We start from the raw sequence: 71,927 nt of genomic DNA, 5'->3' as shown, positions 1-71,927 counted from the left end.
CCTTTACCTTGAGTGGGCGTAATGGTGGCTTTCTTTTATTTTCTTAGTAGGTTTCATTTTTGTAGGCTTTAAGTCTGTTGTTGTTATTGGGGGCTGCTCTAATTCTAGTTTCTAAGGAGGTTTTTGACTATATGATGTGAGAATCTCTAGTACTACACCATTTCGTTTGGTGGGCAACGTTTTGGTGGCTTGAGATTAACCGTGAGCTCTATCATATCTCTTCTCTGTGATGTTGTTTTATCGATTTGGAGCTATTTGCTTTGAGTCTATTCATCTTTTTTATGTGTTAGTTGTTGTTGCATGTATGTTTAACCTTCTATTTTGGATTGTATATTTTTTATTGTCTGCTTTTCTGATATATTTTGTGTGTTTCTTCTATTTTTGGTTGGGATGTTGTTTCGATACTATGGTTTGTATTCGGTGTGGTGCATCCATGATAAATTGACGACATGCAATTTTATTGTATGTTTTATTAGTTTGGATTTATTTGATTTTTTTAATTTGATTTGATTTTTTTAAATCGATATTTATGGTTTGTTGTTTTATTAGTTTGGATTTATTTGATTTTTTTAATTTGATTTGATTCTTTTAAATCGATATTTATGGTTTGAAACTCTATACAGTTTGGTTTCTTTTTTGGGTTTTAGACCCATTTCATATAGCACTTCTCTTCTAACTCACTCAGTATTGGAAACGCAATTAATATTGCATGGTTAAAAACTAGTAAAAATAATGAGAAATAAAAGTTAAATGCAAAATTAAATCTTCCAAATTTTTGTGAAATCGGAGAATTCTAAGACACACTAGCATATGAAAAGGCAAGCTGAATAATCTATGGATCACACAAGCACGTGCACTATGCAATCCAGCTAACGCCTGTCACAAGGCGCGCGTAGGTACATGGTTTCCTTCCTCACTTGTTTGGTAGCTTGCCTTGCGTAAAGTGAAAACTATTTATACCTAGATTTCACATTCTCCTTTTTTCTTTTTGGTAACATGTATAAAATTTATTTCTAAGATATTTATAAACAACATTTTTTATATATTTCATTATTTTTTGATACTGTTATACATTTTAAAATTCAAAATTTAAATTTCTCGCAATCTGCTGTCTGCTGGTGCAAGTGCTGTTTGCCCGGGTTGTTTGGGCAAACAGCTCGGACAAACAGTCTGTCTTCCCTTCTGTCTGTGCATTGCTTCTGTCTTGCTGGTCTGTTTGCCCAGTCTGTTTGGACAAACAGTCTGGTCAAACAACAGATTATTTTTCTCCCGTTTCAGCTATAACTTGGATTTGGGCAAACGGACTTGGGCAAATCAGCTTGTTCTCTTTTGCTCTCTTTTGAGCAGTTTTAAGGCCATTTTTATCAAATTGCCTTTTTACACCATTTTCTGCAAAATAAGATTAAAACCACAAAATTAGGTAGAAAATGTGTAAATTAACATAAATAACAATATAGAAAATAGGTCTAAATTTGACTCTATCAAATACCTCCACACCTAGCTCTTTGCTTGTCTTCAAGCAAATAAACTTAGTCAAACAAACTCTCTTTACTACTTGATCCTTTATTTCCACTTAACCTCTTACCCTAGACCCCTACTTTGAACCATTGCAGTGAAGAGTGTATACACCAAGGTTACTTTCCTCTTTTCCTTGTCTCCATTTACCTACCATGGTTAGTATTTATTTTCATCAAGAGAGAGATTATACATGCACATATTCTTGTTTAGTTTAGACTTTTTCTAGCTTTCGGAGTGACTTGCCCTTTACTTGAAGCACTTTACTTTTTATTCAGCTTTTTGCACTTTTATCCTTGCCTGAAAAAGTCATCAACCTTTTGACGTGAAGGTACATATTGGTGATACTCACCCCAGTTACTCAGTTGGTCACTTGTCCAAGTGGCTACTAGCTCTGTTCATAGTCTTTGACCATTGGAATAGTTTTTATTTTGTGCTTTTGAGGTCTTTGTCTTTGCTGAATTTTCTTTTTTTCTTTTTCTCAATGATTGGGCAAATCAACGCCAATTGCTAAAATAAATCATATTTCTTTATTCACACATTCTTTATTATTCTCTTTAATGAGTAATGTCATATATTTTTCACAATGGCAAACTCAAAGATTCAATTCAAAAGGAAATTTCAAAAAATGAATACAACTCACTGCAATTGATTCAATTTATGTTTAAAGGGTAATCACATCAATGGGGTCATAGACAGAACGCTTATTTAACATAGCCTAAGTGTTTAAGTAGAGCAAATCAAAATAGAAAAAGAAAAACTGTGGTTGAATGTATGTGAATTAAAAATAAAAAGTAGCAAAAATAAAAAAAATTCACCTAATGTGTGCTAATTAAAAATTAAAGCTTAAAAGAAATTAAAAGAAATTAAAAGAAATCCAAAAGTATACATGAAGCATCAAAATTCAAAGTTATGCACCCCCACACCTAAATCATGCATTGTCCTCAATGTACGGAAAAATTAAAGCTTAAGTGAAAAACGGATTACTCCCCTGGTGTGGTTGTTTGCCCTGGCTGTTTGGGCAAACAGTTGGCTTGGACTAGCTGTTTCTGCGTGCAGGTAGGAGGATGTGTTGCACCAGTAGTTCCAACATGCTTTCTATGTGTGTCAACCTAGCTTCAATTCTGTCCAAGCGATCTGCTTCTGCTTGCTGAGTTGCTGGAGGTTGTTGTGCTGGTGGTGGAGCCTGTTGTGGGTCTGCGTGTTGGTCAGCCTGCTGGGCTGGTGCTGCGTGCTGGGCTGTTTGCCGAAGGTTTTCCTGAGTTGTTTCCGCTGTTTGCCCAGTTTGTTTGGGCAAATAGTTTGGTCAAACAGCTTTCCACCTGCAAAAAAAAAAAAAAAAATTAAAACCTGGAAGTGGGTTATGATACTGGTTTCTGTACATCTGGTTTGCCCTACTCGTTTGGGCAAACAAACACATATCTCTGTTTTTTTTTTAAAGAACCTATCTCTCATGGAGGATGATTTAGTGGAACCGCCTTCGCTACTTCCATCATAGGCGGTTTTAGCCTCCTTTAGGCATGGAATGAATGTTCATGGAGGTGGCTTTCATTTTCTGCACATTCTAGAAGTTGCTGTATGGGGAGCTGCTGCTCGGGCAAACAAGTTTCTGCCTTTTTCTGTTGTTTGGGCAGACAGGATTCTGCCTATTTTGCTTCTGCTGTTTGCTTGGTCGAACAGCAGCTCACTTGTGCAAGCAATCTAGTCTTGCTGGATTCTGCCCTTTTTGGCTGTTTGGGTGAACAGCTGTAACGACCCGAAAACCGGACAGCTACCGGCGCTAGGATCCAGGTTGGCTTAAGGCCGCCGGGACCCGTAGCAAGCCTGCTATACTCTCTGTGTACCTGTAAAATCCCATACATGATCATACATTTTCTGTAAAACTGAAAACTCTGCTCTATACCAAGGCTCAACCTGTGCATGCACTAACTCTGAGCACAGACCCTTTACTAGAGCCCTCATCAAATGCCCTAGCTAGGTCCACACTATATATGTTAAGCCTAGTTTTTTTTTTTTTATACTCATCAGTAAAACAGTTATATAAACAGACCATGTATATAAAAAGGGATTCACATTACAACCATATGGGTCAAGCACAATACTATACAAAACTCTTACAAAACTAGTACATCTCTTACAATAGTACATGTCCACACTATACTATTACACATCTCTTTACTCTTTACCCTTCCTATACCCCTTCCTGTACCCTGCTGAACTCCCCCTGTACACTGAACCTGCAAGACTGGGGTTAAGGGAGTGGGGTGAGCTACTATAGCCCAGTGAGTAGAATAATAAAAAACATGTTAATAAAACATGCCTTCATGGAATGCATCACATCACAAGTAATCACATACCGAACGGACGGAAACAAAAATCCCTCAATCTGTGCCCGGCCCGCGAAGGAGCTCCTCAGGACTTTATTATGCAAACATTACTTACTCTGTGCCCGGCCCGTGGTGGGGCTCCTCAGGTCTTTATTATGCCCGGCGCTCTCAGGGCTCCTCAGGACTTTACTATGCCCGGCCTTCAAAGAGGCTCCTCAGGACTTTATTAGGAGGGCTAATGAATCCAAAACTATGTCCGTTCGCAAAGATACAGTCAATAATGCAATGCACATATTCGTGTACTCTAATGCAATCAACCTATTGCATAATCATGGTGCATGAAACATGCTAAAAACATTTGAATTCTCATATTAAAAGATTAAGTTTAGTTCCACTCACCTCTGGCTGACTCTGTATTGACTCTGAAGCAGCTAACACTGCAGATCTCCTCGGTTCCTCGGGTCCGAACCTACACAGGTGGACTCAAATGAGGGACCATACTAGCTCAAGAACATCTCTATAAAACTCTCCAAAATCCCTCTAATATATTCTAAAACAATTACATAAAGCATGCAAAGGAAGGCTGGACAGGGCACTTTCGGCGGCAGGTTCGGCGGCCGAAAGTCCTCTCCAGAGCAGAATCTCATACACTTTCGGAGGCTGAACTCTACTTTCGGCGGCTGAAAGTCCCTTCCTGATCCGAAAGTCCAACTTTTGGGGGCAAGGTTCGGGGGCTGAAGGACACTCCAGAGCTGAAAGTACACAACCTTCGGCGGCCGAAACTCCCTCCAAAGCCGAAAGTCCAAACTTTTGGGGGCGAGCTTAGGCAGCCGAAACCACCTCCTTAGCACGTTCGGCGGCCGAACTCCCTTTCGGTGGCCGAAACTGGATTCCCCAGTAAGGCAGAATCCTGCTCCTCTTCATGCACAACTCCCCCAAACTTCACTCAAACATGCAACCAACACTCCTCAACAAGCATATACTCAAGTACATGCACAAAGGGGTCCAAAACTAACTTAAAACCCCAAGCAACAACATCAACACAACACATAGGCATGCTTTTCACAAAACACACAAAAACCCTACTTAACCTAAACATGCATCTCTACCCATAAAACCTTCATAAAACATACCATAAGCTAAGGATCTACACTTACCTCTTGAAGATCTAGAGGATAGGCGATCCTAACGTGGAGATATGGAGAAATCCGCTCTCAATGTTTCCAAGCTTCAAAACTTTGATCTTTTGCTCAAAAGCTTCAAAACAACATAAAAACTTCTCAAAACGTTGAAAGATTTAAAGCAAACATGAAGATCACCCAAGGAAGATCATGGTCTCACCTCTGTGAGTGGGATTGGAAAGAAAATCTTATCCATTCACCGACCTTTGGCCTTTTATAGATGGCTGGCCAGATCACCTTCGGTGGCCAAACGTGAACCCGAAAGCCATGCATGTTCGGCGGCCGAATATCACCTTCGGCAGCCGAACCTGGCTTTTCTCCCTTGGTTCCTTTTCTTTCAAAACTCATTTTCTTTATACTTAAAACATTAAAACTTATAAAAAAAACCTTTAGAAAACATATCTATTACCCTTCTAGAGGGTTCCAACATTCGAGATTCCACCGGACTACAGAAATTCCGATGCCGGACTCTAGCCGGGTATTACAACAGCAGTTTGCTTGTTGCTTCTCTGCCGGCTGTTCAGGTGGACAGTATTCTGTTAGAGCTGTTTGCATAATTAGTCTGGGCAAACTGTGTTCTTCTTGCTGGAGTGGTATAGGCAGTCCGCGTTCTGTCTTAGTTGGCTGTTGGTCATGTTTGGGCAAACAGAGGTTTGTCTGTTCGGCCTTTGCTGGTTGTTTGGGCAGACAACAGTCCATTGCTGTCCGTTTCAACTCTCCTTGGCTGTTCTCCCTACAAAAATCATTGGTTAGTATATCATTTTGATTCATATCAAATATTTCTTGGCTCAAACAATTAATGATATCTAAACTATAGACAGGGGACATGTCATGGGAATATTTCATAGCATCATAAACATTGAATTTTATTACTTCCCCTTCAAATTTCATTGTCAATGTGCCATCATGCACATCAATCTTAGTTCTGGCCGTGCTCAAGAAGGGTCGTCCAAGCAATATGTCTGAGGTGGTGTTGCTATTGTCTTCCTCCATGTCAATCACATAGAAATCTGTTGGGAAGACAAGTTGATCTACTTGGACTAGAACATTTTCTAGAACGCCTTTGGGATATACCAGAGATCTGTCAGCCAATTGGATCACCACTCTAGTGTCCTTAAGTGCACCTACATTCAAAGAGTTATAAATAGAAAGAGGCATAACATTAATTGATGCACCTAAGTCACACATGGCCTTCTTTATGCCAACATTGCCAATTTTGCAAGAAACGGCCAACATCCCTCGATCTTTGCACTTGGCTGGTATTTTTCTCTTTATGACAGCAGTAACTACCTCTCCTACGCTCACTTTTTCTTTTTTAGCAAACTTCCTTCAGTTGGTGCACAACTCTTTAAAAAATTTTGCATACTTTGGTATTTGTTTAACCATATCAAGCAAGGGTATGTTAATTTCTACCTTCCTAAAGGTTTCAAGGATCTCTTTTTCTTCTCTTTCTTTTTGTGATTTTTCAAACCTTCTTGGAAAAGGAGGAGGAATCTTGAAGCTTGGCTGCTGGTTTGCACTCTGCTGCTGGTATGCTGGTGTTGTTTGCCCAGTCTGTTTGGGCAAACAATGCTCTGTCTGCTGGAGTAGACTGTCCCTTTCTGTATTCTATCTGCTTTTTTGCCCAATCTGTTTGGGCAAATAGCAGTTTGTCTCAGTTTTTGACAGATTTTCTTCAGCTAGATGTCTTTGCAATTCTGAACCTCTATCATCAGCCTTGACATCTTGAAGTTCTTTTTCACTTCTTAGCATTATGGCACTTATATTTTGCTTGGGATTTGCCTCGGTTTGGGATGGCAACTTTCCTTGAGATTCAAGTTTGCTCACGGATGTAGCTATTTGACCTATTTGTTGTTGGAGACTTTGCACAGTATTCGCCAATGACTTCATCATCTCCTCAAGGTGCGTGTTGGAGTTCTGAGGTGATGCTTGGGTTGGATTTCTTTAATAATTTTGATAGTTGTTAGCCCTAGCATAGTTGAAGTTTGGATGGTCCCTCCAACCTAGATTATAAGTGTTGGAGTATGGATTATGTCTTGGCTGCCCATTAAATCCTCCAATGGTATTTACTTGCTGGTCATCCTCTTGAAGAATGGGACATTTATCAGTTGGATATCCCACTTGTGCACATATTCCACATGGCCTGATTTGCTGAAGTTGTTGAGCTTGTTAGGATTGACCTATAACAAGACTTCTCACAGCGGAGGTTAGTTCAGAAATTTGAGAAGTGAGAGAAGATGTACTTACCTCATTGACTCTCCTTTCAGCCACTCATGGCTGAAACAAACATAAAAGAAAAGAAAGAAAGCAAAAAAAAGGTAGAAGAAGATTCGGCTCTGCGGTTGGAGGTGCACGAGGCTGCTGGCCATGATTCCCAAGATTGTAGATCCAAAGATGGAGATATCCTTGATTGCTGGTTTGCTGTCTATTTATAGATGAAGGGCTACCCTAGTTTCCTTGTTTGGATTGGATTCCTTTTCCCAATTGGAGTTGAATTCTTGGAAGGTAATTGTATCTTAATGAAATTTGGCTTCCTAAGTATGTGGGATTGAGCATTGAAGTGCCTTGAAGGGTTGCTGAGCTATCCTCACATGTGTGAAGAAGACTTCTTGAAGATTCAAAATTTGAATTTCCCGCAATCTGCTGTCTGCTGGTGCAAGTGCTGTTTGCCCGAGTTGTTTGGGCAAACAGCTCGGGCAAACAGTCTGTCTTCTCTTCTGTTTGTGCATTGTTTCTGTCTTGCCGGTCTATTTGCACAGTCTGTTTGGGCAAACAGTCTGGTCAAACAATAAATTATTCTTCTCCCGTTTCAGCTATAACTTGGATTTGGGCAAACGGACTTGGGCAAACCAACTTGTTCTCTTTTGCTCTCTTTTGGGCAGTTTTAAGGTCATTTTTACCAAATTGCCCTTTTTACACTATGTTTTGAAAAATAAGATTAAAATCACAAAATTAGGTAGAAAATGTGTAAATTAACATAAATAACAATATAGAAAATGGGTCTAAATTTGGCTCTATTACATAAGATGCTCAGGACTAGCACCCTGATTATAGCCTAATGGATTCCCATCTTATGGCCTAGCATAAGATGCTTATGACTAACACTTGGATTATGGTCTGGCAGAATCCACCTTGTGGCCAGCCATAAGATGCTCGGGACTAACACTCGAATTATGGCATGATGGATTCCCACCTTGTGGCTTGAAGTAAGATGCTCGGGACTAACACCCGGATTATGGCCTGATGGATTCCCACCTTGTGGCCTAGCATAAGATGCTTGGGACTAACACCCGAATTATGATATGATGGATTCTTACCTTGTGGCCTTTCATGAATGCTCTTTGATCTTTTTGAAGAAGGCAACCCCATTGTTATTTGTCACTGAATAACAAAACACGTAAAAAATACATTGTTAACTGTTATTGATAAAAGTTTCTTAGATTACAAATATTCTAGGAGTGGGGAATGACTTGACCATCTAATTTTGCCAGCTTATAAAACTCTAAGCAAATAACCTTCGAGACCCTAAATGGTCTCTTCTAGTTTTCGCCCAACTTACCAGGCCCGGCATTACCGCCTTTTATATATGTTCTTTTAAGGGCTAAGTCTCCTATATCAGAGACACATGATCTGACTCTTCTGTTGAACATTCGGAACACCTTCTGCGATTCATTTATTTTCCCTTACTATTGTTGGGTCCTTCTGCAATCACATGGATAACCCCTATAGGTTTGCAGTCAGGGGTAGTTTCAGGAGTTATTACCTCGGGTTCAAGTGTTCTCTCTTTCCTATTCTTTCTGGCAAACTTTTAAAGTGTATCGTCCCTTATTAACCTCTTGATCTCGTCTTTTAGCTGCTGGCATTTCTCTATTATATGTATGTGATCTTCGTGAAAACGACAGTAATTGGTCCTATCTCACCTTTCAACTCTCTCAGGGTTGAGCTTGGGAGGCCACCTAACCTCCTTGTTGTTTTTCCTGATCCATATTAGAATACGTGTTCGTAAGTCATTCAATGGAGTATAATTCTTATACTTACTTTGGTTATCACTTCCCCAGGAGATTGGGTAACTTCTGTGGCCTCCCTCACATCCTCACCTCTCCGGCTTTTGGTTTTGCTTTTGACTAGTCTTTTTTTCCTCTCTCAATGCTTGGACTTTGTCATCCAGCCTGATGTATTTCTGGACTTTGTCCATTAGCTGTTGCTACGTAGTGACTAGGTTCTTGATTAGGAAATATATGAACCTGACATTGCATGTTATTTTCTTCAATATTTCGCATGCTATCTCATGATTTAATACACCACCTGTATTGCTTCTGCATTAAACCGTGAGATAAAACTCCTTCAAAACTCGCCCTCTTCTTAGCAGATCTTTTGCAAGTTAGAGAAGAGATTTCTAGGAGGTATATAAGTAACAAACCTAGACTTAAATAATATAGCAAATTGTGTAATATTCTGAATTAAATCTGGACTCAAATGTTGGTATCATTTTTAAGACAAACCTGTGAGTATCGATGCAAACACTCAGTACAACACGAAGTTGTTGACATCCTGAAGTTACATGGTCATCCTAAAGATCGCCAGGTGACTTTTGAGATCTTCTGTTCTGTCATATTTGCCCAAGCTTGGCAGCTTGAACTTGGTTGGGAAAGTTTTTGCTATGATCTCTTCTCATAAGGGCGAGGCATCGTTCAGGCCATAGTCCTCTTTTGTTCCTTCCAATACCTTTGGATAACTTGTACCAGATTCCAGTCGATGTCTTTTGGAGCATCATCTGGTGATTCTTCTTCTTCAAACTTGGCATTTCCTTTGGACCGCGTTCGGACTGCCTCTGTCTGGATCCTTGGGGTATCTATGGAGGCTTCCTCCCTTCCTCTGGGAGCCGACTGCCTCTGTCTAGATCCTTGGGGTATCTACGGAGGCTTCCTCCCTTCCCCTGGGAGCCATGAATGATGCCTCCTTCCGAGCTTTATATTGCTCGAGAGTAACCTACAACCTTTTGATGTATTGGAGCATTTGCTCATTGTTTAGATTATTAAGATCTGCTTCGTTTACCATAAGAGGTGTGTTTTATCCACTGCCAAGAGTGGAAGAAATGATAGTGCCTTCATTGATAGCAATCTTAGTAGCAGTCTGTGAATTACCAGCCATTTCGAGAGAGAGAAAAGGTAGATTTCTTTTTAAGAGAATGGAGATAATCCAAATGAACAGAGAGAATTCAATGGATATTTTTGACAATGAAACTAATTGATGTGGCCAAAATAGAGCTGTGCTTTGATTGATTAATCCTGCAAGAAAGAAAATGTGAGATGGTTGGAGCCTATGGCAGTTACTCCGATGCTCAAGTCAATAAACTAAAGAATAGGGTGAATGTAATATAATACTTTGAACTCAAGAGTAGTTGTGTAAAAATTGTGTACCTTTATCTCTATGGTTATTAACTTTTGTACGGTAAGAGGATGAAGTTAATTATAGCATTTTTTGGAAAATTAGCTGGTGCTGACTAATTGATAAAAGATCCCATCGGCTGATTGATTGGTGATTTCTTGATTTGAGATGTAACGGGGATCTGTTGGGTCGTATCTTCCAACAACACCTTTATGTGAAAACTTGACCTCTTCGATAAATGGCAAATTTTGATGAAGAACCGGATATTACGATGTCTAGGTTTTCTTTTCTAAGGATGAGACCGCATATTTTCTTATCAGACGCTTCCTATGTGACTCTGTCTTATGGTGACAACTCTTATCTTATTTTGAACAATTATTTATTATATTAATAAGCATGTGTTTATGATAAAGATTAACCCTGGTCAATAATTAACTTACGTGAACAATTAAATTAAAATAATAAATAAATGAACTTGGCATATCAAGTGTACTTAAATTAAATTTGATTAAAATTAAAAATTAATTATAATTACAATAAATTTAAAATTTATTATATGGCTAAGTTTTAGCCATATTCCTTGTTAAATATAAATATTTTAGAATTTTTTAATAAATAAACCCAATAAGATTTTTTTATAATCAAAAAATATTTTTTTAATGTGTGGTATACTTTTAATACATTAAATATATTTTATAAATGAGAAATATTATCCGGAATGACTTTTTCACTTGATTATTTAATACTTTTAAATAAAAAAATATAATGATTAATTAAAAAAATAATTAATATTTTCAACAATATCTCTTCACCTCTGCAGCCAAAGTGGGAACAATATGTGATTCCTGATAAATCCGAATTTAAAGTGGCTTTTTAGAGCATTCATAAAAAAGGAAATTGCTTCCAATTTGATGAGATATGTAAGAATAATAATTTTTTTAGCTATATTATTTTGTATTTTTTTAAAATTTAAAAATTAACCGCTGACTATAAACAAAAAACAGAGTATGATTATAAGATATATTTTTAATAATATTTTATTAATATAATTAATATAAATATAATAAGAAAACAATGAAAAATAGTTAATTAATTATAATAAAAAATATTATAATAATTAAATATTATCAATATAAATATTAATAAATAAAATATTAATATTAATAAATAAAAATTAAATAAAAAAATAACATAAAATAACAAGTAATAAAATAGGATAAAGAATGCTAAATACTTGCTTAAAAAATGCGATTTTTGCTAGTATTTCCCTTATAATTTACTCAACACGTACGGTTATCACTGCCAACCAATTGTAATTAGCTTCCCATCATGCCTGTCTTGGCCAATTTTTTCATTAATTGTCGTTTTTATGTAGGTCTGTATTCATATAGAAAATTAAAAAAAATTATTACTTTCAAAAAAAAAAAAGATTTCGAGATCATTTTCTGAAACAGAAAGAATTCCACTTTTATTTTTCTTTTTAAAGAAGTTTAGTTAAATAAATTAACTAAATAAAAAAAAAAACACACACACATATATATATATGCATATGCATATTGTGTTGTTTTTAGAATATGCTGTTGATAAGCAAAATATATATCTGGCATTGGATGCTATTTTAAACTTCATCTCCTGTCCAATTTCTTTTCAGCTTTGGACCTGTGGGCCCTTCTTCCCCGAGAACTTCATTTGGTAGACTATTAATGAACTTTTCAAACGCAGATTTGAGTTTCCCAGGTAATATTTTCTCCACTTGCTTGATCTCCTCGGCTATGTCGTAAGTAGTTTTTGGACCCCATTTCCTCAAGTAATTAAGCCATGGTGGCTCGATAACCTTCGTGCCCAAATACTCAGCTGCAACCACCGAGAACCTTGCTCCAGTATCCAACACCATTTTACTTTTCGCAGTATCATTCCTTATTCCTATCCCACTGTTCCCTTGTAATACTAGACCTGGCTTGGAATACATGGCATGGCCATGCCACGATGCATACCCAACAGTTTTGTTTCCACTTTCAAACTGAAGCTCCGACGCATTGAGCCAAGAACCCCCACTATGTTGGGAGAAGTAAACACTCCACAACTCCCCATTAAAGTTACTGACTCTCAACGTCAAATGCTCCCAGTCACCAACGTGTTCTCCTATCCTTCCTAGTGGAATATTGATGAGCTCAACTTTAGCTTTGGCAGGACCATTGAAAGGACAAAACATCCACAAAACTATGTCCGTAAAGGTTGCTCCCAGCATTGGCTTGATGTGTAAATATACCTCAGTTTCTTGTAAGTCTCCTTTCTTGATTCTCTCTCTAGCATTTTCATCCAGGGGAAAGTCCAGCCAGTATGAATCATCATTTGAACCTCCTTGAGGAAGGTTCGAGCCTGTTGCTGTGATTGGGATAGGGTTGGATTCTTCTCCCTTCTTATATAAGAGTGCCCCATTGTTAAAATACCAACTTATCGAGGATGAGAAGAACTCTTCATCAGGATGGAAATATATCCGGGGAGAGTATGCCTGAAAAATTGCCTGAATTTGGTTTAGATTGGGCATGCAAGATAAATTGGAGTGCATATTCTTCAAGCAAGCTACAGAAATAGAGTTAGCGCTGCCGTTTTGGGCCACAAATGTGCCCACACAAACACCCATGGTCTGCATCCCCCTATTGCTGGGCCTCAAATTGAATACGTTGAATCCATTTGGATCGCTTTGCTTGCCAGGTCCCCAGACCCAAGTGTCGACCTCGCATTGGTCGGTGATGTCTGATCGAACGCAGCGGATTTTTTCGAGGGAAGGCTTTGCGGGGGAATTGGTGACGACAACGCCTACGGTTGTGTAACCATCAGGAGCAGTGGGTAACCAGATGTAGCCAATGCCGTCTTGCTTGATTTTGAGAGACTCGCTGCTCCAAACTAGCGTGTAATCGAGCGGTGTCTTTAAGGTTCCCCCTACCTCATCTTTCCCGGCAAGAACCCACCCGTAAAGCGACCTGTTGTTGGGTTGGCAATAGCTACCCAGCATAAAGAATCCTTGTGGTATTTGCCAGGGATCAAAGAAAGAAGCGCCAAGGTCATCTGGTCCCCCTTCATGGGTAGCCCAGACTTTGTTGAAAGACGAAATCTGACACACCCGTAATCCACCAAGATCAATGGTTCCATATCCAAACCCTTCACCTATTAGTATAGCATGCGTGAATCAATCATCATCAAGACTAAAAAATTAGAGATGAATTCATTAACAAGATTAGCATAAAAAAGCGAAGAAAGAGATTAAATGTTTGAAGGTACCTTGTGGCCAAGTTGGCAATGGAGAGGGAAGCTTGAAGGAGGTTTCAATGGGCAGAGGTTTGGATTTCTTCGAGACAACGTTGGAACCTGAAGATGGAGGGAAAGAAAGACAGTTCCCCATGGGTAGCTGGTAAGGTGTTGTAAGAAGGTTCAATGCAAAGAAGAATATATAGAAGCAGCACGCTATAGGAGAATATTCTGTTCATAGGTCATTCCTTCTTCTAAACAAAAATGTGAAAAGCAACACGAACAAAAGGACCAGCCAAGGGAAGTCGGGAATGGATATGACGTGCAAGCAAGACAACGTTTTGTTTTTTTTTTTTTTTTCTTCATTCTTTCATAAAATATTAAATAATATTATAGTTAACTTCTCTTTTACAACAAGCAGTTTTTGCTTTGCAGGTTACAAACAAATCATCAGTCATGTGCAAAATAGAAAATAAAGATATATATATGCGCTATTCTTAGAAATGGGTTTAGCAAAAAGTTTATTTTTTTTGTATATCTTATTATTTTTCTATAAAAATTAACTTTATTAAGTAATGATCGAAAGAAAACAAGATATGCAAAATGATTGGACAATTGTTGTCACTCTGTTTCGGTGAGCACTATGACATAACAAGAAAATATGTTGCGTGATGAATTGACAGGTTGGCGGTGTCCGAAAGCATCTCATTTATGTTAGTAGTATACGCACGGCTAATTTGTTAGTTATAATTAAATATTATTTTTTATATATTTTAAATATTTAAATATAATTTTATTAAACAGTTATTTATTTTTAATATTAATTTAATTAAATTTCAAATAAAAATAAAATTTATGAAATTATATTATTATAAAAAAAATTATAATATGGTTATAATCATGAGATTTCAATTGTATTTAAATAATAATTTTAAATATTTCTAGTCAATATTATTATTATTATTGAATAATGATTAAAACTATTAAAACTAGTATATATTATATTCTTTTCTTTTAGAGCAAATAGCTAATTTCATAGGTTATGATACGTGAGATATCTAAAATTAATATATAGGTACATATTTTATGAATAAGTGAACTAAACTGAACTGATTCGCTTGAAAAATTTATATGGAAAATAATTTGTATGGATTACTCAAGTTATAATTGTATAAGTGATTTTTTAACTTGAAATCAATAAATAATCTTATATAGGAACTTTTGAGTTTTGATTCATTTTACATATTGTTTGGTTCATGATTAACAAATGTGAATGAATTGGATATATTATGAATTATATAAAAGTATTTATGTAATTAAGATAAATTTATAATTTGAAAAAATTATGATTTTGATCTAATTAATTAAATAGAGACTTAATTTTAGGGGCATTTTCACTAAATTGTCTCTTTACACTATTTTCTGCAGAATAAGATTAAAATCACAAAATTAGGCAGAAATAATGTAAATTAACATCAATAATGTCATGATAAAGTGGTCTAAATTATGCTCTATTAAATACCCCCACACCTAGTTTTTTGCTTGTCCTCAAGCAAATAAACATAGTCAAACAAACTCTTTTTGCTACTTGATCCTTAGTTCCACTTAAGCTCTTACTCTAGATACCTATTTTGAATCACTGCAGTGAAGAATGTATGCATCAAGGTTACTCATCTTCTTTCCTTGCCTCCCTTTACCTATCATGGCTAATATTTATTTTCCTCAAGAGAGAGATTACACATGCACATATTGTTTGTTTAATTAAGACTTCTTCTAGCTTTCAGAGTGATTTGCCCTTACCTTGAAGCACTTTATTCAGCCTTTTGCACATTAATCTTGCTTGAAAAAGTCACCAACCTATTGATGTGAAGGTAGATATTTTCAGTTGGTCACCTGTCCAAGTGGCTACTAGCTCTGTTCATAGTCAATGACCATTGGAACAGTTTTCAATTTGTGCATTGAAGTTTAAGCCTTGGTCGAATCTCATTATCTCAAAGAATTGGGCAAATCAACACCAATTGCTAAAACAAGTCATGTCAAGTTCGTTCACACTTCTTTCAATTAATTCTCTCTAATGAGCAATATATACTTTTCACCATGGCAAGCTCAAAGATTCAATTCAAAAGGCAATTCCCAAACATGAATACAACTCACTGCAATTGATTCAACATAGGTTTAAAGAGTCATCACATCAATGGGGTCATGGAAAGAAAGCTCATCCAACATAGCTTATGAGTTTGAGTAAAGCAAATCAAAACACAAAAAAGAAGAAGACTGTGGTTGTGTGTGTTATTGAAAGCAAAAATGAAAAATTGAAAAAAAAAAATGACACTGAAAATGAAAACAAAAATTCAAACTGAAAATCAAAGCAAAAATAAACAAAAATAAAGATTCAAAAATATACACCCCACACCTAAATCATGTATTGTCCTCAATGTATTGGAAAAATTAAAATGCAAAAGAAAACTGAGTACTCCCCTGGGTGTGGTGTGCATGGACCAAACTTGTGCGGCAGCCTTTGGGAGGATTATAAAGGATTTAAGATGCTGCTCTAGGTCTTCTTACTTGCTGCCCAAGTGTCTTCAAGCTGCTGCCCATGTGCTGCCCAAGCCTTGCCGCCCAATGCACATCAAGGAGGTGGAGCCTCTCTTTTGAAATTTGAATTTTGAATGTGCAAGGCATGAGTGGCATGTGTGACTTCTTTGGCTTCCTTGGCAAGCTGAATTTTAAATTTCAAATCTGAATGTGCATCTTGTAAAGACTTGGATTCTTCAATAAGGAAAAGGATTCTTGAAGATTTTGAATTTCAAATTGCTATGTTGAGTGCACTTTCCTTATTTAGTACTTTCCTTAATGAGCTGAATCTTGATTTTAAATTTAGAATTCTCTTAAGGATTTGAAATTTGAATTTTAAATTGCTTTCCTTATTTGGCTCCTTTCAAGTTGTACTTGGCATGCTTGCTCTCCTTTGCTCCATTTAAGGCAGTTTTAGGGGCATTTTCACCAAATTGTCTTTTTACACTATTTTATATAGAATAAGATTAAAATCACAAAATTAGGCAGAAATAATATAAATTAACATCAATAATGTCATGATAAAGTGGTCTAAATTATGCTCTATAAACCCCTCCTAAGCAACCTATGAGCCTGCAAAGCAGATATCAAACCTCTAGGCATACTTATCTTGTCTCCTCAGAAGACTACCTCTGATCCATCTTGTTCTCTGAACCTGACTACCTTGTCTCTGCAGTCTAAGGTAGCACCATGAGTAGAGAGCCAATCCATCCCTAGAATGACATCAAAATCAGTCAAATCTAGAACCACAAGGTCAGCTGGAAGGCACTTATCCTCAATAAAGACTGGACTGAACCGGCAGACTGACTCTGCCACAGATGGATCACACTTGGGCCCACTGACCCAAATAGGACACTCTAGCCTGGAAGCTATCAAACCCAAACTTTCTACGGCTCTCGGAGAAACAAAAGAATGAGAGGCACCAGGATCCATAAGAGCATACACATCAGAACACCCAATAGTGAGTTTACCTGACACCACTGTGTTTGATGTGTTGGCCTCCTGGTGTGTCATGGTGAAGATCTGTGCTAGAGCTGAAGAACCTTCCCCTTAGGAACCTGCTGAAGAAGAGGCTGTCCCTCTCCCTCTACTTTGCTCTCTGCCTTGAGATGTGGCTAAAGCTGCCGGCTGAGCCACATTGCCAGAAACCGTCTGTTGGGACTGTGCCATCATAGCTGCATTGGGACACTCACGCGCCATGTGCCCCTCCTGTCCACATCTGTAACAAGCTGTATTCCCAAGCTGACAAAGCCCTTTGTGCGGCTTACCGCACCTCACACACCCAGAGCTATCTGAACCAGAGCTTGAACCACTATCCATTCCCAGACCAGACTTTAACCTGCTTCAGAACTTGTTTTTCTTTGTCTTCTTAGTGGATCTACTCCACTTTTTACTTCCTGTGGCTGCTGCATTTAGAGAGGAGAGATCAAATTTCCCTGTACTAGAGGTTTTGGAACCCGAGGACTATGCCACATGTTGTTTTACTGCCACCTGTTGTTTTACTGTTCCCTGAATGATAGCACTAGCCTTCATTTTCCTGGCTGCATCCACAATAGTGTGGAAGCTCTCTCTCTCTGCTGCTAAAATCAAGGAGGAGTACCTAGAGTGAAGTCTCATGGTATACCTCCTGGCCTTCTTTTGATTAGTGTCATAAGCCTGACCCACAAACTGAAGTAACTCCAAAAACTTGTCTGTATACTCATCCACACTCATTTCTTCCATCTGTCTCAACTGCTCAAATTCTATCACCTTCAACTCCCTCGAACTGTCTGGAAAAGCCCACCCTGCAAACTCATTTACAAACTATTCCCAAGATAGGCTATCCAGTTTCGGGTCCACATAGTTCTTGAACCATTCCTTTGCCTTCTTGCACTTTAGAGTGAACCCCGCCATCTGAATGGCTCTGCTGTCACTGGCTCCTAACTCATCGGCTATCATCTTCACTGCTTTGATGTATTCAAATGGGTCATCACCCTCTTTATACTTTGGAGCATCCAACTTCAGGTAATCTATCATTTTGACTTTGCTCCCTGCTGATGGGTTAGGTTTGGGTGGTTGAGCTTCAAGAACTTTTTGTTCTGCTGGGGGAAGAGGTGGTGCAGCACTCCCTGAATTAGGGTTTGCTGGATTCTGGTAATAAAAGGGTGGAGGTGAAAACATGGGGTAAGGTGGATATGGTAGGTAATAGGGAGGATAGGGCTTGTGTGAGGGGTACGGGTAATAGCTAGAGTAATCCAATGTGTCTCCCATCGGATACCCTGGTCCCTGTGGGTAGGGTTGGTACTGAGGTGGGTAAGAAAAACCCGAGGCTTGAGCGCCTCCTTCAGATTCTCCCATATCCTCTCCTGAAAAACTCACACCCAGACTTTCGTCTCTTCTTTGATCATCCTCCACTGTTTTCCTAATATCTGCAGATATCCTTCTCAGATCTGTTCTTCTTCTGTTTACATCAAAAGACCTTCTAGGGTCCCTTGACATTTCACCTCTATTAGTCCTACTCGACCGTGCTCTTAACGGAGCAGTTGGAGGAAGGGCATCCATACCCTTATTTTCAGGTGGAACTCCAGTCAATCGTGCAGATCGATGTGAGCCTCGCATCCTGTCTTCTGAAAAAAAAAACATATATCACATAAACATTAGCATCATATGGTTCATGTGGACACACATGAACCCACGTCATGTACATAACATATCATCAATGCACATGCATACAATCATGGCATTACACATCATCATACTTTTATCAAGACATGACTCTACATCCTATCCTAGTGGACATGATTTTTCCTAATGTGTTTTCCCTTCTACAACATCTATGAGCCCAACACTCTCTAAGTTCGACCATATGAACCTAGGGCTCTGATACCACTCTATAACGATCCGAAAACCAAACCGCTACTGGCGTTAGAGTTCAGATCAACTTAAGGTCGCCGGAACCCGTAGCAAGCCTACTGTACATCCTGTTACACTTGATACAATCCCATACATGATCACAAGATATAACAAAAAACATAAACATCTCATGAACTAAGGCTTGACCTGTGTATGCATCAAAACTGAAAACATAAACCCATACTAGAGCTCTCATCAAATGCTCCAGTATGGTGAACATCACATGCCTCAAGCTTAGTACAAACATAATTCATAATTAAAACTTTTATATAAGAATCATGTAAACAGGGATTACAAGGCCAATACTTGCAAAGCACAATTCTAAAACCATAAAATATTACATGTCCACATTTACACCATTACATTAGACTATACCAGCAACTATGCTGACTTTTCCGAGCTATCTTTGACCCTGCAAACCTGGGGTTAGGGGAAAGGGATAAGCTACAAGAGTCTAGTGAGCATAACATAAAAATAGTTTAATAAACATATGCTCATATGAAATGCGTCACAATATAAACAATTCATGACTGTGCGGTTGTCGAAGCCGGTCAAAAATAACCTTTCCAGTTATCAACAATCTTACAACTGTAGATAGTGGTGAAAGGATCGAATCCACAGGGAATTGATACTCACCTATCTTTCTTATCAAGACCAAGAGAACAAACTGAAAATAAAATAAAATAAACTGCAAGTAAAGTAAAAGGGGGGGTTTGAGATTGATTCAGTTAATCTAATGATGAAAATAATAAAATAAAGCGAATAATTAAAAGTAGAGTAAATCAAATATGAGAAAGGTCTAGTTGAAGAATTGGATCCACTTCAGTTGTTGGGATTGATCATTGATACTTAGGTTCCTTTGTTTGATTCAATAAATTAGTTATGGAGATGGAAGACGCTTCTCACCACCATGTCTCTCCTTAAGCATAAATTAATTAGGGAACGTCCTCTAACCAATCACTAATCAACAAGTTGCCAAGGAACGTCCTTGGACCTTAGGCATCAAAACAACTGTCAATCGCATTAAGAAATAGAGAGATCTAATTCTAGCTACCCAAACGCATGGAGATATCGCTAGATCATGCAATTTCCTTAGTTTTTACACCAAGTGTTCTTGTGTTTGAACAATCCAAGCAATTACGGACTTAAAACTATTCAAACTAACAATATATCACCTTGCAATCAAGAATCAATTGGCCACATTGATCAAAATAACAAAGCAATAATGGAATCAAGTATGAAATTGCATAAATATTGAATAAACAAAAGTTAAACAATGTATGTTCAGATCTCCCAATCCATAAAACAACTAAAGTTTCAACCAATCTTCAATTAGAATAAAAGGTTTCAGTCACTCATGGCTGAAACAAAACCAAAAATAAAGAAGAAAGGTAGAAGGAGAAGAGTGGCCGAAGCCCTTGGAGAAGATAGAGGTGTGGCTTATGCAATCCGAAGAGAAGGAGAGAAGAGGAGTATTCGGCGGCCTTGAAAGAGATGTTTAAATAGTGTTTAGGTGCTGCCCTAGGTGCTCCTTGCTGCCCTAACTCATCTTGCCGCCCAAGTGTCTTCAAGGGAGAGAGAGGCGCAGAATGGTCTTCAAGGAAGGGCGGGCGTGTTGCCCTACTTGCCTTATTAGGTGGAACCTTCCTTTGAATTTCAAATTTTGAATGTGCATCTTTTTGAGATTTGGCTTCCTTAATAAGGAAAGGGATTCTTGAAGATTTGAATTTCAAATTGCTCTGCACTTTCATTGTTTGCCACTTTCCTTATTTAGCACTTTCCTTAATAAGTTGAATCTTGAATTTTGAATGCTCTTAGAGATTTAAAATTTGAATTTTCAAATTACTTTCCTTATTTGTCTCCTCTTCAGTTGCAGCTTAGCATGCTTGCTCTCCTTTGTTCCATTTTAGGCAGTTTTAAGGGCATTTTCTCCAAATTACCTCTTTACACCATTTTCTGCAAAATAAGATCAAAATCACAAAATTAGGCAGAAAAAGTGTAAATTAACATTAATAACATCATGATAAAATGGTCTAAATTTGGACTGATCAAATACCCCACACCTAACCTTTTGCTTGTCCTTTAGCAAATAAACTTAGTCAAACAAGCTCTCTTTGCTACTTGATCCTTTATATCCACTTAAGCTCTTTCTCTAGATCCCTACTTTGAAGCATTGCAGTGAAGAATGTATGCACCAAGGTTACTCACCTTCTTTCCTTGTCTCCCTTTACCTACCATGGCTAGTATTTATTTTACTCAAGAGAGAGATTATACATGCACATGTTCTTGTTCAATTAAGACTTTTTCTAGCTTTCAAAGTGACTTGCCCTTACCTTAAAGCACTTTATTCAGCCTTTTGCATTTTAATCTTGCTTGAAAAAGTCACCAACCTTTTGACGTGAAAGTACATATTGGTGATACCCACCCTCAGTTACTCAGTTGGTCACCTGTTCAAGTGGCTACTAGCTCTATTCATAGTCTTTCAACCATTGGAACAGTTTTTCATTTGTGCTTTTGAAGTCCTTGCATTTGCTGAATTTCTTTTCTCAATGATTTGGGCAAATCAACACCAATTGCTAAAATAAGTCATGTTAAGTTCATTTACACATCTTTCAATTTATTCTCTCTAATGAGCAATATATATTTTTCACCATGGCAAGCTCAAAGATTCAATTCAAAAGGAAATTCTCAAACATGAATACAACTCATTGCAATTGATTTAATTTAAATTTAAAGAGTCATCACATCAATTGGGTTATGGAAAGAAAGCTCATCCAACATAGGCTATGTGTTTGAGTAAAGCAAACCAAAACAGAAAAAAGAAAAAAAAAACTGTGGCTACATGTGTGTGTATTGAAAGCAAAAGTAAAAAAATAAAAATTCAAACTGTGGCTATTCAAACTAAAAATTAAAGCAAAAATGGACTAAAAATAAAAGTTCAGAGATATGCACCCCTAATTCATGAATTGTCCTCAATGTAATGAAAAAATTAAAGTTCAAAGGAAACTGAGTACTCCCCTGGTGTGGTTGTGAGGTGCGATCCACTTAAGCAGATTGAGAGATAAACAGATGTTCGTCTGGGAAGTCTTCCTTGACTGGGCATGGTGTAGAACTAGAGGGAAGCCAGCTTAGGTGGTCAGCCACTAGATTCTCCTTCCCTTTCTTGTCTCGTATCTCCATATCGAACTCTTGTAAAATTAGAATCCATCGAATGAGCCTCGGTTTTGCCTCCTTTCTCTTGATCAGATATCGCAGGGCTGCATGGTCAGAATAGATGATGACTTTAGTCCCATGAGGTATGGTCTGAATTTCTCTAAGGCAAAAACAACAGCCAAGAGCTCCTTTTCTGTTGTTGAGTAGTTGCTTTGGGCAGCATCCAATGTGCGAGATGCATAGTGAATCACGTGAGGTGAGTTCCCTACACGTTGCCCCAAGACTGCCCCGACAACGTAGTTGCTTGCATCACACATGATTTCAAAGGGCAAGTTCCAGTCAAGTGCCTGAATGATTGGAGCAGTCACTAGTAATTCCTTTATCAGTTCAAATGTTGTCTTGCAATCTACATCAAAATCAAATGTTATATCTTGCTGGAGTAATTTGCATAATGGCTGTGTGATTTTGGAGAAATCTTTTATGAATCTTCTGTAGAATCATGCATGGCCAAGGAAAGAGCGGATCTCTCTAACATTTGTGGGATAAGGCATATTCTTGATGGTATCCACCTTGGCTTTGTCTACTTCAATTGCTTTAGTTGAAACAACATGTCCTAAGACCATAACTTGGTTAACCATGAAGTGGCATTTCTCATAATTGAGTACAAGATTTGATTCAAGACATCTCTGTAGGATCTTTTTCAGATTGGCAAGGCATTCTTCAAAAGAGTTACCGTACACTGTGAAGTCATCCATAAAGACTTCAATGATGTTCTCCACATAATCTGAAAATATGCTCATCATACAGCGTTGGAAAGTGGCAGGAGTATTGCATAGTCCAAATGGGATTCTTCTAAATGCAAAAGTGCCAAAAGGACAAGTGAATGTGGTCTTCTCTTGGTCTTCTGGAGCTATTGGAATTTGATAAAAACCTAAAAAACCATCAAGACAATAATAGTGGGACTTACCTGCAAACCTCTTTAGCATCTGATCAATGAACAGCAAGGGGAAGTGATCTTTCCTAGTTGCTGCATTTAGCTTCCTATAGTCCATGCATACTCTCCATCTATTCTGGACTCTAGTCGGAACAAGTTCTCCTTCAGTATTTGGTACAATAGTGATCCCAGTTTTCTTTGGAACTACATGCACAGGACTTACCCATTTGCTATCAGAGATTGGGTAAATGATTCCTACGTCCAGAAGCTTGACTATCTCTTTTTTCACTACTTCCATCATAGGTGGATTTAGTCTTCTTTGAGCATCACGGACTGGCTTGCATTCCTCTTCCATGTGTATTCTATGCATGCATGTGGTGGGGGAGATGCCTTTTATGTCATCTATGGTCCATCCTATGGCTCCCTTGTGTTTCCTCAGTACTTCCAGAAGGCTTTCTTCCTCTTGTTGGCTTAATTGATTTAACACTATCACTGGAAGTGTAATACCCGGCTAGATTCCGGCATCGAAATCCCTACCTTCTGGCGGAATCTCCGTTGGAATCTGGAATTTCTAAAGATGCCAGAGTCTTCTAAAGGGGTAAAATGTGTTTCTAAAATATTTTCACATGATTTTTATGGTTTCAAATGGAAAAGAATTGAGTTTTGAAAAGAAAAGACCAAGGAGGCATTTGCCAGGTTCGGCCGCCGAAAGTGAAGTTCGGCCGCCGAACATAGGAAGGTTTCGGGAGCGCTTTTGGCCTCCGAAAGCTTTGTTTGAACGAACCAAGGTTCGGCCGCCAAACCTCAAGTTCGGCCGCCGAACATGCATGAGTTTAGAGGGCACGTTAGGCTGCTAAAGGTTGTTGACCAGGCCACCTATAAAGAGCCTTCAGATCGAAAATGGGCGAGTTTTCTCCCCATTCTCGAGCTCAGGTGAGTTTATACTCTCCTTTGGTCGTTTTCATGCTTTCTCTACCCATCCCTCAAGTTTTCATGAGTTCTACCCTTGTTTTGAAGTTTTGAAGCTTAAATAGGAGTTTTGGGAGCTTGGAGGCCTTTGGAGCTTGGATCCTCCACACCTCCGAGTTAGGGATCGCACCACCCTTCGATCTTCAAGAGGTAAGTGTAGATCTTTGCTTCCTTTACGTTTTAATGAAGTTTTAAGTAAGTTTAAAGATGTTTTGATGGTTGAGTATGGGTAGATATGCATGTTTAGGTTTATGTGGGTTTTATGCCCAATGTATGTTTATGTGCTGATTGTTGGGGGTTTAGACTAGTGTTTATGCCCTATATGCATGTGGGAGAGTGTATGCATGTTTGGGAGAGAGAGATCAAGTGAAGTTTTGGGTTGTTTTGATGGTTTTGGCTTATGTGGGTCATAAGCTATTTATGTATGTTTTATGATGCTCTTTGTTGGAGTTTAAGCGAGTTTAAGCTCCTTTATGCATGATTAAGGGTTTATGCATGTTTTTAAGAGGTTGGATGCATGTTTTGGGTGTTTGGAAGGCTTGGGAAGCTTGTATGCATAAGAGGCTAAGTTCTGGATGAACTCAGGTTCGGCCGCCGAAGGTAGTTTCAGCCGCCGAACCTGCCTATGGATGCATGGATTGGCCGCCTAACCTTGCCCCCGAAAGTTGTGTTTTGGATCTGGAGCAGACTTTCGGCCGCCGAAGGTGATGTCCGGCTGCCGAAAGTGCCTGACTTTCAGATCTGGAGAGAGGGTTCGGCCGCCGAAAGTGCCCTGTCCAGCCCTTTCATGGTTGTCTTCTATGCATGTTTTGAGTTTGTTTTAGGGGGGGTTTTTGGAGAGTTGTCTATGGGTTGTTTAGAGTGTGTTTGGCACCTCATTTGAGTCTACCTGTGTAGGATTGGACCCGAGGGACCGAGGAGGCCAGTAGTGTTAGCTGCTGCAGAGTCAGTCCAGCATCTACCAGAGGTGAGTAGAACTAAACTAAATCTTTTATTTTACGAAATCAAATGCCTAAAGCATGTTCATGCATCATGTTTATATGTAATAGGTTGATTGCACTAGTTACATAAATATGGCGCATTGCATTATTTACTGTTGATGTGGATGGACCAAGGCGACCCCAATGGCCCACGATCTGTCATGATAAGAGAAGTCCTGTGGAGCTGCTTTGAGGGCCGGGCACCATGTAGAAAGTCCTGTGTGAGCTCCTTCGGGGGCCAGGCACCACGTTATGTAATGAAAGTCCTGTGTGAGCTCCTTTGGTGGCCGGGCACCGACAGAGGGAGCTTTGGAGGTCATGTCCAATCCGTGATGTGAATTGTTTGTGCTGTGACGCATTTCATAAAAGCATGTGATTAATGAACTGTTTTATTGTTTCTACTCACTGGGCTTTTTAGCTCACCCCTCTCCCCTAACCCCAGTGTTGCAGGTTTGAGGAGGATTGGAAAGTCTCAAGGGTTAAGGTTATGCTTATGTAATAGATCTCTGCCCCATGCGTAAAGGCCTCTGATTCTCTCTGTGCGCGTGTAGATGGGTCCACAAGGCAGATGGAGGAGTCTTCCTTCTGGTTCCGGGCTGGGCCGAAAGATAGGAATAAAACTGAGCCCACCTAAAATTTTAAATTTGACTTATTTGGTTCTCAAGTAAAAGTATAAAGACTTACTTGAACTCATATCCATTTTATATTTGCCCGTTAAATACTTTAAATACTTGAAATATAATTGTAATCTATTGAACCCTTAATCTTACAAAAACTGCAAAAATTAAATATAAATTAATCATATAATGGATTATTTATAAAAAGAGGTCAGAAATAGTTTCACTTATTGCTAACTTAATCATATAATGGATTATTTATAAAAAGAGGTCAGAAATAGTTTCACTTATTGTTAACTGTACTTGAAAATTAGCTAATTGGACTATAAATTTTGATTAAAATGATAACATTATATTCTTCTAACTTTATCAACTTATAAAAATTTATAACACTGTTAGCAAAAATTAGTGCACAACCAACAAAATGTATGATCAATTTTACTTTTTTTTTTAATAAATTATCAATAATATGACTAATTTGTATTTAATTATTATGATTTTTATAAGTTTAGGTGTTGAATAGATTGCAATTTTAGTGAAGGTATTCAATAAGTTAATCTCAATTAGTATAGAGATATAAGTGTATATTGAGATATAAAGAGACAATGTTTGTTCATATGTCTTTTATGATATATAGAAAAGAAATATTCTCTGTATTGAAGTGAAAAAATAGACTAAAAATATATATTTTCTCTACAAAATTAAATAATACTATATTAATGGGATTAATCGAGTTAAATTGTATTAAGAATAGAATTGAAGGAATAATACTATATGTAGCAGTTTTATAGGAGAATAAGGGTATATTTGATTTAATTGTTAAATATAACTTCTAGTTGTTTCCAACACGTTAATTCTCAATACAACATGCCAAATTATCAAATGTTTTGAAAATTTTATTATAATACAAATGATATTTTATAATTTCTTAAATCTCATTCAAAACTCTTATATCTCCTTTTATGTTGAAGCCTGAATTCCCTACGCCATAGTATACTCATCAAATAAGAAACAAAGTATGTAAGCTCACCTTCTGCCAAGAGGCAAGATTTTAATATTCTATAATCTCCGATAGAAAAATACTAATATATACTCTATTTTTATTTATTTTTTTCCTAGAATTTTTTTAAAAAAAAATGTATTAGAAAAGAAAATTTTGACATCCGAGATTTTTAATATGAAAAATTATAACAACATCCTTTGATTAAAAATTACTAAAACGATTGAAAATTTGGTCTGCCGTGCCACAAAATAAAATTTTAGATTAAATTATAGAATGGCGTAGAATGTTTGGATTGTCATATCAACAAGCCTATTTAGAGAAAAAATAGTTATTCTATATGGCATGTCAGACCACGAGAACATAATAAAGAATAACACGTGCTATATCATGCAAACATAAACACTTTCCCAACTTTAATTTTTAAATTTAGATAAAATCAATAAATAAGTGTTTAGTATTTAGCCTTTAGTTTTAAGAATTAAATATTTGGATAAAATCAGAAAGACTTGCGAAATTTGACTTCTTATACTAATTTTCCTATATAAAATAAATAATATGGGTATATATTAAGTTATTTTTTATTGAAATAGAAAAACTATTAATTAATTATACAACATATATAATAAATAAAATATAACTTATTCATGTAACAATTAATTTAAAATTAAAAAAGAACATAATAAATAATAAATTCTAAAAGATAAATTTCATTTAAATAGCACTACAAAAATTTATCGGAACAGTAACGGAAAATAGTAACGGAAAATATCTGTTACTGATTAGTAACGGATTAATAACGGATATCATGTAAAGAACAAAAATAGTAACGGATTAAATAATCCGTTATTAATCCGTTACTAAATTCTGTAACGGATTAATATCCGTTACAGAATTGGTTCAACGGGCACAAAATTAGTAACGGATTAACTAATCCGTTACTAAATTGTTTTCAATTCAGTTTATTTAGTAACGGATAAACTATCCGTTACAGAAGTTAAAATTAGTAACGGATGTTTCCGTTACTAAAATTAAAATCCCTAATATACGAAATAGGGTATTTTCCCTTTCTCAATCACACAGATTTACTTCTCCTTTCCCGGCATTTCAACAAAAACCTCTCTTCCCGCTGTCACCACCCACTGTCACCACCCGCTGTCACCATCCGCTGTCACCACCGTTGCTGCGTCCGCTGGTGGTGGCTACTTCTTCTATTTTCGCCATCGCTCCCTCTGATTGTCGTCGTTGCTTCCGTCAGTCTAGTCCGTCTCCCTCTCATCGGCGCATCCGCTGGTCCCGTTCTTCTACTGTCCGGTGCTGTTCCTCGTCGTCAAGCAAGCCTCTGCTGATTTTCGCGTCATCCGCTGGTCCAATCACTGCAGGTTTGAATTAATTTTGAAGACCCATAAACTTGATTATTTGTGGACACTGTTATTGCAAACTTGAAATTGTTCCTGTTTGCTGTTTGTGGCATTGCTCTGTTTATGCATTGTGTCGTATTGGAACGATTGTTTTATCATTCAGAGCCAAAAATGATCTTGTTTCTCTTTGGACTTTGATCCGTATGTCTGTTTGATTTTGGGTGAATTAATGCATTTCTAATGTTGTTAAATCATTGAGAACTGATTTATATGGGGATTAAGATGGAATATGATGCTGCAGTAGAATGCTCTAGTTTCTTAGTTGATATTTGCTGAATTTTTTTTTTTCCATTTGGAAGACTAATCCCTCAACACCCTTGAATTATTCGGAGGAGAACAATTCTAATAATATAATATCTTCTAGCTACAGTAAGAACGATTTAGAATAGTGTTACAGACTTTTCTATTTTTGGAGGGGAAGGGGTTACAAAGGAAGAGGTAGGGAGTAGAGGGAATCACGTGAAAGGACATAAAGCACATGAAGGAGGAGAAGAGCGTGGATTTTTGAGGATAGTCATTGAGCTACTAGGCGCTATGCTATTGCTTTCCTTGGCTGGTGGAGTTGAAGTAAATTGATAGATGGAAGGAACCTCAGTCATGTTGCATTAAGCTCACAACTTGTATCAACTCTGCTAATGTTAGTAAAAGTTTTACTGTCTGTGGTATTATTTATTTATTTATTTTTGTACATGTTGAAAAGCGGCTGCTTCTACTGTACCATGGGTGTTCTTTTTTCAGCTTATTTTCAGTTCATAATCAGCATTTATGACACTTATTCAGGTGAAATGCTGTGGGTTCTTTTTTTGTTTATTTTTGTGCCTGTGTTTGTGCGAAAATTAGTTTACAAGTCCTTTTGGAGAAATTATTTACAAGCTCATTTATTGATGTTTTTGAGCACTTGATAATGTTATGCCAAATCTTGTAAGTCCTGAGGTTTCGCTAATATCCTATACTGTTTCTTCCTATTTTAGATAGTTGTAGTGAGAGCTGAATTTTATGGTGAATTGGACAAGTGCCTTAATTTATAGGTTCTTGAAAAAGGGAGGACAGTTCTTTTAATTACACCCAGCAAATAATAGATTGGGAGGTTGGTGATGTACACCTAACTAGGGATCCTCTATTTGCCAAATTCCTAATATTGTGGACATAATATATATATCAATCATCTAAGACTTTTTCCCCTGCTTTTCTGCATTTTTTGTTAGGAAATGATTAAATGAACTATGCATGTGATGAGCTTTCTACTGCTCCTTATATCAGATACAGAGAAATTCTATACTGAAGTCCAGGAAAAAATACTTAAATTAATTTTAAAATTAAATTAAAATTAAATTAAATTAATTAATTTTAAAATTAAATGAAAATTAAATTAATTAATTTTAAAATTAAATTAAAATTAAATTAATTAATTTTAATACTTAAAATTAATTAAATTAAAATTAAATTAATACTTAAAATTTATACTTAAAATTAATTAAATTAATTAAATTAATACTTAAAATTAATACTTCAAATTTATACTTAAAATTAATACTTAAAATTAAATTAATACTTAAAATTAATACTTAAAATTAATACTTAAAATTAAATTAATACTTAAAATTAATATTTCAAATTAATACTTCAAATTAAATTAAAATTAATTAAATTAAAATTAAATTAATACTTAAAATTAATTAAATTAAATTAATACTACTTTTGGAGATTAGATTGGAGATTATTTTTAGTATCATTCATGGTAGTTTGTGGCTTATTTTGCTTTCTTTTCTCTCCTTATGATTCCTGTGGACTTTCCTTTGACTTGGGACTTAGTTGCTTTATTTACATAACCATTACTTTATTTATTAATATTTTTTTTAGATGAGGACATCCTTGTGACCAACTCTTCATTTATTGTTATACATTCTAGGTATAATAGGTACAATATGCATTCTGACAGAGGTTGGATGTATGCAAGACTAAAAGATGGTCTACTAAATCCTTTATTCCTTGAAGGATTAAATGAATTCATATCAGCTGCCAAACAGTTTCCAGACTGTTTGAATGGAGAACTTATTAGGTGTCCATGTAATCGATTTAAGTGCCAAAATCGCAGTTTTGAAGATGAGAGTACAGTTAGGTTTCATCTGATGAAATATGGGTTTGTTAGGGACTATTATGTATGGTATTTGCATGGAGAAATGCAAACCTACAATGAGGTCCACGGGAGAAGTAATGATTCGACTTACAACACTTGCAATGTGGAATATCAACATACTGAGTTCTCTAATGCTTATGAACAACTAGTTGTAGATGCAGCAGGACCGAGTTTCTCCCCATCAATTAGTAATGAGCCTCCAAATCAATCTACTCAGAGATTGTACGACATGTTGGCCGCTGTTAATCAGGAATTGTGGCCAGGTTGTGAAAATCATTCACAACTGTCAGCTGTGGCAAGGATATTGAATATCAAATCTGAACATCATTTGTCCGAACGTTGTTTTGACAATATTTGCCAATTCATCAAAGAGATTTTACCTACTGATAATTTGTTTACTGATAATTTCTACTCTACAAAGAAATTGCTTGAAGGCTTGGGATTACCAATTCAGAAGATTCATACTTGCTTAAATGGTTGTATGATTTATTGGGGTGAGGATAATGAATTGCTCAGGTGCAAGGTGTGTGATCATCCGAGGTACAAACGATTGCAAGTTAGCCAGAGCTCTAGTAAAACCCAAGTTGCTTATAGTAAAATGTATTACATGCCAATCACACCTAGACTACAAAGGTTGTACGCATCTAATGCTACAGCTAAGGATATGACTTGGCATGCAAATCATGGGACTAATGATGATTTAATGCATCATCCAGCTGATTCGCATGCATGGAAAGCTTTTGATAATAATTGGCCTCATTTCAGTGCTGAGAAACGTAATGTCCGTCTTGGACTGTGTACCGATGGTTTTCAACCCTTTGGACAATCTGGTCAGCAATATTCATCATGGCCTGTCATATTGACACCGTACAATTTACCCCCATGGTTATGCATGAAAGGTGAGTATATGTTTCTCACTATACTTGTCCCAGGGCCTAGAAATCCAAAAGATAAGTTGGATGTGTATTTGCAACCCCTAGTAACTGAGTTGAAAGATTTATGGGAGAATGGAGTTGAAACATATGATGCATTCAATAAAGAAAATTTCAACTTGCGAGCTGCTTTAATGTGGACTATAAGTGATTTTCCTGCTTATGCAATGTTATCTGGATGGAGCACTGCAGGACGAACTGCTTGTCCTTATTGCATGGAAGATAGTGATGCATTCACATTGACAAGAGGAGGTAAGCAATCATGGTTTGATAATCATCGCAAATTTTTACCTCCTAGCCATTCTTTTAGAAGAAACAAAACAGCTTTTAGGAAGAATGTATCTGTTACTAAGAAAGCTAAACCACCTATTTCCGGTGAAGAAATACTTAAACAGATTGATGAATTGGGGTTTAAGAGGGTTATAGATGAGGATGCATTTGAAATAAATTCCCGTCTATCAAAGCAATGCGGTTGGCGAAAAAGAAGCATCTTGTGGGATTTACCGTATTGGAAAACAAATTTGATTCGACACAATCTTGATGTAATGCACATTGAGAAAAATTTTTTTGAAAATATAATCAACACTGTAATGAGTGTTGAGGGAAAGACAAAGGATAATGCCAAGTCAAGGGCAGACCTAAATGTGATCTGTGATCGGCCAGAGTTGGAAATGGATCAAGTCACTAGGAGATATCCCAAAGCTTGTTATACTCTAGATAAGCAAAGTAAGCAAGTATTATGTGATTGGTTGAAAAATCTCAAGTTTCCCGATGGATATGTTTCCAATATGGGGCGATGTATTGATATGAAGAAGCTGAAGATGTTTGGTATGAAGAGTCATGATTGTCATGTCTTCATGCAGCGGATTATGCCAATTGCATTTCGTGAGTTGCTTCCATCAAATGTGTGGCAACCCTTAACAGAGTTGAGTAATTTTTTTAAGGAGTTAACATCTACCACTATAAGTGAGAGTGATATGTTGCGGTTGCATGGTGAAATTCCTTTAATCATATGCAAGCTTGAGCGTGTTTTCCCTCCAAGCTTCTTTGATTGTATGGAACACCTCCCTCTCCATCTAGCATATGAAGCATGGCTGGCAGGTCCAGTGCAATATCGATGGATGTATCCTTTTGAACGGTAAGTTCTTTTAACTTCACTTTAATTAAGTTATTTAATAATGTTTACTAATGTTGGTCATATATTTTATAGATATCTGCGACGGCTTAAGAATAATGTCAGAAATAAAGCTAGAGTCGAGGGATCAATATGTAATGCGTACCTAGTAGAAGAAGCAACTTCATTTTGTGCACATTACTTTGAATCGTATGTCCAAACTAGACATCGAAAAGTGCCAAGGAATGTTGATATTTCAGAAAGTACTGAAAATTATGAAGGCAATCTATCAATCTTCATGCAGTCCGGTCGACCAATAGGAAAAGGGACAACCAGATATCTTATGGAGGATGAGTATAAAGCAGCACAAGTGTACATATTATTAAATTGTCCAGAAGTGAAACCCTATATTGAGTAAGTTATCGTAAATAAGTAATTTATATATTATGTTCATAAATTACTTTTTCTAATGGAGTTGAGGTTTTTCCAGCATTTACATTGATCAATTGCGCTCAAATGATCCGTTGGTCAATGATTCTCAGATTGACATCAAATTGGAGAGTGAATTCTCTATATGGTTCAACAATTTTGCTCATGATTCGTGCAATAACATATCCAATAAGTTTATCATATCGCTTGCAATGGGTCCATTACGAAGTGTGACATCATACAATGGATATATGGTGAATGGATATAAGTTTCAATCGAAGTCATACTGTGCAAGTAGAGCAACAATGAACAGTGGGGTGTGTATTAAGGGGTCAAATTACAGCAGCGAAGAAAGCGATTACTATGGACAATTGCTTGAAGTTATACGTTTGGAGTATCCAGGTCTTCCAATCAAGCGAGTTGTACTTTTCAAATGCAATTGGTTTGACCCCACTCCAAATGTAGGCACAAAGATCCATAGTAAATATAAACTTGTCGATGTGAATCATAAACGATCTTTTAATAGATATGAGCCTTTTGTGCTGGGAGTACAAGCAATGCAAGTGATATATACTCCGTATCCTAGCCTAAAGCGAGATAAAATTGACTGGTGGGCTGCTATAAAAGTCAAAGCACGTTCTGTAATTCAACTTCCAACACAAGAAAATACACAACCTGCTGATGAACCATTTCAACAAGAGGAAATGGAACACACTGCCATAATTAGAGAAATTGATGATTCAACACAACAATTAAATGATCCAACTGGGGATGTTATTGAAATTGATGATGGTGAAGAAAATGATGAAGATGAAACTATAATAGCAACAGAAACAGATGATGATGATGATGATGACTTAGATGTAGATAGTGAATAGAAGGTATAACATAATTGATATCTATTTTTACTTTTAGTTATTAAATATGTTAACTACATCTTGATTTTTATAATGTAAATTTGTACAGGATGAGAGGACGAGGACGCGGATCTTCATCACGGGGTCGAGGAGACCATGGCAGGGGTAGTGTCCACACAACTGAATCAGAAAATGTCAATCAAGATTTGGTACAACACACTGCTTTGATTCCTAGACCAGACCAGGGTGAGAGATCCACACCGGGTGCTGCATCATCCACTCCTGCATCAGTGCACACATCTGCTACTGCCTCAGCACCCATAGGTTTGCCACCTATTGCATCTACGGCTACATCTGCATCTGCTTCTGGTAGTTGTGCACCTACAGGGCTCAGACCACATATTCACTTAGTAAATTCAGTGTGAGTAAAATTTATAAGTATTTTTAACTATGCATTTAATTTTTTTGCTTATTTCAAAATTATTTTGTTTGTCAATTATTCTTTTACAGCATGCAGCCTTCTGATCCGATTGCTAGGCGGATTACCTTGATCTTCAAGGAAAAGTTAGTAGCAGATGGATTTTGTTGGAAGAATGTACCAGAAGAGGTTAAAGAATTCTATTGGCAAGAATTTAAGGTAATACAAATTATATTGTACATGTAATTATTTTTACTGTGCATTATTTGTAGCTAAATGTGAGTAATTACAGAAACACTTCTTATGGGAGGAGGCAATAGAACAACTGATGAAGATAGCTTGGAGGAAGAAAGCTGCCGAGCGATATCGTAGCCTTATGTGTAGCGTAAGGAATGGGAAGGAGAAGAGACTATCACTGACAGAAGGAGTAATGGATGCATGGCAATTCGCTTGGGGAGCAACTGAGTATAAAGAGAAATGCAAAAAATTCTCAAATAACAGAAAGAGTGAAACAGGTGGGCAAGGTGCTGGCCCATCAAGACATTGTGGAGGATCCATATCTCAGTATAGGCATCAACAACAGATGGTACGTAATATTCATTCTCACTTAAATTTTTTCAAATACTTTAAATTTATCCAATTTATTGTGAATTTATATTGAAGCATGTTATTACTATTTATATTTTACTTGCAGCGCGAAAGACTAGGCAGAGATCCTCTACCTCATGAGTTATTTGAGGCTACGCATAAGAAGAAGGGTTCCTCAGAGTTTGTTGATGCACGCTCAAAGTCCATTCATGTGAGAAATTAAATAAATTTATAGTAAATTATTTGATTTGTAGTTTATACTGTTATATCACATGGTATTTTTTTTGAAGGATCGCTTTCTGACTTTGAAAGAGCAAGCATCACAGACAGATAATGACAGTAGTCAGGCATCCCGCGTTGATGAGGCTCAGTTATACTTTGAGGCAGTAGGTGGAGAGAAAAAAAGAAGGGTGTACGGTCTTGGATCACAGGCTTCAGTTTTCTTCCCAAACAAGACTTCTGCTAATACATCCTTCACATCAGCTCAGCAAAATCAGGATCTTCAAGATGAAATGGCTGATCTCAGACGCAAGCTACAGGAGCGTGAGGATAATGAACAAGCATTGATTGAGCAAAATGTGCGGATTACCTCTGAGCTCTCACAGGTGAAGGATTTACTTATGCAGCTTGTGAGTGAAAGACAAGGCAACCAGCCTTCAGCTCCCGGTGAGGGAACTTCTGCACAGCCTGCACAGCCTGCACAGCCTCCTTATCAAGCAGATGAAACAAATGATGAGGACGAGGACGAGAACACTACACATTTATAGTTTCTTTTTTCATTACACATATGTACTAGGATAATAAAGAATTTGTTAATTTTTTGAGTTTAAAATTGAACAGCTGGATGTTTGGATATATGTTTGATTTGATTTACATAATATATGATATTGGATTTGAGTTCATTCATGACATTTGGTTTTTACATGTTGTTATTGAGATGAGTTGTAATATGTGAGTGTATTTACAGGTTAGTTGTAATATGTGAGTGTATTTACAGGTTTGTCTGATTAGATTATATAATTTATAATATTTTATTATAATTTTATAAATAGTAACGGATTAGTAACGGATTAAGTTGTTACTGATATGTTAAAAATAGTAACGGATTAGTAACGGAAAAATCCGTTACTAAAATCAACAAAACGGAAACTAAATTTAGTAACGGAATTTCCGTTACTAATCCGTTACTAAATTAGTAACCGATTTGTAACGGAAAAATCCGTTACCCAAAAATTCCGTTACTAAAATCAACTAAACGGAAACCAAATTTAGTAACGGAATTTCCGTTACAAATCCGTTACTAATTTAGTAACGGACTATAAAATCCGTTACTAATGCATTAGCAACGAGGTTCACTGTAACGGAAAATTTCCGTTACAAATCCGTTACAAAATGGTTTTAGTAACGGATTTTTAATAATTAGTAACGGAAATTTCCGTTACTAATCCGGGAAATTTTTGTAGTGTAGAAAAAATAAAGTCAAATAAGCTACAGGCTCATAAGAATTAGGAAGGACATTATACTTAGAGTCGAATTAAAATGCAGCTGATAGCTACTGGCTCAACATTTTTTATGTTCTTGTTTATGTATCCTTTCTTGCTTCTTTATATTTAATATTTAATTGCAGATGCTCTAAAAGGAAGAAAAGTTTGTCCAAAAATAATTTCACGGTCTCTCCTCATGTGGTGACTGAACCTAAAGGTGGATTATATAACTATCTTTTGCATCATCAACTAATGAGAAATGAAAGGCCCTCAGCTTAATATGTTCTTCGAAAACTCATTATGTCTTATATTGGAGCATGCAATACGGAACTCAAGCACCTATGAGGATCTTCCGTTTCACGTCCTCAAAAGATAAGGAGTAAATAAATCAATAATGACTTTAGCTTAAGTGTTGCATTTAGTTCTTAATAGTTGATACAAAGTGGTTGGAAATCAATGGCATTGTTGACATCATTGATTGCTTGCTTATTAGCAATATTTTTCTCAATGACAAATTCATTAGAAGAATTGTTTGGGTCAGATATTGTTTCTTCTGTGCCCATGATTTGTTCCCTCGACAGCAACCAATACCTCTTTGTTAGTCTTAGAGGATGAAACATTTTTGTATCTCGATTTGATCTCTTTTCTCAACCTCCTCACGGTTTTCTCGATTCCTTGTTTAAAGTTGAGGCTACTCAAAGGATTAGAATGTGCCATTCAAAAGAATTACTAAAATAATTAAAACTATATCTTAGCAATAGCGCTAAGATTTAGTAGGTGTCGAGGCCACCAAAAATAAATTTCTACTTTTCTAAATCAAACAAAATTGCGATAGTTGTGAGTAGGGTTTGTCCTATAGAGATTGGAAGGAAGTTAATTCACTTGAAAGACAAAACAAAAACAAAAATAAAATGGGAGTTTTAAAAAACAAAGAATTAAAAATTACATCAATCTCATTGACCTAAAACAATTAAAAGAAGTAAAGTAATTAGATTTAAGTGAGAAAATCAATATGAGATTAATTCAATGAATGTTTAATCTCAGTTTTAGTCTTATTGGTTGATCATAGATGCAAAAATAATTTCTAATTATTTATAGACAAAATAGTTATAGATGTCGAAGAAGCTTTAGTCACTCAATCTTAATTTTTAAACTAGCTAAGAGATGTTCGTTAACGAGCTTTTGCTTTTGAAAAGTAGTACGAGACGCTACTAATAATTTAATCCAATTACTACATTAGGAATTAGAAGACCTGATTCTAACTAATAACACAAAAGCTCGATTCATTTTAGTTTGATTATTTTGTTCCTTAGGAGGGCTTTACTTAAACTAATTCACCACTAATTTCGTATTAAACTAAAATAATTATGAATTTAATCGACTTGAATAATAATATATTATCCTATTAATTGAGCAATGACACCTTAATGCTACAATCAATAGAACAAGAATAAATAATAGGTATAAAAACAATATAAATACCAAGAAACATTAAGAAAATAATAAAACCAATTAGATCTCACAACTAAATGAACTAAAACTTCAATTATCCTTCAACTAAAAAGAGAATTTAGCTACATATGTTCATGGTTGAAATGCAATAAGAAAAATGTTTTCAGCCTCCCAAAATTAATCAGGAGTAAAAGATGATGTTGTATATCAAAATAGCATCTTTATATAGTACTAAAAATCCTAGTTTAGCCTAAATACAAGTAACCAAAATTAGATGGAAAAGTGTATTTAGGTATATCCATGATTTCACTTACATTTTGTGCTTTATTTTTCCTAAAACAATTGAGTTTGATATGTTTTTGCGGATAAGGATCATTAAATTGTGTGTCAAATATGGAATTAGACTCTGGTTTCTTTCGTTAGATATGTTATGCCCATAACATAGTGCATCTGAGACTTAGAGTTTAAGCAAGACTTTGTTCCTTATTTCCTTGTGTCTTTCATTACGCCCATGACTCCCTTAATTTCAGAATTCAGAGTCTAGACATAATTTTTCTCTTTTTATTCTTTAATCCTTTATTATCTTACTAAAACATCAAAAGTGAAAAAAATCAACCTGTTTAAGTCTTTCTCCAACAAATAATCTTTAGCTTTAAGAATTACATGAGAAATTATCTACATGTCATCATAACCACAACATGAGATATGGATGATATAACACATGGTACATTTTGGGAATCTATTTTTAGCTTAGAACATTCAACGTTTCCAAATACAGAGGTTCTAAAAAAATTGCTTAATACCAAATATATAAAATATTATTAGTATTTAATTAAATTTGGTAAATTTTAGCCTTATAAAGCAGCATATAGAAAGATAAATAATTTCATCATTGTAAAATCTTTATTAAAAATAAAAGAAGGAAGCAAAAAAAATAATGGATACTAAAATAATCTTCTCAATTGTATCTCTATTGTTCATAAATTTCTCTCTTGTTCAAGCACAACCAGCTGTTTTTGATATAACAAAATTTGGTGCAGCACCTGATGGAAAAGCAGATGCAAGTAAGGTATAAACATATAATTCACCCATGAATATTAGGATATTAGCTAAACTTAAAATTCTTACCTTTCTCTTTCCTTTATCTTTTAGGCTATAGCGGATGCTTGGAAAGAGGCTTGTGCAGCAGCAGGATCTAGCAAAATATTGATTCCAGCAGGGACATTCTTGGCAGGTATAGTGAATGTTACAGGTCCTTGCAAAGGGGCAATAGAGGTAGAAGTTCAGGGAACCGTGCAAGCCCCACCAGAGCTTGCAGGGGGGGATGGTTGGTTTAATTTTAACCATATTGATCAATTCACACTATCTGGAAAAGGAACTTTAGATGGTCAAGGAGAAGTTGCATGGAAGGGAGTATCTTGTGACAAAGATCCAAAAAATTGCAAGAAACATCCTATGGTATTTTTTTTTAGTTTACATGAAATTACAAAATGTTACTAATTTAAATTTACCATAAATTGTAATTACGTACCAAAACTTTTCTAAAATGCTTTTATTGCTTTACATTTTTCATCAGAATATAAGGTTTAACTTCATTACCAAAGGTTTAGTTCGTGACATAACGTCTCTTAATAGCAAGTACTTTCACGTCAATGTATTGGGATGTGAGGACTTCACATTTGAAGGCTTCAAAGTCAGTACACCTGAAGGTAGCCTTAATACAGATGGAATTCATATTGGGCGATCAAAGGGAGTGACTATATCTAATGCCAAAATAGGCACGGGTGATGATTGTATCTCTATTGGTGATGGAACCGAAAATCTAAAAATCACAAAAGTGGCATGTGGACCTGGTCATGGCATCAGTATAGGGAGCTTGGGGAAGTATGAGAATGAAGATCCTGTTTCCGGAATTACCGTTTCCGATTGCACCCTCACCGGTACAACTAATGGTGTTAGAATTAAAACTTGGCCTGCAATGTTTCCTAATACTGCAACTAATATTCATTTCCAAGATATTACTATGGAAAATGTCTCCAATCCTATTATTGTAGATCAAATGTATTGTCCATGGAATAAATGCAATAAAAAGGTGAAAACTGTTCCAAAACAATATATTATTATATGACAATTACTTATTGTTTGTATAAATAATTATTTCTTCTCTCTTTTTTTTTTTTCCAGGAACCATCTAAAGTGAAGATTAGTGATGTTAGCTTCAAAAATATAAAGGGAACTTCTGCAACTCCTCTTACCGTTCAACTTATATGCAGCAGTGGAGTCCCATGTGAAAAAGTGGAACTTGCGAACATTGACTTGACATATAGTGGTCCTGAAGGCCCAGCAAAATCTGAATGCATTGATGTTAAGCCAACAATTGTAGGGAAGATTCCAGAGGGATGCAAATAGAAAGTCACATTTGCTGTTACATATTTTTTTTGTAGTTAATTATATATAGAGGAACATTATGAGGTCTCCTACTATTAATATCCGACAATTATAGAGAAAAAAATTATTTATTATTTTTTAATCATATCCTGTTGTTGCAATTTTTTTAACTGATAAAAAAATGAATCAAATCTTGCTATTTTTTTTAAAAAAATTTGCTAATATATTTTGTTATCCGGTATTCTATTTTACGTAGCAAAATTATGGTTAATTTTATCCGTAGCAGGGATAGGTGGTCCAATGATATACGTTCTGCACTAGAAGACAAAAGATAACATATAAAAGGAGAAATACTCTCCTCTAGGTCTAAATTTTTTTTATTATTCCAAAAACCTCTGTAAAACCCTATTTCTCTGGATTTCATATCATCATTATTAGCTTATATTAATATACTATAATTAACTAATTCAAATTACTAAATTATTTTTATTAATTTTAATTGTTAAATATTATATTATTTAGTTTTTATAATTTGAAAAAAATGTATATATAAAAAATTATAATTTATAAAAATTATAAAAAAAAATTTCTATATGTAAAAGAGATGGAGAGATTTTAGGTATTGAAGAGTTAAATCTGAAATTTTTTTTATGTGATAATTTTGTAATCATCTTTTTTATAATTATATTTTATAATTTTTTTTTATATATTCCATGTAATATAAAGCTAAAACAAAGAAAAAGTTCAAGATCCCTCTAAATGTTCCGCATTCTGTATATTTTTTTAAGAGAATTTTAAGTTTTTCTTTTAATTTTTTTTGTTCTTAATTGGTCAATTTCAATTTAATACTTAGTTTATAATATGATAATTAATTTTCTTTTTTGAAATGGGATAATTAATAATTTTTAAAATGTAACATAATCAAATCATTTAAATTAATCCTAATAAAATTAACATAATCTAATCATCTGATTAATCCTGCTTAAATTTTAAATTATTTAAATATCAGCATTCTATTTTTCCTTGTTTTAAGTAAAATTTTAACATTTTTTTAATTGATCAATTTTATTTCTCAAATCATAATTAACAATTTTAAAATATAATTTAATCTATTCTTCTAACTTAATTTTGCTTTCTAATAATTAAATTTTACAATTTTATCTATCGAAACTCAATCACTTTAAACGTCAAATATTATGAGATATAGATAATATTAAATATTATTAATAATTTATATAGAAAATATCAAGGAAAAGTATCAATATTCATTAATTAACATTAAAAATATTCATTAATTCTATTTTTTCCATTTTAGTATGAGAGATAAAACACATAAACATTGATAGATCACATACCCATCAAGTACATTCCCCTATAATGATTAGAATTTTGATTAGATGATGATCAAAGAGAGTTTGAGGTGCATGGAATAATAATAGTCCCTACATAATCAACTTTTCCACCTTACAATAATTAATAATGCACATTCCATCAGTCTATCCATTATCTAGCTTGCACTTACAAATGGGCTGTCTGAGGAAATGTCTTCAAGTGCTTTGTTCTCCTATACATGGTGGTCATCATGATTTGATTCTGATGCTGCCATTACCATCTCTAAAGCTAAGCTAATTTAGAATAGATTTTGACCTTTATATCTGTTGGATATGCATGTATATGGTATAGCATCATAGCAAAATTATTCCTTATACAAATACCTTTATAAAATATTTAACAATTAAAATTAATAAAAAAATTATTTAGTAAATTTTTTAAAATTTCAAAAATATTATCTCGATGAGACCAGTGTAATTCCACCACGCCCATTTCCAAAAAGCCCATAATCGCCCATAGCCAAAGCTAAAGTAGCATTGTCGATTCTTCCCATCCCCTATTTCTTCATGCTCCACATCCTCTCAACCTCACTCTTAACATTCCCAGCCATAAAACTCCAAAGTCATTTCTCCAATGGTGTTAGGTTTCTTAAGTGCACATGGATGATGGCCCACCTCCTCACTCCGATTGATGCTTTTATGAACTTTTCTCACCTTTCTTGTGGATAATTACAAATGTATTCAGTTTTTGAGGAATTGGGTTTGTTTTTTGAACAATTTTCTAAATGAAAAAAAAAATATATCTAAGATAGAATAAAAAAAAAATAAATTTTGAAATAAAATTTTATATATTATTGATAATGGTTCAATTTTAATTTATTTTATATAAATTAAATAAGAAAATAAAAGATTTAAAACTCAAATCTTTAGCCTAATTTTATTTTAAGATATTTTTTTAAAAAGAAAAAAGTTATAATTTATTATATTAGAGATATAAATGCATACAAAGTGAAAGTTTTTTTTTATGCATGGAATGACTTTAGGTCATCTAACAAAAATTAGTATAAAAGACGTTTTGTACAAACTTCTGAAATCATTGAGTTAGCATGGAAGATAAGATAATTAATTAATGTATTTAAATTATAAATTGTAATTGTGAAATTTATATATACTATTTTATATTAGTGATATAATTATGAGAAGAATGTCAGATAAATAATAAATGTCTCTTCATACGTATTGATTTTATTATCTAGTGAGATAATACAATATAACACAATTATAAATTTTATTTTATATGTGGATAAAATTGTGAGCTCTAAAAATTTATAATACGAGATGTCATATCAAAGAGATTGAGAATAATAGTGGGAGATTATTGTATTTTACAATGATTTTATGTAAATAAGTTATATTATCTGTTTTAACAATTCTATTTTAAATGAGTAATTTTGAGAACTCAAAATTTAAACATTAAGTGTACTCAAATTATCATATGTACGGTATTTTAAATAGAAACATACACTCCATTATGAATGTAAGAGATATTGTAGCATGTGATTCATATCACATGTGCTTGTGATCAATGATGGGAAGATAAGTGCTGATCTCGGCTTATTAATGTATGAGATCTTAAAGATTATAAGTAATCTTATTAATACTCTTAGGACTCTGATCTGTTACTTGAGGTTTAGTTTAATGTTTATTATTTTATAATATTATGAATGATGCCACCTGACGAGATATTTTTACTAAAACAAATTGAATTAAGGTTGAAAGTATCGAGATGTAAGAAAGATCATACGGAAGTATCACATTAACTTTATGTTCATTGACCGGTCAATTATATTTATATGTGGATAAAACATAATTATGGACATAAAAAGGAAATAATTGTAATTATATGGATATTTAAAATGATAAATAATTTAGGGTATTGCATACTACAACTACTCTAAATTTCGTCATTCGAGCAGTTATATTGTCCTAATAGACATATAACATTTGAGCTCTCGAAATATACATAAGTCACACGGTGTCTATTTGTTAAGTATGAAAATTGCAGTTTATATATCATCATACCCTATCATGTGTGAGTGGAGATGAAAATAATAATACACTCAAGATAGAGTCAAAAAATAAAGTCCGAAATAAGGTTTTATATCTTATTGATAATAGCTTAATTTTAATTTACTTTATATATATTTAAAAAAAAGAAAATAAAAGATTTAAAATTCAAATTTTTGGGTGAGTGGTAGGCAGAGTTAACCAAGAGAGTGGGTCTCTCTCCGTTCTCTTTCTAGTTTGAAAGAACAAGTCTCTCTTCTCAAGAAATTTTTTCTTTTTCTCTGAAAAAAAAAATATTTATGCTCTTTTCTTCTAAAAGGCTCTCCTTCTAAAAGGGTCTCCTTCTAAAAGGCTATCTATTAAGTGACCTTCTATAAGAATATCCATGTATTGAGTGACCTTTTGTATTCGTGTGAAATAAAAGGACGTCGATTGTAGAATATGAGAATATCTATATACTTGAGTTCCTGTAAAATACACTACAATTCTAAGTAACCCTTAGAATGTGAATTATATACATAATTCGTAGAATATATGAATTATATGATATAAGATGAATTGTGGTTTATTGTTTAATTATTTCGATCTTAAAAAATTTATGAATTTTTCAATACTAAATTATTTGTTTTTATATGGGTTTTCTGGCTTCTGCTTAATATTGATTCTGTTTGTCTAAGGTTGTTGTAAAGAGTGTCTAATTTAAGTATTTTATAGTATCACTAAATTTGGTTCTACGTTGGAGTCCAGTGTTCTTCTCTCTAGACATAGTTGTGTTCTTTTACTGGTGAGTGGTGAACTATGGGAGAACAGGTGGGATCGTTAAAGGTGACTAATGTACGAGGGAAGAAATTGGTTCAGGGATTTCAAAAGCAGTGATCCTTATTTTGGTTGATTTGGGCCATACTTGTTTTTTTTTTATTCTTAATATATTATTTTATTATAAAAAAATCACTCACTCACTCAGCACCTTTCAAAAGATTTTAGGGTTTATTTGGTCAAAATTTAAAAAATTAGCTTATTTAGCCCTCACGTGAAGATACAGAGTGTTATTTGGACTTATTCCCTTTCTATTTTATTTCCATAAAAAAAATTTATTCTTTAATTACTCATTAACTTCTCAATTAAAAAAATAAACTAAAACATTCTTAAAATTTAAAAAAATTTTTAATTAATTTTTTAATTAATAAATATTTTATTATTTAATTTATATAATAAAAAAAAACTTAATAATCAAAAGATTCAGCGTGTTATTTGGACATGTAATATAAATTGATGTAATGAATTGCAAGATAATGTAATGGAATGTCACGTCAAGTAGAGTTATATTATGGATTAGTACTGTGCTTGGCCCTAAGGCTTGGTTAGTCCCTTTTTAGTACATGTTGTATGTAATGTTTTAATGTTGAGTTGTGTGTAAACTAAACTTGTGGCATGTGATGTTTACCACGCTAGAGTATTAGATGAGGACTCTAGTGGAGGTTTTATGCTTATGGTTTTGATGCATGCACAAGATAGGTTTTGGTTCATCGGATGTGATCCCAGCTTGATGTATGTTATGTTGACCCAGCTAGAGCTTTTGTTGAGGGCTCTAGTAGGGGGTTCTTTTATGTTTTCAGTTATGTTGCATACAGGTCAAGCTCGGTGTATACATTAGATGTTTAAGTTTTTATGTTTTATGTTTGATCATGTATGGGATTATACCAGCTGTACAGGATGTATGTTAGGCTTGCTACGGGTCTCGGCGGCCTTAAGCCGATCTGGATCCTAGCGCCGGTAGCGGTCTAGTTTCTGGGTCATTACAGGAAATGTCTTTTCAGCTTCCAAGTACACATATTTCAAGTGGTCTGGAAGAGACTTTAGATTTGGTTCTGAAATTTTCTGACCTGTATTCTGCTGTTTGGGGGGACAGGTGTTTGTCTAAGTGGGGTGTATGGCTGAACTGGATTCTCCCTTTTCCAATCGCGCATGGCCTGTCTGTGCTAGATGAATGATGGGACTACCCTGTGATTTGAGCTGCGGAGGTGTGGGCGATTGATAGAGCATATTTTAGTCCATATTATCATGATCTTATTAATGTTTATTTACACCTTTTCTACCTAATTTTGTGGTTTTAATCATGTTTTGCAGATATTAGGTGTAAAGAGACAATCTGGAGAAAATGCTCTTAAAATTGCAAAAAAGTGCCAAATATGGAAAGTGCTAAATAAGAAAAGTTTTCTGATAAGGAAAGTGCCAGAAAAGGAAAGCGCAATCAACAGATTCTTTGAAATTCAAATTGCAAATTCTTCTTTCCTTATTCAGAAGGTGAAGCCAATTATGAAAAGTGTCAAATAAGGAAAGTTTTCAGAAAAGGAAAGTCCTCAAATAAGGGAAGTGCATAAGCAAAAGCAAATAAGGAAAGCTTAGTCAGAAGATTATTTGAAATTCAAATCGCAGATCTTTCTTTCCTCATTCAAAGATGTGCACACACTGCAGTAGTCATATCTTCCTATTTAGGCAATAAGATCTCATGAAGACGCACTTGCCTATTCTCCATTCAGCATTCAAAATTCAAACGAAGGCTCCACCTAAAAAGGAAAGACTAGACAGATTTCTTTCCCTTCTGCATTCAATGACTGCGCTCCACTTCCTCTTCTGCAATCCTCGCGCATCCTTCCTCTTCTGAAGCCTGATCCGCGCGCCTCCTTCCTTCCGAAGAATTTGCAATGCGATTCCTTCCTTTTCAGCACTTTGGGCAGCCTCTTCACTAATTAGGAAGCAAGTATGACCTAAGGCAGCACTTTCAACTATAAAAAGACACATAAGGAGCCTCCACACAACCTTTAAGCCCCCCTTGGGAGGCACCTACGAAATTCACATCTCTTCTTCTACCTTTCTTCTTTTCTTTTATTTTTGGTTTTATTTTAGCCATGAGAGGCTGAAATCTTTTATTCTAGTTGAAGATTAGGTGATGCTTTAGTTGTTTTATGGATTGGGAGACTTGATCAAACATTGTTTATCTTTTGTTATTCAATATTCATGCAATTTCATGCTTGATTTCAATATTACTTTGTTCTTTAGATCTACGTTGATTCTTGATTGCAAAGTAATAATATGTTGGTTTGGATGATTTAAGTCCGTAATTGCTTGAGTTATTCAAACATAAGAACACTTGGTATAAAAACCAAGGAAATTGTATGATCTAGCAACATCTAATGCGTTTGAGTAGTTAGGATTGGATCTCTCTTTTTTCATGCAATTAACAATTGTTTTGATGCCTAAGGTCCAAGGACGTTCCTTGGCAATTTGTTAATTAATAATTAATTAGAGGACGTTCCCTAATTAGTTTAATCATAAGGAGAGACATGGTGGTGAGAAGCGTCTTCCATCTCCATAACTAATCTATTGAATCAATCAAAAGAAACTAAATATTAATGATCAATCCCAACAACTGAAGTGGATTCAATTCTTCAACTAGAGCTTTCTTATTATTTATTTCTCTTTTATTTTATTATTCGCTTATTTAATTGCTTTCAGTAGTTTATTAATCAAATCAATCTCAAAACCCCTATTTTACTTTTATTGCAATTTATTTTTATTCCGCTTTCAGATTTATCTCGTTTCAGTTTTATCTCATTTCAATTTATTTCTCTTTCAGTTTATTTTTGCTTTCAGATTTATCTCGTTTCAGTTTTATCTCGTTTCAGTTTATTTCTCTTTCAGTTTATTTTTGCTTTCAGATTTATCTCGTTTCAATTTTATCTCGTTTCAGTTTATTTCTCTTTCAATTATATTTGCTTTCAGTTTATTTCTCTTTCAGTTTTATTTTTGTTTCAGTTTATTTTTTTATTTCAGTTAATTCTCTTGGTCTTGATAAGAAAAATAGGTAAGTATTCAATTCCCTGTGGATTCAATCCTTTCACCACTATCTGCAGTTGTAAATTGTTGATAACCAGAAAGGTTATTTTTGACCGACTTCGACAACCGCGAGTCAAAAATTGGCGCCGTTGCCGGGGAATTGATTTAACTTATTTGTTTTTCTTTCAGAACCAAATAAAAAATAATAATAAAAAAAAGAGAGAGCACTCTGCGCAGAACCATCTTCTGAAACATCTCAATCGCACATCTGAATCATGGATGAGGTAAATAGATCTGATCTCTCTTTTCTGACATCTTTTATGAAAGATTTTGCCGCAGGACTAGTTCAACAGGTTCAAGCACCCCAGCCACCAAAGCCATGTATGATCTATGGATATGTGGGACACCTAACTTCCCGATGTCCTACACTTTATGAGGATGACCAACCAATGCATACATTTGGAGGATTCAATGACCAACCAGTTCATGCATATGGAGGATACTATGAACAGCCAAGACATGATCCCTACCATGACACATACAATTCATATTGGGGAGGCCAACCGAACTATGGCTACGCTGAGGCTAATGACTACCAGGACTATCAAGGATATCAAGCCCAAACAGCACCTTCAAGTTCCAATATGCACCTTGATGAAGATAAGATGAGGACATTGGCAATTACTTTGCAAAGTATGCAACAACAAATGGATCAAATGGCCATCTCATTGAATGCTCTCATGTTAAGAAGAGAGCAAGAACTTCAAGATGTGGAGGATGATGAGGAAAGTTGGCAAGTACAAGAACAAGCCTCTGAAGAGACACAACCAAAATACTTTTGTCCAAACAAACTGATCAAACAGAACCTGTTGATAATTTAGATATCATTGATTGTTTGAGTGAAAATGTTTTTTTATGTAAATCAAGATGATATACTAAATGATGATCTTTGCAGGGAAGAGACTCAGAAAGAGCCAGAATTGAAAGAAACTGATTGTTGCATCCAATAGGTGGACTACAGCCATGCGCAGAATGAAGGAAGCTCAATCGAACCTCTTCAAATGAGTTCGCAGAAGAGCCTTGCACAGACAGAGGACATCCAAACCAAACCTCTTCAGCTTCCATCACAGGACAATCCCACCATTCTCCCATTTCAGAAGGGCATTGCGCAAACTGAAGGACCTCCATACGCGTCCTTTCAGCTTCCAACGCATGTGAGCTCTCCCAGTCCTCCCTTTCAGTCCAATCTTACGCAGAAGGAGGAAACTGAAACCATTTCAGCCATAGATCCAATCCATGCTCACAAGGAACAAATGGTATTCCAAGCACCTAAACCAAAGGACCATGCAGATCAATGCTTGCCCAAACCTCCAGATAAGATAGAATTTGTTTTGCCTGAATTCAATACCAAATTGCAGCTACACATAGAGAAACATGAATTGGAGTTCAAAGTGCTTCCCAATCATCTCAAAAATGCAAACATAAGGGCTAGAGGCACACCTCATCTGAAAGAGGAGAAGCTAATCATATTGCTTCATGAGTACATGGAAAAAATAGGATGGGCTAAGACCAAATCAAAAGGAGTGCTACACTTTTTGCTCAATGCAGTTGGGACTCTTTTCTCTTCCCCAATTACTTGAGTCTTGATCAAGTGGATCGCACCATGCATACCACACCCAGGGGAGTACTTAGTTTCTTTTGCATTTTAATATTTCCTATACATTGAGGACAATGCATGATTTAGGTGTGGGAGTGCACATTTCTGAATTTTTACTTTTTGAGTTTATTTTTGCTTTGATTTTTAGTTTGCTTGCATTAGTTGAATTTTTTTTATTATTTATTTTTGCTTTCAATAACACACACAGATAGCCGCAGTTTTTTTTATTTATTTTGTTTCCGTTTTTGAGATGCTTTACTCATCATATGAACTGTAATACCCGGCTCGAGTCCGGCATCGGCATTCCTGTAGTCCGGTGGAATCTTGGGTGTCGGAACCCTCGAGAAGGGAATACATATGTTTTCTCAGGTATTTTCACTTGTTTTCATGTTTTGAAGTGTTACAAGCATTGAGTTTTGAAAGAAAAGCAACAAGGGAGAAATGCAAAGGTTCGGCTGCCGAAGGTCACTTTCGGCCGCCGAACATTGCATGGTTGCGGCTTCACGTTCGGCTGCCGAAGGTGGTCTGGCCAGCCACCTATAAAAGGGCCAAGGGTCAGTGGAAGGAGGTTATTTCTCCTCCACTTCCAGCCAGAGGTGAGTTTCAGCCTCTCCCACGTTGACTTTCATGTTTTCCATGATTTTCATCACATCTTTCAAGAGTTTTAAGAGTTTTGGTGACTTTTGAAGGTTTTGAGCAAAAGAACCAAGTTTTGAAGCTTGGAGCTTTGGCAGAGCTTTTCTTCATATCTCCACGTTAGGATCCTTCATCCTCAAGTTGTTTAAAGGGTAAGTGAAGATCCTGAGCTTCTTTGATGATTGTGCAAGGTTTTATGACGTTGCTATGTTTGTTTGGGGTTTTAGGGTAGTTTTAGACCCCTTTGTGCATATCTATGTGTATATGCTAGTTGGGAGTGGTTGCTATGCATGTTTGTAGGTTTTTGGGCAAAGTTTGCATGAAACAGAGTAGGGTTCTGCCCTTCGGGCAAAACCAGGTTCGGCCGCCGAAGGAAGGTTCGGCCGCTGAACCCCTTGTGGAGGCAGTTTCGGCTGCCAAAACTTGCCCCCGAAAGCTAGGCTTTCGGTTTAGAAAGAGACTTTCAGCCGCCGAAAGAGGGAGTTCGGCCGCCGAAAGTATGTGAGTTTCGTCTCTGGACGAGACCTTCGGCCGCCGAAGGTGCCGCCGAACATGCATGAGTTTCGTCTCTGGAGTGGGGTTTCGGCCGCCGAACCTGCCGCCGAAAGTGCCCTGTCCAGCTTTCTTTTGCATGTTTTATGTGATGGTTTTAGGATCGTTTAGAGGGGTTTTGGGGAGTTTCTTAGAGATGTTCTTGAGTGAGTTTGGTCCCTCATGTGAGTCCACCTGTGTAGGTACGGACTAGAGCAATCAGGGAAGTCAGCAGTGAGTCCAGTGTCAGAACCTGCAGAGTCAGGTCAGAGATAACTAAAGGTGAGTGGAACTTAACTTAATGTTTTAATATGAGAACTGAATCTTTTATCATGCTTCATGCATCATGAATCTGCTATAGGGTGAGTGCATTAGTGTACACGACTATGACGCATTGCATTTATCCTTGTACTTGGCATGGCTCCTTGTACATTGCTTATGTGAGACGGCACGGACTTCGTGAGGATTCATTAGCCCTCAGAGGAAAGACCTGGAATAGCCCTACGGGGACCAGGCACAAAGACCTGGAACAGCCCTACGGGGACCAGGCACATGGTACTCTGGTACCCCAGATGAGATAGAGGGAGTTTTGATCCGTCCGGCCGAGGTGATGTGATTACTTGTGATGTGATGCATTTCATGCGAGCATGTTTTATCACCTGTGATTTTATTACTATTCTACTCACTGGGCTATAGTAGCTCATCCCTCTCCCCTAACTCCAGTTGTGCAGGTTCAGAGGTCAGAGAGAACTCAGCAGGGTACAGGAAGAGTACAGAGTATTGTAATAGCTAGTGTGGACATGTAAATGTATAGAGATAGTGTATATGGACCGTGTATAGAATGGTGCTTGACTTATAAGACTTGTAATCCCTTTGTGGCGTTACATGATCAGTTTATGTATGTTTCTTTATTGTTGTATGTTTATGAGCAAAAACCAGGCTTAACATTATGAGTTTGATCCGCCTAGAGCCATGAGGAGCTCTAGGAGGGATTAGTAGAGCACAGAGAGAGTGCATGCACAGGTTAAGCCTTGGAATGAAGAACAGTTTTATGTTTTTACAGCAAATGTATGATCATGTATGGGATTTCACAGGTATACAGACAGGATAGCAGGCTTACTACGGGTCCCGGCGACCTTAAGTCGATCTGGATCCTAGTGCCGGTGGCAGTTCGGTTTCTGGGCTGTTACAGATTGGTATCAGAGCCCTAGCTTCACATGGTCGGACCTATAGAGAGAGAGTTGGGCTCATAGAGAGGTTAGCAGGTCAAGCACCATAGGAAAACATGTCCACGAGGATAGGATGTAGGCTGAAGTGTAATGCCATGAGTTATGCATGTGCATGTTTTTGATGTGTTGCTTATGTGTTATGTGATTTGTTGTTTTCCAGAGAGTGAAGATGCGAGGAACTCGTCGATCCGCGAGATTGACTAAAGTCCCACCTGTAAGTGAGGGTACAGCTGCTCGTCCACCTGCCTTGCCAAGGGTAAGATCTCACAGGTCAAGCAGGGAAGGAATGTCACGAGACCCAAGAAGGTCTTCTGACGAGAGCAGGAGAGGAGTAAGCAGAGGGGGAAGGTCAGTAGAAGAAAGAGGTGTGATGGAGGAGGATCAGAGTAGAGATGTAAGCATGGGTGTAGGAAGGTCAGAAGAAGGTATGGGGGAGTCCCAGGGAGGCGCACAGGTCTCGGGGTTTGGCTATCCACCCTTTCCTCAGGGCCCAGAGTATCCGATGGGAGGCACGTCGGATTACTCCAGCTTTGCCCCATATCCACCCTACATGCCATATATGCCCTATCCTTCCTTCTATCCACCATATCACATGTATCCACCCCCACCTGTTCATCCAAGTCCAGTACAGCCTGAAGTGAGGGAACCAGTTCCTCCACCACCACCTCCTGAACCAGTAGCCCCTGTTGTGGAAGCACAGCAACCCAGTTCTTCAGGGGGAAGTAAGGTGAAGATGACCGAGTACTTAAAGTTGGATGCTCCTAAATTCAATACAGGAGATGATCCCTTTGAGTATCTCAGTGCAGTCAGAATGATAACAAGTGAGTTGGGAGCAGATGACGGGAGAGCCATTGAGATGGCAGGGTTCACTTTAAAGTGTAAGAAAGCTAGAGAATGGTTTACGAACTATGTGGACCCGAGACTTGAAAGGATGACATGGGAAGAGTTCGCCAACGAATTTGCTGGATGGGCTTTTCCTGACAGTTCCAGGGAACTCAAGGTTGTGGAGTTTGAGCAGTTGAGACAGACGGAGGAGATGAGCGTTGATGAATATACAGATAAGTTCCTGGAATTGTTGCCATATGTCGGTCAGGCATATGATACAGATCAGAAGAAGGCAAAGAGATATGCCACAAGGCTTCATCCCAGGTATTTCTCTTTGATTCTTCATGCGGAGAAGGAAAGTTTCCACTCTATTGTGGATGCTGCTAGAAAGATGGAGGCCAGTGCCATAAGTCAGGGAGTAGTCAAGCAAGCAAAGGCACAGGCTTCTGGTACGGCAAGTGCGAGTAAGAAGAGATGGGAGAAATTCAGAGGAAAGAGAGGCAAGGTCTGGAACAGGCTGAAGTCGGGTCTGGGAATGAGTAGTGGCTCCAGTTCTGGCGTAGATTTTCCAGTGTGCAAGAGGTGTGGCAAATAGCATAGAGGAACTTGTCAGTTGGGATCCACAGCCTGCTATAAATGTGGACAGGAGGGACATTATGCACGGGAATGTCCTCAGGTGACTTTGATTGCACCATCCCAGCAGATGAGTGCGGGCAGTGTAGTACAGCCAGTAGCTTCAGCCATACCACCAAGCAGTGGCAGAGGAAGAGGAAGAGGGGCAGCCTCTTCATCAGGGATGGGTTCCCGAGGTGCAGGTCCGTCAGCCCCAGCACGGATTTTCACCCTGACTCAACAGGAGGCAGACACTTCGAACACGGTGGTGTCAGGTAATCTCATCATTGGGTGTTCAAAGGTGTATGCTTTAATGGACCCCGGTGCTTCTCACTCTTTCATTTCTTCTAGAGCTGCAGAGAGGTTGGGTCTGATGGTGTCTGAGTTAGAGTGTCCTCTATGGGTCAGTGGACCCAAATGTGATCCATCTTTGGCAGAGTCAGTCTGTCAGTTCAGTCCAGTGTGCATAGAGGGTAGATACCTTCCAGCTGACCTGGTGGTTCTAGAGTTGACAAATTTTGATGTCATTCTAGGGATGGACTGGTTATCTACGTATGATGCTACCCTGAACTGTAGAGACAAAGTAGTCAGTGTTAGAGACTAGGATGGGTCAGAGTGTGTCTTCAGAGGAGACAGGAGAGGGACACCTAGGGGTTTGATATCAGCCCTCCAGGCTCGTAGGATGTTAAGGAAGGGGTGTCAGGGGTTCCTAGCTTTTGTGAGAGAGCTAGATAGTCAGGTTAGGGAACCATCCTCAGTACCAGTTGTTCGAGACTTCCCAGATGTGTTTCCTGAAGAGCTTCCAGGACTACCACCTGATAGGGAAATAGAGTTCGAGATTGAGTTGATGCCCAATGCCAGACCGATCTCTATTCCTCCCTACAGGATGGCACCAGCGGAGTTGCGAGAGTTGAAAGAGCAGTTACAGGATTTGGTAGTTAAGGGTTTCATCCGCCCGAGTACCTCACCCTGGGGTGCTCCAGTATTATTTGTCAGAAAGAAGGATGGACCTCTTAGACTTTGTGTCGACTACAGACAGTTGAACAAAGTCACTATCAAAAACAAGTATCCTTTACCCAGGATCGATGATCTATTCGACCAGCTGGCAGGAGCAGGTTGTTTTTCTAAAATAGATCTGAGATCCGGATACCACCAGTTGAAGATCAGGGAAGGAGATGTATCCAAGACTGCTTTCAGAACCAGATATGGGCATTATGAGTTCCTTGTGATGCCGTTCGGGTTGACTAACGCCCCTGCACCATTCATGGATCTCATGAACAGGGTTTTCAGGGAGTACTTGGATCGTTTTGTGATCGTCTTTATTGATGATATCTTGGTGTACTCCAGGAATGCAGAGGAGCATGCCCAGCATCTGCGTTTCGTGCTTCAAACCTTGCGAGAGCATGGCTTGTATGCCAAGTTCTCCAAGTGCGAGTTCTGGCTAAGGAGCATTTCCTTTTTGGGACATGTTGTATCAGAGGAAGGTATAGCAGTAGATCCCAAAAAGGTAGAGGCAGTAGCCAACTGGCCTACACCCACTACAGTGACTGAGATCAAGAGTTTTCTGGGTTTGGCAGGCTACTATCGGAGGTTCGTTCAAGACTTCTTGAAGATAGCTGCTCCTATGACCAGACTGACCAGAAAGAATCAGAAGTTTGTGTGGTCAGAGGACTGTGAGGAGAGTTTTGCAGAGTTGAAGAGACGGTTGACTTCAGCACCGGTGTTAGCTCTGCCGAGTAGTGATGAAGATTTCACAGTGTTCTGTGATGCATCCCGAGTGGGATTAGGTTGTGTGTTGATGCAGAATGACAGAGTGATAGCTTATGCTTCTAGACAGCTGAAGAAGCACCAGCTGAATTACCCGACACACGATCTGGAGATGGCAGCTATTATCTTTGCACTTAAGATGTGGAGGCATTACCTCTATGGGGTAAAGTGTGAGATCTATACGGATCATAAGAGCCTGCAGCACATCTTAAGTCAGAGAGAGTTAAACTTGAGGCAGAGACGGTGGGTAGAATTGCTCAGTGATTACGATTGTAAAATCCAGTATCATCCGGGCAAGGCTAATGTTGTCGCTAATGCCTTAAGCCGAAAGTCACTTGGCAGTTTATCCCACATTGCAGTAGAGAGAAGACCGGTGGTGAAGGATTTCTACAAGCTCGTGGAAGAAGGGTTACAGTTGCAGTTATCTGGTACAGGTGCTTTGATCGCACAGATGAAAGTGACACCAGTGTTTCTCGAGCAAGTGGCTCTGAAACAGTATGAAGACCCGGAGTTAGTGAAGATTGCCAGGACTGTTCAGTCTGGCAACAGTGCAGAGTTCAGATTTGACGGTGAGGGGATTCTTCGGCACGGTAAGAGGTTATGTGTACCAGATGATAGCAGTTTGAAGGCAGACATTATGAGGGAAGCTCATAATGCGAGGTATAGCGTTCACCCTGGAGCCACCAAGATGTATCAAGATCTGAGAAGGGTGTATTGGTGGCCAGCAATGAAGAGAGAAGTGGCACAGTTCGTGTCAGCCTGCGAGACATGTCAAAGGGTGAAGCTAGAGCACCAGAAGCCGGCTGGAATGCTTAACCCACTGCCGATTCCAGAATGGAAATGGGAAAACATAGCTATGGATTTTGTAGTGGGGTTACCGGCGACGTCTAACAGACTAGACTCCATATGGGTGATTGTGGATAGACTCACGAAATCTGCTCACTTCATGCCAGTCAGGAGTAACTACTCTGTGGACAAGTTGGCGCAGGTGTATGTAGACGAGATAGTAAGGTTGCATGGAGTTCCAGTGTCGATAGTATCAGATCGAGGACCTCAGTTCACCTCCAGGTTTTGGCGGAGTCTGCAAAAGGAAATGGGCACAAGGTTGGATTTCAGCACTGCTTTCCATCCACAGACAGACGGTCAATCAGAGAGAACCATCCAGACCATTGAAGATATGCTGCGAATGTGTGTGTTAGACTTTGGCGGTTCTTGGAGGCAGCATCTACCTCTGGTGGAGTTTGCCTACAACAACAGCCATCATGCTAGCATAGGGAGGGCCCCTTATGATGCTTTGTATGGGCGGAAGTGCCGCACACCTGTTTGCTGGGAAGAGGTAGGAGAGAAAACTCTTGCAGGGCCAGAGTTAGTTGAGATAACCAGCAAGTTAGTGCCTATCATCAGAGAGAGGATCAAAACAGCTGTAAGCAGACAGAAAAGCTATGCAGACATCCGTAGGAAGCAGATAGAATTCCAGGAGGGAGATATGGTATTGCTCAAGGTGTCTCCGATGAAGGGAGTGGTTCGGTTTGGAAAGAAGGGTAAACTGGCTCCACGGTACATTGGTCCCTTTGAGATCTTGCAGAAGATCGGGCCTGTGTCGTATATGCTAGATTTACCGGCTTCTATGGAAAGAATTCACCCGGTATTCCATGTTTCTATGTTGAGGAAGTTTGTGTCAGATCCAGAGAAGGTTCTTAGTGAACCTGAGGTGGAAATCTTAAGTGATCTCACCTATGTAGAGCAGCCAGTGCGGATCCTTGACACCCAGATCAGAAAGCTGAGAAACAAGGAGATACCAATGGTGAAAGTTCTGTGGAACCACCACAACCTCGAAGAGTGCACCTAGGAGACTCGGGAGTCCATACTCCAGCAATACCCATATCTGTTTTGAGGTTAGTTAGTGAGCTTTCCCCTTTTCTCTATGTTTATGTTGTGTTAGGGACATTCGGGGACGAATGTTCTTAAGGGGGGGAGAATGTAATACCCGGCTCGAGTCTGGCATCGGCATTCCTGTAGTCCGGTGGAATCTTGGGTGTCGGAACCCTCGAGAAGGGAATACATATGTTTTCTCAGGTATTTTCACTTGTTTTCATGTTTTGAAGTGTTACAAGCATTGAGTTTTGAAAGAAAAGCAACAAGGGGGAAATGCAAAGGTTCGGCCGCCGAAGGTCACTTTCGGCCGCCGAACATTGCATGGTTGCGGCTTCACGTTCGGTTGCCGAAGGTGGTCTGGCCAGCCACCTATAAAAGGGCCAAGGGTCGGTGGAAGGAGGTTATTTCTCCTCCACTTCCAGCCAGAGGTGAGTTTCAGCCTCTCCCACGTTGACTTTCATGTTTTCCATGATTTTCATCACATCTTTCAAGAGTTTTAAGAGTTTTGGTGACTTTTGAAGGTTTTGAGCAAAAGAACCAAGTTTTGAAGCTTGGAGCTTTGGCAGAGCTTTTCTTCATATCTCCACGTTAGGATCCTTCATCCTCAAGTTGTTTAAAGGGTAAGTGAAGATCCTGAGCTTCTTTGATGATTGTGCAAGGTTTTATGACGTTGCTATGTTTGTTTGGGGTTTAGGGTAGTTGTAGACCCCTTTGTGCATATCTATGTGTATATGCTAGTTGGGAGTGGTTGCTATGCAAGTTTGTAGGTTTTTGGGCAAAGTTTGCATGAAACAGAGCAGGGTTCTGCCCTTCGGGCAAAACCAGGTTCGGCCGCCGAAGGAAGGTTCGGCCGCCGAACCCCTTGTGGAGGCAGTTTCGGCTGCCAAAACTTGCCCCCGAAAGCTAGGCTTTCGGTTTAGAAAGAGACTTTCGGCCGCCGAAAGAGGGAGTTCGGCCGCCGAAAGTATGTGAGTTTCGTCTCTGGACGAGACCTTCGGCCGCCGAAGGTGCCGCCGAACATGCATTAGTTTCGTCTCTGGAGTGGGGTTTCAACCGCCGAACCTGCCGCCGAAAGTGCCCTGTCCAGCTTTCTTTTGCATGTTTTATGTGATGGTTTTAGGATCGTTTAGAGGAGTTTTGGGGAGTTTCTTAGAGATGTTCTTGAGTGAGTTTGGTCCCTCATGTGAGTCCACCTGTGTAGGTACGGACCAGAGGAATCAGGGAAGTCAGCAGTGAGTCCAGTGTCAGAACCTGCAGAGTCAGGTCAGAGATAACTAAAGGTGAGTGGAACTTAACTTAATATTTTAATATGAGAACTGAATCTTTTATCATGCTTCATGCATCATGAATCTGCTATAGGGTGAGTGCATTAGTGTACACGACTATGACGCATTGCATTTATCCTTGTACTTGGCATGGCTCCTTGTACATTGCTTATGTGAGACGGCACGGACTTCGTGAGGATTCATTAGCCCTCAGAGGAAAGACCTGGAACAGCCCTACGGGGACCAGGCACAAAGACCTGGAACAGCCCTACGGGGACCAGGCACATGGTACTCCGGTACCCCAGATGAGATAGAGGGAGTTTTGATCCGTCCGGCCGAGGTGATGTGATTACTTGTGATGTGATGCATTTCATGCGAGCATGTTTTATCACCTGTGATTTTATTACTATTCTACTCACTGGGCTATAGTAGCTCATCCCTCTCCCCTAACTCCAGTTGTGCAGGTTCAGAGGTCAGAGAGAACTCAGCAGGGTACAGGAAGAGTACAGAGTATTGTAATAGCTAGTGTGGACATGTAAATGTATAGAGATAGTGTATATGGACCGTGTATAGAATGGTGCTTGACTTATAAGACTTGTAATCCCTTTGTGGCGTTACATGATCAGTTTATGTATGTTTCTTTATTGTTGTATGTTTATGAGCAAAAACCAGGCTTAACATTATGAGTTTGATCCGCCTAGAGCCATGAGGAGCTCTAGGAGGGATTAGTAGAGCACAGAGAGAGTGCATGCACAGGTTAAGCCTTGGAATGAAGAACAGTTTTATGTTTTTACAGCAAATGTATGATCATGTATGGGATTTCACAGGTATACAGACAGGATAGCAGGCTTACTACGGGTCCCGGCGACCTTAAGTCGATTTGGATCCTAGTGCCGGTGGCAGTTCGGTTTCCGGGCTGTTACATGAACTATGTTGGATGAGCTTTTCTTTCCATGACCCCATTGATGTGATGACTCTTTAAACTTATGTTGAATCAATTGCAGTGAGTTGTATTCATGTTTGAGAATTGCCTTTTGAATTGAATCTTTGAGTTTGCCATGGTGAAAAATATATTGATGACACTCATTAGATAGAATGAGTTGAAAATTGTGTGAATGAACTTAACAGGACTTGATTTAGCAAATGGTGTTGATTTGCCCAAATCATTGAGAGAAAGAAATTCACAAAGGCTTAGACTTCAAAAGCACAAATTGAAAACTATTCCAATAGTAGCCACTTGGATAGGTGAACAATTGAGTAACTGGGGGTGGGTATCACAAATATGTACCTTCACGTCAAAAGGTTGGTGTCTTGTTCAAGCAAAATTAAAAGTGCAAAAAGATGAATAAAGTACTTCAAGGTAAGGGCAAGTCACTCTGAAAGCTAGAAAAAGTCTTATCTGAACAAATAATATGTGCATGTATGATCTCTCTTGAGTAAAACAAATCCTAGCCATGGTAAGCAAAGGGAAACAAGGAAAGAAGGTGAGTAATCTTCATGCATATATTCTTCACTGCAACGATTCAAAATAGGGGTCTAGAGTAAGAGCTTAAGTGGAAATAAGAATCTAGAGTAAGAAAGCTTGTTTAACTATGTTTATTTGCTTGAGGACAAGCAAAAGGCAAGGTGTGGGGGTATTTGATAGAGCATATTTTAGTCCATATTATCATGATCTTATTAATGTTTATTTACACATTTTCTACCTAATTTTGTGATTTTAATCATGTTTTGCAGATATTAGGTGTAAAGAGACAATCTGGAGAAAATGCTCTTAAAACTGCCAAAAAGTACCAAATATGGAAAGTGCTAAATAAGAAAAGTTTTCTGATAAGGAAAGTGACAGAAAAGGAAAGTGCAATCAATAGATTCTTTGAAATTCAAATTGCAGATTCTTCTTTCCTTATTCAGAAGGTGAAGCCAATTATGGAAAGTGTCAAATAAGGAAAGTTTTCAGAAAAGGGAAGTCCTTAAATAAGGGAAGTGTAGAAGCAAAAGCAAATAAGGAAAGGTCAGTCAGAAGATTATTTGAAATTCAAATCACAGATCTTTCTTTCCTCATTCAAAGATGTGCACACACTGCAGTAGTCATATCTTCCTATTTAGGCAATAAGATCTCATGAAGACGCACTTGCCTCTTCTCCATTCAGCATTCAAAATTCAAACGAAGGCTCCACCTAAAAAGGAAAGACTAGACAGATTTCTTTCCCTTCTGCATTCAATGACTGCGCTCCACTTCCTCTTCTGCAATCCGCGCGCATCCTTCCTCTTCTGAAGCCTGATCCGCGCGCCTCCTTCCTTCCAAAGAATTTGCAATGTGATTCCTTCCTTTTCAGCACTTTGGGCAGCCTCTTCACTAATTAGGAAGCAAGTGTGACCTAAGGCAGCACTTTCAACTATAAAAAGACACATAAGGAGCCTCCACACAACCTTTAAGCCCCCCTTGGGAGGCACCTACGAAATTCACATCTCTTCTTCTACCTTTCTTCTTTTCTTTTATTTTTGGTTTTATTTTAGCCATGAGAGGCTGAAATCTTTTATTCTAGTTGAAGATTAGGTGATGCTTTAGTTGTTTTATGGATTGGGAGACTTGATCAAACATTGTTTATCTTTTGTTATTCAATATTCATGCAATTTCATGCTTGATTTCAATATTACTTTGTTCTTTAGATCTACGTTGATTCTTGATTGCAAAGTAATAATATGTTGGTTTGGATGATTTAAGTCCGTAATTGCTTGAGTTATTCAAACATAAGAACACTTGGTATAAAAACCAAGGAAATTGTATGATCTAGCAACATCTAATGCGTTTGAGTAGTTAGGATTGGATCTCTCTTTTTTCATGCAATTAACAATTGTTTTGATGCCTAAAGTCCAAGGACGTTCCTTGGCAATTTGTTAATTAATAATTAATTAGAAGACGTTCCCTAATTGGTTTAATCATAAGGAGAGACATGGTGGTGAGAAGCGTCTTCCATCTCCATAACTAATCTATTGAATCAATCAAAAGAAACTAAGTATTAATGATCAATGCCAACAACTGAAGTGGATCCAATTCTTCAACTAGAGCGTTCTAATTATTTATTTCTCTTTTATTTTATTATTCGCTTATTTAATTGCTTTCAGTAGTTTATTAATCAAATCAATTTCAAACCCCCCATTTTACTTTTACTGCAATTTATTTTTATTCCGCTTTCAGATTTATCTCGTTTCAGTTTTATCTCATTTCAGTTTATTTCTTTTTCAGTTTATTTTTGCTTTCAGATTTATCTCGTTTCAGTTTATTTCTCTTTCAGTTTATTTTTGCTTTCAGATTTATCTCGTTTCAATTTTATCTCGTTTCAGTTTATTTCTCTTTCAGTTATATTTGCTTTCAGTTTATTTCTCTTTCAGTTTTATTTTTGTTTCAGTTTATTTTTTGTTTCAGTTAATTCTCTTGGTCTTGATAAGAAAAATAAGTAAGTATTCAATTCCCTGTGGATTCGATCCTTTCACCACTATCTGCAGTTGTAAATTGTTGATAACTAGAAAGGTTATTTTTGATCGGCTTCGACAACCGCGAGTCAGCGATCCCACTTCCACTTTCTGGAGTTGGTTGCACCTCATCTGCTGAATGTTGAAGACTGTTTCTTTCATCTTTGGTTCCTTTTGGTTCCCTTCATCTTTCTGGTTAGTCTCCCTGCAAAGATCATTGTTTAGTATATCATCTTGATTCATGTCAAAAACTTCTTGGCTCAAGCAATCAATGATATCTAAACCATAAACAGGGGACATGTCATGGGGATACTTCATAGAATCATAAGCATTAAACTTTATTACTTCCCCTTTAAATTCCATAGTGAGAGTGCCATCATGCACATCTATCTTGGTTCTGGATGTGCTCAGGAAAGGTCGTCCAAGTAAGATGTCTGAAGTAGTATTGTAATTGTCTTCCTTCATGTCAATCACATAGAAATCTGCTGGAAAGACAAGTTGATCTACTTGTACCAGAACATCTTCTAGAACTCCTTTTATGTATACCACAGATCTGTCAGCTAATTGGATCACTACTCCAGTGTCTTTCAGTGTACCTGCATTCAAAGAATTATAAATAGAGAGAGGCATAACATTGATCGATGCACCTAAATCACACATAGCTTTCTTTATGCCAACATTGCCAATGTTACAAGAAATAGCAAACATCCCTCTATCTTTGCATTTGGTTGGGACTTCTCTCTTTATGACAGCTGTCACAACTTCTCCCACACTTACATTTTCTCTTTCAGCAAGCTTCCTTCTGTTAGTACACAATTCTTTCAGAAATTTTGCGTACCTGAGAATCTGTTTCATAGCATCTAACAGAGGTATGTTGATCTCCACTTTCCTGAATGTCTCAAGGATCTCCTTTTCTTCTTTTTCTTTTTATTACTTTTCAAATCTTTTTGGAAAAGGAGGTGGAATTTTAAAACTTACCTGCTGATCTGCCTTCTGTGGGTGCGCAGGTTCTTCAGTTCACCTAATCGGATTGGACATGCAGTGTTCTGGCTGCTTCTCTGCAGCAACTTGTCTTTGCTCTTGTTACCTTCCTTCATCAATCTTGGCATCTTGGATCTCTTTCCCACTCCTTAACATGATAGCATTAATGTTCTGTCTAGGATTAGTTTCAGTTTGGGAAGGTAACTTACCTTGAGATTCAAGCTTGCTCACTAAGGTTACCTTGTCCCATCTGCTGTTGGAGAGTTTGCACAGAATTTGCCAATGTCTCGATTATCTTCTCAAGGTGCTGGTTAGAACTTGGAGGTGCTGGTTGGGCTTGATTTCTTTGATGATTTTGGTGGTTGTTAGCCCTTGCATAGCTGAAGTTTGAATGGTCTTTCCAGCCTGGATTGTAGGAGTTGGAGTATGGATCATATCTAGGCTGGCTATTGAATCCTCCAATTGCGTTCACTTGCTGGTCTTCCTCTTGAAGTGTTGGACATCAGTTAGTTGAGTGTCCAACATATGAGCAGATCCCACATGGCTGAGACTGCTAGAGTGGCTGAGTTTGTTGAGCTTGACCTATGATAAAATTTTTCATAACAGAGGTTAGTTCAGAAATTTGTGCAGTGAGAGCAGATGTACTTTCCTCATTGGCTCCTCTTTGCAGTTGCTTTTCATCTCCATATTGTCTTGGGGCTGTTGCTGTAACGATCCGGAAACCAGACTTGTAATACCCGGCTCGAGTCCGGCATCGGCATTCCTGTAGTCCGGTGGAATCTCGTGTGTCGGAACCCTCGAGAAGGGTAATGCATATGTTTTCCAAGGTTTTTTCCTTGTTTTCATGTTTTGAAGTGGTAAAAGCATTGAGTTTTGAAAGAAAAGCAACAAGGGAGAAATGCAAAGGTTCGGCCGCCGAAGGTCACTTTCGGCCGCCGAACATTGCATGGTTGCGGTTTCACGTTCGGCTGCCGAAGGTGGTCTGGCCAGCCACCTATAAAAGGGCCAAGGGTCGGTGGAAGGAGGTTATTTCTCCTCCACTTGCAGCCAGAGGTGAGTTTCAGCCTCTCCTACGTTGACTTTCATGTTTTCCATGATTTTCATAAAATCTTTCAAGAGTTTTAAGAGTTTTGGTGATTTATGAAGGTTTTGAGCAAAAGAACCAAGGTTTGAAGCTTGGAGCTTTGGAAGAGCTTTTCTTCATATCTCCACGTTAGGATCCTTCATCCTCAAGTTGTGTAAGAGGTAAGTGAAGATCCTGAGCTTCTTTGATGATTTTGAAAGGTTTTATGAAGTTTGTATGGGTAGTTTGCATGTTTAGGTTTAGGTGAGGTTTTTGGTGATTTGTGGTGTTCCAGCATGTTTAAGTGTTATGTGCTCTGTTTGTTTGGGGTTTTAGAGTAGTTTTAGACCCCTTTGTGCATATATATGTGTATATGCTAGTTGGGAGTAGTTGAGATGCATGTTTGTAGGTTTTTGGGCAAAGTTTGCATGAAACAGAGCAGGGTTCTGCCCTTCGGGCAAAACCAGGTTCGGCCGCCGAAGGAAGGTTCGGCCGCCGAACCCTTTGTGGAGGCAGTTCGGCTGCCAAAGGTTGCCCCCGAAAGCTAGGCTTTCGGTTTAGAAAGGGACTTTCGGCCGCCGAAAGAGGGAGTTCGGCCGCCGAAAGTGTGTGAGTTTCGTCTCTGGACGAGACTTTCGGCCGCCGAAGGTGCCGCCGAACATGCATGAGTTTCGTCTCTGGAGTGGGGTTTCGGCCGCCGAACCTGCCGCCGAAAGTGCCCTGTCCAGCTTTCTTTTGCATGTTTTATGTGATGGTTTGAGGATTGTTTAGAGGGGTTTTGGGGAGTTTCGTAGAGATGTTCTTGAGTGAGTTTAGTCCCTCATTTGAGTCCACCTGTGTAGGTACGGACCAGAGGAATCAGGGAGGTCAGCAGTGAGTCCAGTATCAGAACCTGCAGAGTCAGTGCAGAGCTAACCAGGTGAGTGGAATTTAACTTAATGTTTTAATATGAGAACTGAATATTTTATCATGCTTCATGCATCATGAATATGCTCTAGGGTGAGTGCATTAGTGTACACAAAGATGATGCATTGCATTTATCCTTGTACTTGGCATTGCTCCTTGTACATTGCTTATGTGAGACGGCACGGACTTCGTGAGGATTCATTAGCCCTCAGAGGAAAGACCTGGAACAGCCCTACGGGGACCAGGCACATATAGAAAGACCTGGAACAGCCCTACGGGGACCAGGCAGATGGTACTTAGGTACCCCAGATGAGATAGAGGGAGTTTTGATCCGTCCGGCCGAGGTTATGTGATTATGTGTTGCATTCCATGAGAGCATGTTTTATCACCTGTATTTGCCTATTCTACTCACTGGGCTATTGTAGCTCATCCCTCTCCCCTAATTTCAGTTGTGCAGGTTCAGAGGTCAGAGAGAACTCAGCAGGGTACAGGAAGAGTACAGAGTTGTGTACTAGCTAGTGTGGACATGTAAATGTATAGAGATAATGTATATGTACAGTGTGTAGAATGGTGCTTGCCTATAAGAGTTGTAATCCCTTGTTCTTGTCACATGATCAGTTTATGTTTACATATATTGTTGTATGTTTATGAGCAAAACCAGGCTTAACATTATGAGTGTGATCCGCCTAGAGCCATGAGGGGCTCTAGTAGGGATTAGTAGAGCACAGAGAGAGTGCATGCACAGGTTAAGCCTTGGAATGAAGAAACGTTTTATGTTTTTACAGCAAATGTATGATCATGTATGGGATTTCACAGGTATACAGACAGGATAGCAGGCTTACTACGGGTCCCGGCGACCTTAAGTCGATCTGGATCCTAGTGCCGGTGGCAGTTCGGTTTCCGGGCTGTTACAGATTGGTATCAGAGCCCTAGGTTCATATGGTCGGACCTATAGAGAGAGTTGGGCTCATAGAGAGGTTTAGCAGGTCAAGCACCATAGGAAAAACATGTCCACAAGGATAGGATGTCAGTCCTGTCGCTATATGCTGATGTGCAATGCCCTGAGTGATGCATGTGCATGTTTTTTATGTGTTGCTGATGTGTTATGTGATTTGTTGTTTTCCAGAGAGTGAAGATGCGAGGAACTCGTCGATCCGCGAGATTGACTGGAGTCCCACCCGTAAGTGAGGGTACAGCTGCTCGTCCACCTGCCTTGCCAAGGGCAAGATCTCACAGGTCAAGCAGGGAAGGAACGTCACGAGACCCGAGAAGGTCTTCTGACGAGAGCAGGAGAGGAGTAAGCAGAGGGGTAAGGTCAGTAGAAGAAAGAGGTGTGATGGAAGAAGATCAGAGTAGAGATGTAAGCATGGGTGTAGGAAGGTCAGAAGAAGGTATGGGGGAGTCCCAGGGAGGCGTACAGGCCTCGGGGTTTGGCTATCCACCCTTTCCACAGGGCCCAGAGTATCCGATGGGAGGCACGTCGGATTACTCCAGTTTTGCCCCATATCCACCCTACATGCCCTATATGCCCTATCCTTCCTTTTATCCACCATATCACATGTATCCACCCCCACCTGTTCATCCAAGTCCATTACAGCCTGAAGTGAGGGAACCAGTGCCTCCACCACCACCTCCTGAACCAGTAGCCCCTGTTGTGGAAGCACAGCAACCCAGTTCTTCAGGGGGAAGTAAGGTGAAGATGACCGAGTACTTAAAGTTGGATGCTCCTAAATTCAATACAGGAGATGATCCCTTTGAGTATCTCAGTGCAGTCAGAATGATAACAAGTGAGTTGGGAGCTGATGACGGTAGAGCCATTGAGATGGCAGGGTTCACGTTAAAGTGTAAGAAAGCTAGAGAATGGTTCAAGAACTATGTGGACCCGAGACTTGAGAGTATGACATGGGAAGAGTTCGCCAACGAATTTGCTGGATGGGCTTTTCCTGACAGTTCTAGGGAACTAAAGGTTGTGGAGTTTGAGCAGTTGAGACAGACGGAGGTGATGAGCGTTGAGGAATATACAGATAAGTTCCTGGAATTGTTGCCATATGTCGGTCAGGCATATGATACAGATCAGAAGAAGGCAAAGAGATATGCCACAAGGCTTCATCCCAGGTATTTCTCTTTGATTCTTCATGCGGAGAAGGAAAGTTTCCACTCTATTGTGGATGCTGCTAGAAAGATGGAGGCCAGTGCCATAAGTCAAGGTGTAGTCAAGGCACAGTCTTCTGGTGTTAAACCAGGTTCCTCCTCACAGAGTACAGCAAGTGCAAGTAAGAAGAGATGGGAGAAATTCAGAGGAAAGAGAGGCAAGTTCTGGAACAGGCTTAAGTCGGGTCTGGGAATGAGTAGTGGCTCCAGTTCTGGCGCAGATTTTCCAGTATGCAAGAGGTGTGGTAAACAGCATAGAGGAGCTTGTCAGTTGGGATCCACAGCCTGCTATAGATGTGGGCAGGAGGGACATTATGCACGGGAATGTCCTCAGGCGACTTTGGTTGCACCATCCCAGCAGATGAGTACGGGCAGTGTAGTACAGCCAGTAGCTTCAGCCATTCCACCAAGCAGTGGCAGAGGAAGAGGAAGAGGGGCAGCCTCTTCATCAGGGATGGGTTCCCGAGGTGCAGGGTCGTCAGCCCCAGCACGGATTTTCACCCTGACTCAGCAGGAGGCAGACACGTCGAACACAGTGGTGTCAGGTAATCTCATCATTGGGTGTTCCGAGGTGTATGCTTTAATGGACCCCGGTGCTTCTCACTCTTTCATTTCTTCTAGAGCTGCAGAGAGGTTGGGTCTGATGGTGTCTGAGTTAGAGTGTCCTCTATGGGTCAGTGGACCCAAATGTGATCCATCTTTGGCAGAGTCAGTCTGTCGGTTCAGTCCAGTGTGCATAGAGGGTAGATACCTTCCAGCTGACCTGGTGGTTCTAGAGTTGACAGATTTTGATGTCATTCTAGGGATGGACTGGTTATCTACGTATGATGCTACCCTGAACTGTAGAGACAAGGTAGTCAGTGTCAGAGACCAGGATGGGTCAGAGTGTGTCTTCAGAGGAGACAGGAGAGGGACACCTAGGGGTTTGATATCAGCCCTCCAGGCTCGTAGGATGTTAAGGAAGGGGTGTCAGGGGTTCCTAGCTTATGTGAGAGGGCTAGACAGTCAGGTTAGGGAACCATCCTCAGTACCAGTTGTCAGAGACTTCCCAGATTTGTTTCCTGACGAGCTTCCAGGACTACCACCGGATAGGGAAATAGAGTTCGAGATTGAGTTGATGCCCAATGCTAGACCGATCTCTATTCCTCCCTACAGGATGGCACCAGCAGAGTTGCGAGAGTTGAAAGACCAGTTACAGGATTTGGTAGCTAAGGGTTTCATCCGCCCGAGTACCTCACCCTGGGGTGCTCCAGTATTATTTGTCAGAAAGAAGGATGGACCTCTTAGACTTTGTGTCGACTATAGACAGTTGAACAAAGTCACTATCAAAAACAAGTATCCTTTACCCAGGATCGATGATCTATTCGACCAGCTGGCAGGAGCAGGTTGTTTTTCTAAAATAGATCTGAGATCCGGATACCATCAGTTGAAGATCAGGGAAGGAGATGTATCCAAGACTGCTTTCAGAACCAGATATGGGCATTATGAGTTCCTTGTGATGCCGTTCGGGTTGACTAACGCCCCTGCAGCATTCATGGATCTCATGAACAGGGTGTTCAGGGAGTACTTAGATCGTTTTGTGATCGTCTTTATTGATGATATCTTGGTGTACTCCAGGACTGCAGAGGACCATGCCTAGCATCTACGGATAGTGCTGCAAACCTTGAGAGAGCATGGCTTGTATGCCAAGTTCTCCAAGTGCGAGTTCTGGCTAAGGAGCATTTCCTTTTTGGGACATGTTGTATCAGAGGACGGTATATCAGTAGATCCCAAAAAGGTAGAGGCAGTAGCCAACTGGCCTACACCCACGACAGTGACAGAGATCAAGAGTTTTCTGGGTTTGGCAGGCTACTATCGGAGGTTTGTTCAGGACTTCTCGAAGATAGCTGCTCCTATGACCAGACTGACCAGAAAGAATCAGAAGTTTGTGTGGTCAAAGGAATGTGAAGAGAGTTTGGCAGAGTTGAAGAGACGATTAACTTCAGCACCGGTGTTAGCCCTGCCAAGCAGTGATGAAGATTTCACAGTGTTCTGTGATGCATCCCGAGTGGGATTAGGTTGTGTGTTGATGCAGAATGACCGAGTGATAGCTTATGCTTCTAGACAGCTGAAGAAGCACGAGCTGAATTACCCGACACACGATCTTGAGATGGCAGCTGTTATCTTTGCACTTAAGATGTGGAGGCATTACCTCTATGGGGTAAAATGTGAGATCTATACGGATCATAAGAGCCTGCAGCACATCTTAAGTCAGAGAGAGTTAAACTTGAGGCAGAGACGGTGGGTAGAATTGCTCAGTGATTATGATTGTAAGATCCAGTATCATCCGGGCAAGGCTAATGTTGTAGCTGATGCCTTAAGCCGAAAGTCACTTGGCAGTTTATCCCACATTGCAGTAGAGAGAAGACCGGTGGTGAAGGATTTCTACAAGCTCGTGGAAGAAGGGTTACAGTTGCAGTTATCTGGTACAGGTGCTTTGATCGCACAGATGAGAGTGACACCAGTGTTTCTAGAGCAAGTGGCTCTGAAACAGCACGAAGACCCCGAGTTAGTGAAGATTGCCAGGACTGTGCAGTCTGGCAACAGTGCAGAGTTTAGATTTGACGGAGAGGGGATTCTTCGGCATGGTAAGAGGTTATGTGTACCAGATGATAGCAGTTTGAAGGCAGACATTATGAGGGAAGCTCATAATACGCGGTATAGCATTCACCCGGGAGCCACCAAGATGTATCAAGATCTGAGAAGGGTGTATTGGTGGCCAGCAATGAAGAGAGAAGTGGCACAGTTCGTGTCAGCCTGCGAGACATGTCAAAGGGTGAAGCTAGAGCACCAGAAGCCGGCTGGAATGCTTAACCCACTGCCGATTCCAGAATGGAAATGGGAGAACATAGCTATGGATTTTGTAGTGGGGTTACCGGCGACGTCTAACAGAGTAGACTCCATATGGGTGATTGTGGATAGACTCACTAAATCTGCTCACTTCATTCCAGTTAGGAGTAACTACTCTGTGGACAAGTTGGCGCAGGTGTATGTAGACGAGATAATAAGGTTGCATGGAGTTCCAGTGTCGATCGTATCAGATCGAGGACCTCAGTTCACCTCCAGATTTTGGCGGAGTCTGCAGAATGAAATGGGCACAAGGTTGGATTTCAGCACTGCTTTCCATCCACAGACAGACGGTCAGTCAGAGAGAACCATCCAGACCATTGAAGATATGTTGAGAATGTGTGTGTTAGACTTTGGCGATTCTTGGAGGCAGCATCTACCTCTGGTGGAGTTTGCCTACAACAACAGCCATCATGCTAGCATAGGGATGGCTCCTTATGAAGCTCTGTATGGGAGGAAGTGCCGAACACCTGTTTGCTGGGAAGAGGTAGGAGAGAAAACTCTTGCAGGGCCAGAGTTAGTTGAGATAACCAGCAAGTTAGTGCCTATCATCAGAGAAAGGATCAGAACAGCTGTAAGCAGACAGAAAAGCTATGCAGACATCCGTAGGAAGCAGATTGAGTTCCAGGAGGGGGATATGGTATTGCTCAAAGTGTCTCCGATGAAGGGAGTGGTTCGGTTTGGAAAGAAGGGTAAACTAGCCCCACGGTACATTGGTCCCTTTGAGATCTTGCAGAAGATCGGGCCTGTGTCGTATAAGCTAGATTTACCAGCTTCTATGGAACGAATTCACCCGGTATTCCATGTTTCTATGTTGAGAAAGTTTGTGTCAGATCCAGAGAAGGTTCTTAGTGAACCTGAGGTGGAAATCTTACGTGATCTCACCTATGTAGAGCAGCCAGTGCGGATCCTTGACACCCAGATCAGAAAGCTGAGAAACAAGGAGATACCAATGGTGAAAGTGCTATGGAACCATCACAACCTAGAAGAGTGCACTTGGGAGACTCGGGAGTCTATGCTCCAGCAATACCCATATCTGTTTTAAGGTTAGTTTTTCCCCTTTTCTATGTGTTTATGTTGTGTTAGGGACATTCGGGGACGAATGTTCTTAAGGGGGGGAGAATGTAATACCCGGCTCGAGTCCGGCATCGGCATTCCTGTAGTCCGGTGGAATCTCGTGTGTCGGAACCCTCGAGAAGGGTAATGCATATGTTTTCCAAGGTTTTTTCCTTGTTTTCATGTTTTGAAGTGGTAAAAGCATTGAGTTTTGAAAGAAAAGCAACAAGGGAGAAATGCAAAGGTTCGGCTGCCGAAGGTCACTTTCGGCCGCCGAACATTGCATGGTTGCGGTTTCACGTTCGGCTGCCGAAGGTGGTCTGGCCAGCCACCTATAAAAGGGCCAAGGGTCGGTGGAAGGAGGTTATTTCTCCTCCACTTGCAGCCAGAGGTGAGTTTCAGCCTCTCCTACGTTGACTTTCATGTTTTCCATGATTTTCATCAAATCTTTCAAGAGTTTTAAGAGTTTTGGTGATTTATGAAGGTTTTGAGCAAAAGAACCAAGGTTTGAAGCTTGGAGCTTTGGAAGAGCTTTTCTTCATATCTCCACGTTAGGATCCTTCATCCTCAAGTTGTGTAAGAGGTAAGTGAAGATCCTGAGCTTCTTTGATGATTTTGAAAGGTTTTATGAAGTTTGTATGGGTAGTTTGCATGTTTAGGTTTAGGTGAGGTTTTTGGTGATTTGTGGTGTTCCAGCATGTTTAAGTGTTATGTGCTCTGTTTGTTTGGGGTTTTAGAGTAGTTTTAGACCCCTTTGTGCATATATATGTGTATATGCTAGTTGGGAGTAGTTGAGATGCATGTTTGTAGGTTTTTGGGCAAAGTTTGCATGAAACAGAGCAGGGTTCTGCCCTTCGGGCAAAACCAGGTTCGGCCGCCGAAGGAAGGTTCGGCCGCCGAACCCTTTGTGGAGGCAGTTCGGCTGCCAAAGGTTGCCCCCGAAAGCTAGGCTTTCGGTTTAGAAAGGGACTTTCGGCCGCCGAAAGAGGGAGTTCGGCCGCCGAAAGTGTGTGAGTTTTGTCTCTGGACGAGACTTTCGGCCGCCGAAGGTGCCGCCGAACATGCATGAGTTTCGTCTCTGGAGTGGGGTTTCGGCCGCCGAACCTGCCGCCGAAAGTGCCCTGTCCAGCTTTCTTTTGCATGTTTTATGTGATGGTTTGAGGATTGTTTAGAGGGGTTTTGGAGAGTTTCGTAGAGATGTTCTTGAGTGAGTTTAGTCCCTCATTTGAGTCCACCTGTGTAGGTACGGACCAGAGGAATCAGGGAGGTCAGCAGTGAGTCCAGTATCAGAACCTGCAGAGTCAGTGCAGAGCTAACCAGGTGAGTGGAATTTAACTTAATGTTTTAATATGAGAACTGAATATTTTATCATGCTTCATGCATCATGAATATGCTCTAGGGTGAGTGCATTAGTGTACACAAAGATGATGCATTGCATTTATCCTTGTACTTGGCATTGCTCCTTGTACATTGCTTATGTGAGACGGCACGGACTTCGTGAGGATTCATTAGCCCTCAGAGGAAAGACCTGGAACAGCCCTACGGGGACCAGGCACATATAGAAAGACCTGGAACAGCCCTACGGGGACCAGGCAGATGGTACTTAGGTACCCCAGATGAGATAGAGGGAGTTTTGATCCGTCCGGCCGAGGTTATGTGATTATGTGTTGCATTCCATGAGAGCATGTTTTATCACCTGTATTTGCCTATTCTACTCACTGGGCTATTGTAGCTCATCCCTCTCCCCTAATTTCAGTTGTGCAGGTTCAGAGGTCAGAGAGA

General features: G+C 38.6%; 4 protein-coding genes across 4 annotated transcripts; 3 read left to right on the top strand and 1 right to left on the bottom strand.

The window, feature by feature from the left end:
• Positions 1-11,877: 11,877 nt before the first annotated feature.
• LOC110619139 lies at positions 11,878-13,959 on the bottom strand. Its single transcript, XM_021762394.2, has 2 exons — positions 13,694-13,959; positions 11,878-13,579 (listed from the first exon to the last, which is right to left on the bottom strand). Exons 1-2 carry the CDS (start codon positions 13,812-13,814, stop codon positions 12,030-12,032), a joined length of 1,671 nt encoding a protein of 556 aa, XP_021618086.1. The 5' UTR covers positions 13,815-13,959; the 3' UTR covers positions 11,878-12,029.
• A 15,902-nt stretch (positions 13,960-29,861) lies between these two features.
• On the top strand, positions 29,862-33,921 carry LOC110621469. The gene is made up of 4 exons (XM_043958019.1): positions 29,862-32,407; positions 32,480-32,797; positions 32,874-33,693; positions 33,779-33,921. Exons 1-3 carry the CDS (start codon positions 30,126-30,128, stop codon positions 33,688-33,690), a joined length of 3,417 nt encoding a protein of 1,138 aa, XP_043813954.1. The 5' UTR covers positions 29,862-30,125; the 3' UTR covers positions 33,691-33,693; positions 33,779-33,921.
• Positions 33,780-35,442, top strand: LOC122724064. The gene is made up of 5 exons (XM_043958511.1): positions 33,780-34,090; positions 34,180-34,306; positions 34,380-34,673; positions 34,782-34,886; positions 34,966-35,442. Exons 1-5 carry the CDS (start codon positions 33,780-33,782, stop codon positions 35,440-35,442), a joined length of 1,314 nt encoding a protein of 437 aa, XP_043814446.1.
• A 3,106-nt stretch (positions 35,443-38,548) lies between these two features.
• LOC110607361 (exopolygalacturonase-like) lies at positions 38,549-40,020 on the top strand. Its single transcript, XM_043958510.1, has 4 exons — positions 38,549-38,680; positions 38,764-39,069; positions 39,188-39,703; positions 39,796-40,020. Exons 1-4 carry the CDS (start codon positions 38,549-38,551, stop codon positions 40,018-40,020), a joined length of 1,179 nt encoding a protein of 392 aa, XP_043814445.1.
• The last annotated feature ends 31,907 nt before the right edge of the window (positions 40,021-71,927 follow it).

The sequence above is a fragment of the Manihot esculenta genome, chromosome 7, assembly GCF_001659605.2.
Source record: "Manihot esculenta cultivar AM560-2 chromosome 7, M.esculenta_v8, whole genome shotgun sequence".
Lineage (NCBI taxonomy): Eukaryota > Viridiplantae > Streptophyta > Magnoliopsida > Malpighiales > Euphorbiaceae > Manihot > Manihot esculenta.
Note: the sequence above shows the minus strand (reverse complement) of the source record. Positions and strands in the feature narration are given on the sequence as shown.

Bases quoted from the DNA above. Each gene is read 5' to 3' on its own strand.
- LOC110607361 (XM_043958510.1), top strand. From the start codon at position 38,549: ATGGATACTAAAATAATCTTCTCAATTGTATCTCTATTGTTCATAAAT. The intron at 39,070-39,187 runs GTATTTTTTTTT...ATTTTTCATCAG, and splicing joins ATTGCAAGAAACATCCTATG to AATATAAGGTTTAACTTCAT. The intron at 39,704-39,795 runs GTGAAAACTGTT...TTTTTTTTCCAG, and splicing joins GGAATAAATGCAATAAAAAG to GAACCATCTAAAGTGAAGAT.
- LOC110619139 (XM_021762394.2), bottom strand. From the start codon at position 13,814: ATGGGGAACTGTCTTTCTTTCCCTCCATCTTCAGGTTCCAACGTTGTC. The intron at 13,580-13,693 runs GTACCTTCAAAC...CTATACTAATAG, and splicing joins ATTGCCAACTTGGCCACAAG to GTGAAGGGTTTGGATATGGA.
- LOC122724064 (XM_043958511.1), top strand. From the start codon at position 33,780: ATGAGAGGACGAGGACGCGGATCTTCATCACGGGGTCGAGGAGACCAT. The intron at 34,674-34,781 runs GTACGTAATATT...TTTTACTTGCAG, and splicing joins ATAGGCATCAACAACAGATG to CGCGAAAGACTAGGCAGAGA. The intron at 34,887-34,965 runs GTGAGAAATTAA...TTTTTTTTGAAG, and splicing joins CACGCTCAAAGTCCATTCAT to GATCGCTTTCTGACTTTGAA.
- LOC110621469 (XM_043958019.1), top strand. From the start codon at position 30,126: ATGCATTCTGACAGAGGTTGGATGTATGCAAGACTAAAAGATGGTCTA. The intron at 32,408-32,479 runs GTAAGTTCTTTT...TATATTTTATAG, and splicing joins TGGATGTATCCTTTTGAACG to ATATCTGCGACGGCTTAAGA. The intron at 32,798-32,873 runs GTAAGTTATCGT...AGGTTTTTCCAG, and splicing joins GAAGTGAAACCCTATATTGA to CATTTACATTGATCAATTGC.